Consider the following 72089-nt stretch of genomic DNA (forward strand, 5'->3'; position numbering starts at 1 on the left):
TCCGCAATTTGCCCGACATTGCTATCTTCCATGCTAACTCCAATAACTTTACCGGCGTAATCAACCGGAACATCAACCAGTTGCGCTACTTGTACGAGCTCGACTTGAGTAACAACAAGTTCCCCGGAGGATTCCCGTCAAGTGTCATCGGCGCCACCAACCTAACCTTCGTGGACCTTAGGTACAACACCTATGCCGGGGCAGTCCCGGCTCCATTATTCAACATCGACACGGACGTTTTGTTCATCAACAACAACGGCTTCAATCAAACAATTCCAGCCACATTGGGGAACACGCCGGCACTGTTTCTCACCCTTGCCAACAACAAGTTCGCCGGAACAATCCCTCGCAGTATTGGCCGGGCTTGGAACACCCTACTCGAGGCTCTGTTCTTGAACAACAGATTGACCGGTTGTCTCCCTTTCGAAATCGGGTATTTGATCAAGGCCACCGTGTTGGACGTGGGGGGAAATATCTTGACAGGGCCAATACCGCAGTCATTCGGGTGCCTGGCAAAACTGGAGTTACTCAACCTGGCGCATAACGAGTTCTACGGGACGATTCCCGAGTCCTTGTGCAGACTTCCGAATGCGTACAACTTTTCGCTATCGTACAATTACTTCAGCCAAGTCGGGCCAGCCTGCAGGAGGTTGATAAGGGCAAGGAGGCTTGACGTGAGGAGGAACTGCATTATAGGGCTACCGCAGCAGAAGTCTGCTGCAGAGTGTTCACGTTTCTTCTCGAGGCCTAGAAGCTGCCCACGAGAGAGTACTTTCAACGTCGTTCCATGCAGACTACGTACTGCTTCTTCGGCTTTCGAGGAAGAGGAGGAAGATGAAGATGGTGTGATTATCCCTACAATCGATGAAATGACCCCTCCTTCCCCGAAAACCTACTCTGCACTCGTGAATCCTCACCATTGATAATCTGATCATGGTATATATGTATGCGCGTACATAGTGAGTCAGATCGTGAACTAAGGAATAAAGTTATGATCATGAAAGGGATCATCAGGTTCTCTTTTAACTAGTTTATGTCATGTTTTCTAGCTACGTCAATGTCGTAAGTGAGCTCATCTTCGATGTAATTTTTCTCCTTTTTGGTGAATGTTGCAGGGAAGCTCGTGTTCTATGCTCCTATTCCTTTTTTTCTTTTTCTTTTTTTAATCTTTCAAAATTGGAATATTATGGCAGTCTCGTTTGTAATTCAGTTCACCAACTTCACGTTGGCTTTGTGTGTAACTTTGTGTTTGGGTAGGTTTAATACAAAATGATTTTTCTCTACTCATCTAGTCTAATTATTACAATTTTATTAAATTTTTACATAAAATATAATAATCAATTCAACTTTTTTTAAATATCAAAATAATAATATTAAAAAATAATATTATAACAATATTTTATTTAGTATTCAACTTTCCTTTCAACTCATCTCATCTCAACTCACTATTCAAACTTCCCTTTAAGCTATATTTAGAACACAAACTCATCTCAATCTATATTAAATAAATAGTTGATAGGACTAACTATTTTTTTAACTTACTTTTTTAAAGAAGGTTGAACTCATCTTAATATATTTCAAACATTTAAATATATATTTCAACCCATTTATATTTTAATATATTTTAATAAAATTCATAAAATACTATTATTTATACATCAACTCAAATCATTAAAATTATCTGAATACCATCCAAACGCAACTTTTAAATGAATGTTTATTTGTGTAAGTTGGGACAAATTTTGGACACACGTAAAATAATTTCAAGCCCTGGCACAGTTTCTCAGATCAACAAATGCCCATCAATGCGAAGGTTCGGACTACGTACCCGCTGCGCCCTAACGAAAAGACCCAACCTTATTGACCATCTTTCCTCCACTACCATCCCTCTTAACATGAATTTGAACATTGGCATGCATCTGGTTTTTTGGGGCATACAATCTTGCATTATAAGACTGCTGCTATTCAAGATCGTAGATAATATTTTAAATATATATATATATATATATATATATATATATATATCCTCTGTAAATATCTCTCTGGTAAGTGGATAATTCTTCACGTTGTGAGTCGAAGTCAAAATATTTTGATTTAGTGTGTGTGGATGTTGAAGTGAGTTGAGTTGAGTTGAGTTGTGATGATAAAATATTATTAGAATATTATTTTTTAATATTATTATTATTTTAAAATTTGAAAAAGTTAAATTATTTATTATATTTTGTATTAAGATTTAAAAAAATTATAATGATGAGTTGAGATGAGTTGAGGTGAGTTTGGTAACTAATAGAAGCCCTTAATGACTGGACAAAGAATCCTATCGTGTTTGCACAATCTCCCATGTTCATTGTCATTGAAAACTTTAGCTTACACCTTTAGCAGCAGCTGGACCCAATTGATAAAGTAATAGGTACGAGCTGGGGCTATAAATCATCATATTAATATATGTGAAAAGATTGAAAGAATCTGTCTCAACCTAATGAGTAAATGTACGTCTTGCGTCGAATTATAAAATAAATAGAATATATCATATAAAATTATGTGAATTTTTAAGTTTAATTTTGTAAAATATTTTTGTAATTATAATATTTTTTAGGCTGTATTTAAATATTAAATTGAATTGAATTGAGATGAGATAAGATGATAAAATATTATTAAAATATTATTTTTTAATATTATTATTATTTTAGAATTTGAAAAAATTGTAATGATGAGTTGAGATGAGTTAAGATAGGTTGAGAAACCAAACGAAGCATATTATTTGAAATGAACGCGATAGACATAAATAGAACTTATTTACATGTCTACAGTCCGGTTTAGATTGCAAGATTCTTTCATTTCATCTCAACTTAATATTTAGGATGTGTGTGGATGTTGAAGTGAGTTGAGTTGAGTTGAGTTGTGATGATAAAATATTATTAGAATATTATTTTTTAATACTATTATTATTTTGAAATTTGAAAAAATTGAATTGTTTATTATATTTTGTATTGTGATTTGAAAAAATTGTAATGATGAGTTGAGATGAGTTGAGGTGAGTTTGGTAACCAAATGAAGCCTTAAACACCACAAACACAAACACTTTTCAATTTTTAATTTTTAATTTTTTTCATCTAATCATTACAACTTTCTCAAGCTTACAAATAAAACACAAAAAAAAATCAACTTTTTAAATTTCAAAACATAAATAATATTAAAAAATTATATTATACTAATATTTTAACTTTATACTATTTTTATTTAATTTTTCCTCTCTCATTTTCTAAAACACTATCAAATAATTTCACTATTATTCACAAACCATTTTATTATTATTCACATATCATCTCATTTGACTATCTAAACTTGGTAAATGTCTACTAGGACATAAATTCTAAGAGTCCCCTTCTAAATATCAAATTAGGATTGAGTAAAAATCTGAAAATCTAACTCCGAATTCAGTTATGCTTCGATTCCAACAAAATGGAATCGGACTCAAATTTCTTTTTTAATTTTTCAGTAAGAGTCAGAGGTGCTCTTTTGGCTAGTGTATGTCATGTTTTCTAGCTACGTCAATGTCGTAAGAGAGCTCATTTTCGATGTAATTATTCTCATTTTTGGTGAATGTTGCAGAGGGAAGCTCGTTTCTCTGCTTCTATTCCTTTTTTTTTTTAATCTTTCAAAATTTGAATTGTTTATGTCGTGTCTCGTAGCCTGAGCTACTCCGCCCTTATAGATTGGTTCGTTCATGTTTACAAAGGAAATGAAGGCTCAAGGTGGTGGGGGATACCTCTAATTCTTAAGTTAGTTTGGGTTCCGAACTTGTGATCTATGCAAGCTTTTTAACCAATGTATATGTGTGTTTTTGCCCCCAATGAGGAGATATTTATACCTAGCAAGGGGAATCCCCTGGCAAGCTAATCGAGGTGGTGCCGCTCTGTATCCAGGCCGTGTCCTTGCCAACTCCTTATTATGTGACAAGTCATCCATGTTTGATTGTGGCAACCACTGACAGCCCTGGGTCCTTGTCGTGGAGTGCCCACCTTCTTCCTTCATTAAATGCGGCGTGGCTTTGGTCATGCACTCACACCTTCCAGGTCTTTTCTAGCCGTTGGCGCTCAGGGACCTAGATTGTCCTTGACCCTATGCGTGTGACGTGTCGGCTAGTAGACGTGTCAGACTTCCAGGCTTAGCCCCATGCCTTGCGCGTGCCACTCTGCATCTTTCTTATGGGCTTTATGGGCCGATCTTGCCCTTCATGGCCCGACCTGGGCCCTCCTATTCTCCTACCAGTCTGTCTTTAAGCTCACCCATACCACGTGGGTTGGGCTCGTTCGGTCGGGCCTATCACTGGGAACATTACCCTCACTGGAATATTGTGGCAAGTCTCCTTTGTAATTCAGTTCAACAATTTCACGTTGGCTTTGTGTGTAACTTTGTGTTTGGGAACGTTGAAATCTTCATCTACGATGACCTGCCTAACTGTTGTATTAGCTAGTTGGCTGAAGGGAGAGTAGGTTAGGTTTGGATACAAAAGTGATTTTATCTCATCACATCTTATCTAATTATTACAATTTTTCTAAATTCCTATATAAAATACAATGAAAAATTCAACTTTTTTAAATTTTAAAATAATAATAATATTAAAAAATAAAGTTATGTTTGGAACATAAACCCATCTCAATCTATCTTAAATAAATAGTTGATAGAACCTACTACTTTTTTAACTTTCTATAAAAAAGTTAAACATATCTTAACCTACTTCAAACATTTAAATACATATTTTAACCTATTTACATTTAAACACATTTTAATAATATTTATAAAATGCTATTATGCATATATCAACTTAAATCATTTGAAATTATCTCAGCATCCAAACACAACTTTAAATGATAGTTTCTTTGTGCATGTTGGGACAGGTTTTTTACACACGTTACACGTTAAACAATTGAGCGGTGCTGCTCTACTGCCCGAGTAGTACCGTTCGGTGTTACCGCTAGTTGTAAAAGTAATTTTTTTTTTATTCATATTTTTTAATATATTTAAATATTTTTTAAAAATAAAAAAAAATTTATCAATACATTTAAAATCATTTATTTTATTATTCGGTGAAAAAAAACAAAAAAATTACCGAGGGATCCGTTTGGGATGGCAGAGTAGACTTTTTCTAAACAATTTCAAGCCCAGGTCCAGTTTCTCATAGCAACACATGCCCATCAATGCCAAGGTTCGTACTACCCGCAGCCGAACGAAAAGAGCCAACGGCCTTATTGACCATCTTTCCTCCACTGCCATCCCTCTTAACAATTCGAACATTGGCATCGTGTTTTGGGGGCATACAATCTTGCAGTATACGACTGTTTACTATTTAAGATTGTAGATAATATTTAAGAAAAGAAATATTATTGGGAGAAGCTATTATTTATAGCAGTCATTTTTGTATACATTATGTGATAAAATCTACACCACACATTTCTTAAATTTAAAATTAGAAATGGATAAGAAAGAGCTGATGAGAGAGAGCGAAAATGAGAGAGAGAGAGAGCGGAGATGAGAGAGAGGACGACGAGGGAGAGACGATGAGAGAGAGGCCGAGATGAGAGAGAGTCAAGAAGAGAGAGAACTGAGATAAAAGAGAGACGATGAGGGATGAGAGAGAGAGAACTGAGATGAGAGAGAGACGATGAGGGATGAGAGAGAGACGTTGATGAGAGAGAGAGACGGGAGAGAGAGAGAAGCCGTCTGCGTTTGAAGGAAAAAAAAACAAGTGGATGAGAGGCATCCACGTAGTGTGTGTATTGTGTGCACCACTACGGTGGATGCTCTTTAACACTACTCTTAAGAAAATAGAAATATGCCCTGTGCTAGTAAGTGAAAAACTTGATCTTCTACTTTTAGGCATTAGTTTGTTTTTTGAGATAAGATGAGTTAAAATGAAAGTTAAAAGTTGAATATAATATTATTAAAATATATTTTTTTAATATTATTTTTATATTAAAACTTGAAAAAGTTAAAATATTTATTATATTTTATATAAAAATTTAAAAAAATTATAATAAATAAAATAAAATGAATTGAGAGTACTGAAAAAATAAAAGCGACCTTAATAGCAGCTGGATCCAACTGATAAAGTAAATGGGAAATTGGAATTAATAATTTAATCCACTAGGTACAAGCGGCTATCAATAATTATATATGTGAAAAGATTGAAAGAACCTGTCTCGTCCTTTTTAATGGATGAGAAAAGTTTTTAGTCATGAGAACATTTTAAAATAAAAAAATTGAAGTGGGTTGACACGTTGGGTTTTCTGTTAAATTATAAAAGAAGGGTGTAATCGATCTGGTCCGGTTCAGTTTTAGATAAAATTTAAGATTAAATCGGTATGTATCGATTTTATATTTTTTAAAACCGATTACGCACAAATTATCCTCCTAAACCGGTACTTTTGGTCTTACCGGTTTTCGGTCCGGTTCGATCCAGTTTTCCGATTTTTTTAAAATGTTTATAAAAAAAAAAAAACTGATTTAACTAGTTTGTTTATAAAAAAATTTGTTCATAGCCAGATTTGGTGATGTTCACAGGCAGGTTCTATTCGTTTATCTAACTAGTTTTATTTAGTGGATTGGATCTTTTATTCTGTAATGCATTGTAACTTTGCTATATGTTTGACAAATTCTAGACTTTTCCACAAGTCTGTACCTTAAATTTATTAATTGTTGATCATATTTAGAAAAGCTTACTCGCAATTGATTGTAAAATCTGGAAAATGATTGTAAAATCTGAAAAATCTCATGGTTCCTTAGGTTTCTATACATGTTAACCATCCACTGATCTAGGCCATTCATTTTATTCGGGCAAGTTACCTGGTGTTATTGTTAAGTTGTTAACATTAAATACTACATATACATGGACTGACTTTTACCAACAACAAAACCCAATCGGCCACAACCAATTCAACGACAAAGCCTAGGCCACAACCAACAATAACCCAATCGGCAATAACAAACACTAATAAATTTCGGATTAAAAAAAATACTCTAATATCACAAAACCCAATCAACCCAATCTGCAATCAAGATTCATAAAAATCTCAAAATCACAAAACCTAATCACAAAAATCCTAATATCACAAAAATCATAATAGGCTACTGCTAGTGTGTAATTTAAAAAAAAAAAAAAAAAAACTTACCATGGGCTGGGGGCAGATTGGCAGAGAGTTGAGAGAAGAGAGATTGAGAGCGACGAGGTCACGGACTCACTAGAGAGTGAGATACGGGAGAGTTGAGAGTGAGAGACGAAAGAGTTGAGAGACGAGAGAGTGAGAAGCGGGAGAGTTGAGAGTGAGAGATGGAGAGAGAGAGCTGCGAGTCTGCGACTGCGAGAGAGTGAGCCACCGAGCGGCGACGGAGAGAGCTTGCTACGAGAAGCGAGAGCAGAGTGAGTGACTGAGAAGTGAGAGACGAGAGAGACGAAGGGCGCCGCTGCTGCTGAGTTCAAAGTTCACGAAGTATGGAAGGAGATGAGTCATAGTGATGAGTTCACTTTAGGTTTTTCAAACATATTAAAACGGTGCCGTTTGACATTTGCCCTTTACTATTTAATTAAAATTTAATTCTTTGAATATTTTTAATGTGTTTTTTTTTAAATGATAATTAAAATTTTTATATATTTCTAATACATTTAATAGACTATAGACTATAGTGATTATAGTGATTTAATAAAACTATTATTTATTAACTATATATATTTGTAATACATTTAATATACTAAAGTCAAATATTTTATATATTAGACTATATAATATATATATATATATATATTTGTAATACATTTAATATACCATAGTCTAATAGAATTAATATTAGCCTATTAGTATAATTATATATTAGTATTAGTTATATCGATTTAGTATAACTATATTAATATAAGTATAACTATAGTTTATAGTCTACATTAAACTATTAGTATTAGTTAAATAGTTATAGACTTGTATATTAATATATCTATATAATATATTAGACTCTATAATAGTATTAATATTAGCCTATTAGTATTAGTTATAGTGATTTAGTATAACTATATTAGTATAACTATAACTATAGTCTATATTAAACTATTAATATTAGTTAAATAGTTATAGACTTATATATTAGTATAGCTATATAATATATTAGACTATATAATAATATTAATATTAGCATATTAGTATAGTTATATATTAGTACTAGTTATAGTGATTTAGTATAACTATATTAGTATTAGTATAAGTATCAGTTATAACTATAGTCTATATTAAACTATTAATATTAGTTAAATAGTTATAGTCTTATATATTAGTATAGCTATATAATATATTAGACTATATAATAATATTAATATTAGCATATTAGTATAGTTATATATTAGTATTAGTTATAGTGATTTAGTATAACTATATTAGTATTAGTATAACTATAACTATAGTCTATAGTCTATATTAAACTATTAGTATTAGGCTATTAGTTAAATAGTTATAGACTTGTATATTAGTATATCTATATAATATATTAGACTATATAATAGTATTAATATTAGCCTATTAGTATAGTTATATATTAGTAATTTAGTATAGCTAAATAATATATTAGACTATATAATAGTATTAATATTAGACTATTGGTATAGTTATAAGTTATAAGTTATATATTAGTATTAGTTATAAACTTTTAGTAAAAACTTGTAGTATTAATTATAAGTATAACTATAATCATTAGTCTATATTAGACTATTAGTATTAGTTATAAATTTTTAGTGATTTAGTATTAAAATTTTATGTAATAATTTATAAATTATAATAAGAAATTATTTCATATATGATATTATTTCATATATATAATTATATATATTATATATAAAAATTTCACATAAAAATTTATAATTATACATAATATATAAAACTTATATATATTAATTATTAATATATATATATATATATAATATTTTGTATAAAACTTATATATACAATAATATAAATATTATTTTTTATATATATTTTTAATAAACAGGTCCGGTCCGGTCCGGAAAATCCCAAAACCGGAACCGACCGGTTTTCCGATTATAAGAACCGGTCCCGGACCGGACCGGTTTAAAACCGGTAAAACTGGTCCGGTTCGGACCGATTTTCTGGTTTTTAATTACACCCTTAAGTCTACTTATGTCGCCTCAAAACATACCATTCAGTTTGATCGTTTGGTATTTTTTTTGTTTATTGAACGATAAAAAGTGATTTTAAATGTATTGATGTATATTTTTATTTTTTAAAAATATTTAAATATATTAAAAAAATATTAATAGAAAAATGAAAAAAAATTTTTTTTACAACTAGCGATAATACTGAACGGTGTAATTTGGACAACAGAGTAATACCGTTTATTATAAAATTATTTTTATTGTAAGATAAGATATAATGTGTAGTAGGAAATCACGCGGATTTAAAATTTATTATTATGAAATCTTTTCACTGTTATAACACTTCTATATTATTTGAAATGAATGCGATAAACATAGATATATAAATTAGATGGGATTGTGTAATATTAATGTAATATATAATAAATTTTATAGGACTTTCTTACTTGTCTGAGGCAACGTTTGTATTACAGCATCATTTCATTTTATTTCAATATCTAAACACTATAAAAATAAATATTTTTTGTAATTTCAAATTTTTAACTTTTTTATTTAGCAATTATCTAATTATTACAACCAAAACACAAAAAATAGTTTAGTTTTTTCAAATTATTAAATAAAAATAATATAAAAAATATATATTTTAACAATATTTTTAACTTTATAATATTTTTACGCAACTTTTCATCTCTCATTTTTTAAAACTCCATAAAATACCTTTACTCAAATAATTTTACTATTTTTACAAATTATTTTACTATTATTTACATCTCATCTCATCTCATCTTATCTACGTATGCCTAAGGTCTAGTTTGGGTACTGTTATCAAAATATCTCACTAATATTCATTAATTTATTATTTTTTACTATTTTACTATTAATTTTTCAATATTTTTTTACTATTATTCATAGAATACTTAAAAATACTTCACTATCCAAACACATCCTTTATTTATAAATTCTTAAGTGTCCATCTTCTAATATATGGAGATGAAACAAGTGGAAAATATAGCTTCAAGATAAAGTGGTATTTGCCTGTGCTGCTCTCTCTTCTTTCAGGCTTACGGCTTATTATTTCTACACACTATAGTACTATACAGTATACATTATATTTATTTTTATTTTTTATTTTATTTTTTAAAATTAATTGAATTCTTCCACTTATTATTTATTTATTACTTACTAAGAGAAAAAAAAAAAAAAAAAAAAAAATTACTTGTGATGTGTGGTCGATTAAAATTTTTGCCTACTCTTCTGTATACATCGAGTTTCTTTTGGTGTTTTTCCAGTCCGCCGACTTTTGCTGTGAAACCTTCCAAACAGAGGCCCAATAGGTAAACAATAAGAAGATGATCAGCAGCAAATCCATCATGGCTGCGGCACTTACTGCTCTCAGTTTCCTCCTTACCTCTCTGATTGTCAACACCGTGTTAGCAAGCAGCAGTGACAGAAAAACTACTCTAGAATACTTTCTCGGTGGCAGAGGAAGCAGAAGTGGTGAGGGTAGAAGCAAAAGCAGAGGCTGCAACAACGAATTTCACAGTAATTCCATGAAATTCCGATGTCAGAAATCAACACCTTTACCTCAAGAAACTGCAACTTTGGTATTTGCAGACCAGAGGCTTAAGGTGGTCTACCCTGTCATCCAGAAATTCAAATCCATCGTTACCTCAGATCCTCTGGGAATTACCAAATCCTGGGTAGGCCCAGATATATGCAGTTACAGAGGATTCTACTGTGACCATCCCCCAGACAACCAATCTGCAATAGCTCTCGCTTCCATAGACTTCAATGGCTTCCAAATTAGCGCTCCTACTCTCGACGGCTTTCTTGATCAGCTTCCTGATATTGCTCTCTTCCATGCGAATTCCAACAAGTTTTCCGGCACCATATCTCCCAATATCTCTAAACTCCCTTATCTCTACGAGTTTGACATAAGTAACAACCAATTCTCTGGTCCATTTCCCATGGCTGTTCTAGGCATGAACAACCTAACATTCTTGGATATTCGGTTCAATCGATTCTCTGGGTCAGTCCCGCCTCAAATATTCACAGAGAACCTCGACGTCCTCTTTATCAACAACAACAATTTCATGCAGATGCTTCCCGATAACCTAAGGATCTCTCATGTTCTGTATCTCACTCTAGCCAACAACAAGTTCACGGGTCCAATCCCAGGAGGCATTGCAAAATCTCTGTCCTCTCTAACTGAGGTCCTATTGTTAAACAACCAGTTGACAGGCTGTCTACCTTATGAACTAGGTTTTCTAAAGGAAGCCAGAGTGTTTGATGCAAGCGAGAATCATTTGACTGGTCCTTTACCATTCTCGTTGGGTTGTATGAAGAAGGTGGAGCAGTTGAACTTTACCGGTAACCAATTATACGGCATGGTGCCGGAGGTGGTCTGCAAGCTAGAGAATTTGATGAATTTGTCATTGTCTTACAATTATTTTACGAATATAGGGCCTTATTGTTTGTTCTTGATTGAGAGAGGAGTGCTTGATGTTAGAAACAACTGCATTCCCGGTCTTCCATCTCAAAGATCAGTATTTGAATGCGTGGAGTTTCTCTCTTACCCGAGAACTTGTCCCTACATGTGGAGTTATGCTTACATACCCTGTGTTCTTCACTTTGGCCCACCTGTAACTTCAGTTCCAGAAATGGCTCCTACACCCTGAAATGGAGCCAATTTCTGACCCTGTTTAGAGAAGGCTTAAGTTTTCAATTTTGTTTTTATTTTATTTTTATCTTGTAAGATGGAGCTATCATTTGTGTGAATGATAAACCATCATTTACTTCTTTCAAGGTGTTGAAATTACTGAGAACGTGAATCACGGGCATGGTATTTGCCATTCTTACCAAATCACGTTAATCATTTGCTAGAAGATTTGCTCAGTTACATGATGAATGCTGGCATTGTCATTTCCTATATTCCAAACTTGTTAGTGTTAGAAGTCATCTGATTTGAAGTCATGGTGTAATAATAGAGTGCATCCCGATTAAACACCTGAGGAACATCAAAGGAGCTAGTGCTCATAGCCCAGTTGATAAGACAGAATCCTTTAATTTGCAATTTATAAAGTAACCCTTTTTACAAGTCCTCTGCACTCTTGAATTGACCCATCATAGCTCGATGAGAAAAGAGGATTGACATAATGAGAATCCACCCACAACTTATGGGTAGAAGTTGTTTTGAAAAGAAAATGGTCCAGAAATTTGTACAAGGGATGAGAATTGGCCATGGAGACTTGGAGTGCCTTCCTTTTTGCTGCTCCATGTCTGAAAACCCTGCGCACACTTTTTTCGAGGACAACCCCAAAAGCGATGATTGATACGAAGGATCATTGCCAACCAACACAACGCAGTACTCATCTCATCTCGTACACATGCGGTCCAGCTTTAAATAGAGCCTATGAAAAAGATAAATCATAATTCAGTGGCAGCTTTCAATATAAGCAGTACTTGGCAACAAGCTTTGTCACTTGCCACCATTCTTCGTTTTCTAACGTTTTTAAAGGATAATGGAAAGCCGCAGATACCCGGTTTGGGTATTTTATAAAGATTATGGGATTAGACTTTTTTGGGTAAGGATTATCTCGAACCTTGAAGTTGCCGACCACCTTATTGGCCTTCAATGGTCACAACTAATTGGAAGTGGAATAGGTGATTGGATGGATTGTCTGACCAAAGTAGTTCGGATGATTCAGAGCAATTAATCTCTACAGTTAGGAGTTTACCTACAAATGATTGGTGTATTAAATTTGCGGAGCCATATGATTAATGCCCATAATTTATTTCACTCAACTTCTTTTATTATTCTTTTTTTTTTAATTTTTTTTTATGTTTTCGAACGCTATTTTATTTTAAATATACATTATTTTAATTTTTTAAAAAATCAGGTGGTATTATATTGTGATGTTACATCAAGAAGCAAAATAAGTTATATAAATTATGGAGGCGTAGTGGCATTACTCTATTTGAAAATGATTTTTTTTTTTTTTTTTATTGTTTCTAAGGTATGTTTGAAAAATTAGATGAGATAAGAAATCTGTGAATAACCGTGAAATGACTTGTGAATAGTAGTTAAATAATTTGAGTTATCATATTTTATTGGATTTGAGAAAGAATAGAGAAAAAATTGAATAAAAATATTATAAAATTAAAATATTATTAGAATATTATTTTTTATTTAGGATTTAAAAAAGTTGAATTATTTTTTATATTTTGTTTGAAAGTTTGAGAGAATTGTAATAATTAGATAAAAAAGTTGAAGATTTAAAATTGAAAAGTGTTTATGTTTGAGTGATATTTGATAAGAAAATGAGATAAGATGAAATGAAATATATTATCAAACAAGCTGTGTAGAGGACGCATCTTCTGCAATTCTGACATGATCTTAATTCCTTCGCATTTGATATGTTGAGAGCCTAATCAAGATTCATCCTTCTATAACTATTACGAGCTAAGAAATGATATTTGCAGTCTTAGAGTATGCAAGTCTTGTGTACTCCAGTTGAAAAAAGTGGTTAAATATGAAATTTACATGAAAAAATTAATTTTTTAATAATAGATCTATCTTTTTTCAAATGGAGTGCGTGAGACTTACATACTCTATCCCGTTTGGATTGAGAAGCGATCTCAACTCATCTCATATCATCTCATCATTACAAATTTTTCAACTTCTCATACAAAATATAATAAATAAACATTTTCAAATCCCAAAATATATTTTATTTAACTTTCATTTTAACTCATTTTATCTTAATTTACTATCTAAATAATAAGATTATATCTAACATTACTCGTTGCTGGCTAGCAATAAAGTCATGGGGTCCAAAATGGAGTAGCATGTAAGACTCATTGCATTGGAATTTGGGGCCAATACGGATTAGCATGTAAGATTCATTACATTTAATTTGTAGAAAGCTAGAAAGGTTGGAGGTTTGGGTGGAATCCGAAGGAAGTTGTTCCTTTGAAATAAAAGCCATTTTCAACATGTTTTATAGTTCATTCCATGATCTGATTTTGCTTACCGGATAATCATGGTTTGAGAAAACAGTAGGATTTAGTACTTGACTCAACTTGAACAGGATAGCCATTTTAGTGCATTATCCAATTTGGTCACAAAATGGAATAAATCGGCCGATTCATACCGATTTAACTGATTTAAATATCTGTTTCTTTTTTAGATTATTATTTACTATATTTGTTTGAAGAGAAATGAATACTTTTATAACCTAAGAATAATTATTTTCTTCATAAACGAAATGTTTGAAGCCAAAAAGAATGACATTTTGAGGCTCGAGAAATTAATTGCATTCTTATTTTAATTCATATTTTATTCTTATTGAAACTGATTAATGAAATTAGTATAAGTTCATTTATACATGATCTTATTAAATGCCTGAACTGAATTTTATATGTATTTATACTTATTTATTAATTCTAAAATACCAAATTCAAACTTTTGTGAATCATACAATACAATGACAAGGTCCTTAATTACTTGATTATGAAGCCGATTTCAGTTTTTTGAGCATTGTCATGTAGTAGTATCTAAATTCAATTGCCATCTTGGTAATATATATGAATGCTGCAAACATAGTACTCTTCTGCAAACTTTAGAACATAGAACTTGGCCTCAGAAGCACATTTATGTGCACAAAGTTAGGAGTGATAGTCGCCTTATATATAGGAAATTCGAGTACCAGGCTATACTCGGATTCGCATCCGAGTTTATAATGCAATCCAAATATTTGCACAACCCTACTTGTATGGGCAGATTTTCACATCACCTAATTCTGCATCCATACATATAAATATAAAATTTAGAGCGTAAGGTGAGGTTTGGATAAAGTTAAATAAAATATTATTAGAATATTATTTTTTAATATTATTATTATTTTTGAATTTGAAAAAGTTGAATTGTTTATTATATCTTGTGTGAAAATTTGGATAAGTTGTAATAATGAGATAAAATGAAATGATATAAGATGAGTTGGAGTGATTCTTGAATCCAAACCGAGCAACTCATCACCACTTTGTCCATATTAGACTTGGTGCTCCACTTTTGTCAGCCATCTTAAGACTTGCAAAAATTGCTTAACCAGCCAATTAATTAAGGTCGCTTTTGCTTTAGGCTTTTGCTTTTCCTTTAGGCTTCTCACTATATATATATATATATATATATATATATATATATATATATATATATATATATTTTTTTTTTTTTTTGTATAATCCATTATCATGTTCATGTAAACTCTTTTAATATTCATCCAAAGCTTGGTTTGTCCAATTACCATTATCAAATAGAAAACAGATTTTGAGGATTTAAAGGCAGATAGGTGTTTGATAATATGAGTTCATGGACCTTTCTAGTTCAGCTAAGAAACACATCTTAATTTTTTAATATGGTGGCAAAGTGTAAAGTGTCAAAGAAAAAAAAGTCACATATCTCACCTTTCTATATATCCTGACTTGAGGCCTAAATTTCTTCGACTAGATATTTTCTATTGGACTGAGGCAAGGTTGGGCTTAGCCCAAATGTTCTCTTTTCAAAAAATGATAGATACAGTGATACATAGTTCTTTTATAATTTTTATACAACTTTTATTATCTATGTTTCATTACATGCAGGAATAGTTATTTCATGAGATGTTTTTATAAATCAAACATGTCCCTTATTATATGGCTGCATGGACATTCTCATTAAACTACAAAATCATCTAATTTCATCTCATTTAATCATTATAATTTTTCTAAACTTTTATACAAAATACAATAAACAATTTAACTTTTTTAAATTTTAAAATAAAAATTATATTAAAAAATTATATTCTAACAATGTTTTATTTTACTGTCATCTAATCTCATCTCATCTCAGATTTACAAAAATCTGAGATTGAAGAAATAGCTTGTGTATTTAAAATTATATGGTTGAGGAGGAATATGTTTGTTTTTTAGGGTAAGTTTGACAACCCTTTGAGTTCGCTACATGGAGCGAGGGTAGAAGTAGAAAATTATCAGCAAGCTCAACTAAGTACTAAAGATCAAACAATAGTGGCAAATTAGAGGAGCACTGGAGTTAGATGGAGCAAATCTAAAGTTAATTGGTATAAGGTGAATTGGGATGTTATACTAGATAAGAAGAAATCTACTATGGAAGGTGGTATAGAGGTAAGGAATTAGGAAGGTGAGTTGGTGGCTTCTGCAGGTATGCCAAGGAGATTCATATGCAATCCATTACAGACTGAAGCTTTGGCACTAGAGAGAGCTATAAAATTTAGCATTGAGTTAGGTCTTCAGCAGGTGATATTTGAAGGGGATGCCCTTGAAGTGGTTAAACGTTTGGGTAGCGAGAAGTGTTGAAAAATGTTGTAAATAGCTGTGAGTAGAGATTGGAATGAGTTTGTGGGTCTCATTGAGAGTATTTTGAGTTGTTTGGATGTGTGCAGTATATTGAGTTGTTGACTTTTGAATATGTAGTTGAAAAAGGTGTGGGTCCTATTAATTTTAGATTTTATCAGTAATGATGATGAAATGATGATTTTATATATATATTATAGTGATAAATATAATGAGCATAATAAATAATCCCCAAGACCTTTAAAAATATCATTTGATTTAAAAAATGCAAACACTTACAATAACGTATTGAAATAAAATTTTTTTATATTATTACAAATTATAAATTCATGGTTTGCGGTAACGTGTTATTACAAATTACAAATGCATGTTTTTTGATAATGTATTGAAATAAAAATTTTGAATTTTATTAAAAATTAAAAATTCATAACGCATTGAAATACAAATTTTACATATAACGTATTAAATCAAATTATTTGAATGGACGTCCCCTGCAATAACGTATTAAAAATTATTATGCATTTCATATATTGTTTTGCACTAGAGAAAATTATTTAAATAAAAATTTGTAAAAATCAATCTTTAGCTATATATTATGATCTGTATCCAGTGCGCTATTTCGGAATTTTTTTTTTTCACTCTAAAACTTTTTTAATTATACCCATTTGAAATTGCAGGGACGTCGTCATGCTCCCCCTATTATAAATTTTTTCTTGTATATGTGCTCATAAAAACAATAAAAGCCAATATACGATCTTCTACATCTATTCCTACCTAATAAAATGAAAAGAAAATGGACTAAGAAATAGAGAAGCGTTCTTCTGCAGAAAATGTTCTTGGACATGAATATTCATTTGATGTTCATGCCTTTATATAGGTAACCAATTACATAGCAGACCAATAGGAAATTTATAGACACAAAATTCAAAGGTATATTATAACTGGAAATATAATAGACTAACAAACTCTGCAGCAGTAGGAATATTCTCTAAAATTCTATTTGTGCTACCTCTTCTGTGATGGAATTTTCCGTTTTATGTTTCTACTATGGTGCGTTGTGTAGACATAGATTAATACGCCCCCTTGAGTCCAGTGGGGTGTCAAGGACATTGAGACTCATATTCAAAATAGAGAATCGATCAGCAACCAGTGGCTTAGTAAAGACATTAGCCAGCTGGTCCTTGCTGCTACAAAAACAAACTTGAAGAGTTTTGGCAACTATCCTGTCACGTACGAAATGAAAATCTATCTCCATGTATTTTGTGCATGAGTAATAGACAGGATTAGAGGTGAGATATGTGGCGCCCAAGTTATCACACCATAAAGCAGGTGGCTTGAAGATGGGAAATCCAAGTTCTTTTATCAAAGTCTGAAGCCATATTATCTCAGCAGTGGTATTGGCTAGTGCTTAGCCTTAGTGCTTGATCTTGCCACTATGTGCTGCTTGCGTGAACTCTAGGAGATAAGTTGGTTACCCAGAAAAATGCAAAACCTTCCAGTGGATCTTCTGTCATCTGGACAGCCATCTCAGTTGACTTATGAGTAGGCATGTAAACTAGAACTTGGAGAATTTTAAATATCTTAGAATTCTTTTAACAGCAGTCCAATGGGAGATTTTTGGGTCATGCATGAATTGACAGACCTTGTTTACAGAGAATGTAATATTTGGTCTAGTTAGGGATAAGTACTGAATATTGCCAACAACATTCCTAAAAATTGTAAGGTTCTTAAATGAAGGAGTATAAAACTTAGAGAGTTTACTAGAGGCAGACGTGGGGAAAGAAATGGGATTAGTTGCAGTCATGTTGGTTTTTCTAAGAAGATCATAGATGTATTTTCGTTGGGAAAGCAACATGCCATTGTGTAGGTAGTCTTATTCCAATCCAAGAAAATATGAGAGTCGACCTAAGCCTTTTATGGGAAATACATGACTAAGGTCAGTGAGAAAACTATCAATTGCAGTAGATGTGGGAGATGTAATTACCATATCATCTACGCACACCATTGTGAAAATACAGATTTTTAAATTCTTCAAGATGAATGATGGATCCCCTTGAGAGCTAACAAAACCATAACTAAGAAGCCAATTTCTTAATCATGAGAATCGGGCCCGAGGTGCCTGTTTTAGGCTCGGGTGTTTGGGATCAACAAAACTAGGGGTTGTTGCATGAAAATAGTCACATTGAGCCTTCCATGAAGGAAGGCATTTTGAATATCTATTTGTCTCAGAAACCAATTTTGAGCAATAGCAAAGGAGAGAACTAACCGAATGGTGGTGGCCTTAACAACGTGGCTGAAAGTTTCATTGTAGTCAACTCTAGGTTGTTGATGGAAACCCTTAGCAACAAGCTGGTCTTTCCTCCTTTCAATTGAACCATCCGAGTGAAGTTTGGTGTGGAACAACCACCTGCAACCAATGAGATTAGAGGCATTTTGAGGGGGAACAAGGGACGAGGTTTGGGTTTGAATAAGGACATCATACTCTCTATTCATAGCTTCTTTCCACTTAGAAAATTTTGAGACTAGGGTAAATGAGCATGGTTCATCGGGTATAGGTTTGGTGGAAATTAAACATGTTCGAGATGGGTAAGGAATTGTCCCATCGGTGAGGACACGAGGTTAGGACGATTGAGTCATGGAGCGAGTTATGATAGATGCTCGTGTAGGAACAAGGCAAGTGTCATTTTGGTGAGAAAGAGAAGGGGAGGGTTCAATCGCAAGAGAGGATCAAGGAATTATCGAGGAAGAAGATGACGAAGGGGAATTGGGTTGTGACGACTGACTTGGGCGTGAAAGGTTGAGAGGGTGAGATGCTGTTTGAATTGGGCTTGAGGATGGGCAGGAAGAAGTCAGACTAGGGGAAAAGGAAGATGCATGGATTAGGTAAAGAGTTCGGTGGTGGGCCCAAAACATAAGGGTTTAGGACAGGTAATGAAACAATAGGAGAGTTGGTATGTGATGATGGAGTGAATTCAAGTTTTGAGTGAGGAAATGTGTGTTCATCAAAACGGACATCTCGTGAGATGTACAGACGCATTGTTTGTGTGAAAACTGTACCCAAGAAAAATGCATGGAGTGGACCGAAAATTGATTTTGTGACAATTGTATGGTCGTAAATTTGGCCAACATAGGCATCCAAAAAATTTTAAAGAAGAATAATCTGGTAATTTTTTATGCACCATGAAGTGAGGAAATTTATTTTGAAGCACTGGAGTGGGATGTAAATTTATCAAGTAAGTAGCCATTTCAAATGCATCTTCCCAAAAAGAGAGAGGAAGTGAGGCATGAGCCAATAAGGTCAGTCCGGTTTCTACGATATGACGATATTTCCGTTCAATGAGCCCATTTTGTTGATGGGTGTGTGGACAAGAGAAGCGATGAATTATTCTAAGATTTTTACAAAGTGTTGTGAGAGGACGAAATTCTCCTCCAGTGTCAGTTTGAAGAGTTTTAATTTTTGAATCAGAGAAGTGTTCAACAAACTGAATGAAAGAGGTAAAAACTTGTAGAACATCTGATTTAAACTTTAAGGGAAATATCCAAGAAAACCTAGTGAAATGATCAAGAATAGATAAGTAATATTTGAATCCATTTCTTGATAAAACAAGAGATGTGCTCTAAACATCAGCCCAAATTATTTCTAAAGGCCCATTGGTGCGTGTTAAGCTAAAGGAGGAAGGCAATTGTCGTGCCTTAGCAAGGAGTAATCTGGGCAACTGAACAGGGCATCATTTGGGAAGAAAGGCAAAAAGGCAAACAGTTGGAATGCACGATTCTGGAGATGAGATTGAGAGAGGGATGGTCGAGACATTTGTGCCATTAAGCGAGGGAAGTTTCACTAAAAGCAGCTGACAGAGAAGAAAAATGGGGTGGAGGAAATCGATACAGTCCATCATAGAAGGGGCCGCTGATGTGGAGCTTCCTGGTCTTGGTCCTTAACAGAAAAATAATTTGTATGGAATTCAAAGAAACAACTATTGTCAGAATAAAATTGAGATACTGAAACTAAATTTTTGGTAATGGAAGGTACATGAAGAAAGTTATAAGGATGAAAGGAGCATGAGTTAGAGAGAAGAGAAGAGTCACTGATGTTGTTGATGGACAATATGTTGTTGATGGACAGTCCATGTCCATTACCCACTCCAATTTGTTCATTTCCAGAGTATGGTTCAGATGTGAGATTAAGGTAAGAAAGATCATGGGTTATATGGTTTGTGGCTGCCAAGTCAGGGTACCAAGTTTGATCGATGATGGAGGATGGTGCGGTGTAATGAGCTGAGAACGAATGTGGTGGTTCATGTTGATATGCATAGTTGAATTTTTAGTGGCATTGAAGAGCTGTGTGTCCTGGTTTTTGGCAAACTTGGCAGGTAGGTCAGTTTAAGGTTGTGGAATATGAGGGATTTGGAGGGTTTGGGTGGGTAGAAAATCTACCTCTGGTGAAGGGTCTTGTTCTTCCTCTAGTATATATGTTTCCCCTATAATTTCCTCTACCACGTTGATCACTGGAGGGGTTACCAGTACTCACATTCACAAATGGTGTAAATGAAGTGAGGGAGCTAGTGTTGCGTGAGTTGTGAGACATTTTACTTTCATGAATAAGTAAGAGATGATAAAGCACATGAGAAGTAATTGGGTCAGATCTTGTGGTGATGGATGTAACAAACTACTCATAAGATGGACCAAGATCATTAAGAATATAAGTGACAAAATCTTTGTCTGAAAGTGGATTACCAGTGGCTGTAAGGGTATCGGCAAGCATTCTCACTTTACTATAGAATTCAGATATGGATTGCTCTCTTCTAGACAAATTGGTAAGTTGAAATTTAACTTGAAACTCTTTTGCTTGGGAGTGTGAGTTGAACATTGATTCAAGAGAAACCCATAGTTCTCTTGAGGTTCCAGCTGAAATGACATTCCCAACAACTGATTTAGTAATTGATGTAAACAAAATACTAAGTATCATTTGATCCGATTTTTGCCATGAGAGAAAGGCAAGGTTAATTTTTGGTTGAGACCCTGAATCTATGGGAAGATATTTTGAGGGTATTGTCTGTGTGCCATCAATGAAAGAAAATAGATCTTGACCTCTTAGATAAGCAGAGATTTAAACTTTCCATATCAAGTAATTATCATGAGTTAACTTGATGGAAACAATGTGAGAGAAGGATGAGGGAATAGATGAGGAAGAAGAGTGCGAATTTGTGGACTGTGTTGTCATGATAGAAGAAGGATCAAGAGACTGCTAGTCATAAGCTCTGATACCATGATAAAATAAAAAAAAATGAAATGCAGCGCAGAAGAAATAGAGAAGCATTGTCATTTTGCAGAAAATGTTCTCAGACGTGAATATTCATTTGATGTTCATGCCTTTATATAGGCAACCAATTATATAGCAGACCAATAGGAAATTTAAAGACACAAAATGTAAAGGTATATTACAGCTGGAAATATAACAGACTAACAAACTTTGCAGCAGTAGGAATATTCTCTAAAATTCTGTTTGTGCTGCCTCCTCTGTGATAGAATTTTCTGCTTTATGTTTCTGCTGTGGTGCATTGTGTAGACATGGATTAATACTACCCAACTTCAACATCAGTTGCATTTCTCATTTAACAAGTATGATAATGATGAATTTTGATTTAAAAAATTATTTGTACCAAAATTTATTGTAATCAAAATTTGTAAAAATTAATCTTTGGCTATATATTATGATGACAACTTGCAAGTGCAGTATTTAACATTTTCACATTTTTATTCACTCCGAATCTATCTCAGACAGTACCTTGCCAAAACCTAGTGGTAGAGGAATTTGTTCAATGGAGATGGGATGGAGCATGGAGCATGCATTGGTGAGGAAGCAGCAAATCACGATGAAGAGATTCACCTCGATTGGAGTCTGGGATTGGTTCGACTACTGCATTGCAGACATAAATTCGAAAGGGAAAGACAGGAAATAGCGTTGCAGAGAGAGAGAGAGAGAGAGAGAGAGGTCGAGGTATGGTGATGTTGTGGTTCACTGTGGGGGATTCTCTCCATGGCTGATGAGTGATTTGGGGAAGAAGAATAGTTGTGCAAAGGACGACGGGGTACAAAGTCTTTTTGCATTGAGTCGTTCATTCGAAACAGTAGAGTCACATGAGTCTGGACGTGTTTTTACAAATATTGCTTTCTCATTTGGATGGAAGAGTATTTCCATCCATACGAGAATTATGAGGTGTAACTCAGAGTAGTTGGACACCCAAACTAGGAGTAGTGAAGAGAATTGGTCTTGGTATGGATAGATTCGGTATGTTCCAAGAGATGGTAATCAAGCAACACATCAACTAGCTAAGTTAGCATTAGACTCTGGTGAGGAATTAGTGTGGATAGAGGAGGTGCCGGGTGAGATCATGCAATGTATCAATCATAAAAAGCATTGTAATGATGTTTAGCTCAATAAACAAGATTGATCTTTGTTTGATTACAAAAAAAAAAAAAAACACAAGACCTTAGATAATTATTTGTTTTGTTCTTTGCATCCCTTATAACTTGTCTAAGTGAAATGAACTTCCCTTCAAAAACCACTACATTTCTTTGTGTAATACCTCATTTTGATAAGTGATCATAAGGGTGAGTGATATATGAAATTCCAAAAAATTCATACTCTTTATAATATGTTAATAAAGTTTGAGTTGTATCGATTACCATCTTGTTTTAAAAATGATAGATACACCACTATTTCATAATTTTTATGAGTATTGAAAATTTACCTTGGTCCATTATTTTAAAGATCTCATCTTATTTAGAAGTGGGAAAAGTCTCCTGTTTTATCAAGGGTTGGCATTTGCTGATTCTCTCGTATCTTAGGGAGTTGAAGAAATTCAACAATCTAGATCAGATAATTACTACACTGCTGCAACAAATCTCGCATCACAACACTATATTTCTGCTATTGCCAATTTGCCACGCCTCCAAGCCTTAAAACATTACACTAGTCGTTGTCACTTCTCTGTATAAGTTTATAACTCATTTATTGACATTAGGTATGGTTTGTTTAGATGAATTCAGATGAGATGAGAGTTAAAAATTAAAAATTAAATAAAATATTGTTATAATATATTTTTTAAGATTATTTTTATTTTAAATAAAAAATTAAATTATTTATTTTATTTTAAATAATAATTTAAAAAAATTATAATAATTAAATTAAATAAAAATAATTATAAAAATAAACGAGACCATAATACAATTGCAGTTAACTAGAATATATTTTAAATATAAAATTGTAGTTAAATAATCATTTTTAAATATGATTAAATGAGATAGGCCTTGTAAATGTGTCCCCACATGTGCACCGTAATACAATTGTATTTTTATTTAAAATATTTTTTAAATGTTGTAAATAATAAAAAAATATATAATTTTTTTAATTATTAAAAAAATTAAAAAAGGAGAGTGCAATTTCCTTCTACAAATTAATAACACTGGGGCAGTAGAACCGTCTTCCAAGTTAACTTATCTGTTAACTCTTTTAGCTCCACGTGATTTCTGATCAATTTTGCAGTCCGACAGACAGCTCTTACATGGTTTTGTCACCTTCTGCAATTTCAAATTCCCATACTCTCTCTTCTACCTTGTGTGTAGAACCCTAATCCTCGCCTAATGGGAAATGCAAGCATGGTCAAATCACCATTGTCACCAACTCTGTCTTCCTTTTGAAGTGACAGAGAAACAAACTCAAAGTTTTAATAGCTTCTGCTAGTCTTTACATATGCTTACCTTGTTTGATCTCCAATAATGCTGAGGAGAAGCCATCCCCATCGACTCTTCTTCTTCTTCTTCTTTGTATCAAATGCCTCTCTTTTGCTGTCATTTTGCAGCTTAGTTGCTTCTACCAGGTCTTTTCTTACCCCTCCTCCTCCTCCTCCTCTCCACTTCGCACGACCCCAAGATGCACTCGCTCTTCTGGCATTCAAATCCAAAGCCGATCAGAATGGTAATCTTTTCTTCTCCCCAAATACGAGCTTCCATTTCTGTCAATGGGGAGGAGTCGAATGCGTGAAACAGAAAGTTGTTCGCCTTGTCCTCGAAGGTCTAGATCTAGGTGGAGTTTTCGCTGCCGACACATTGTCTCGTCTTGACCAGCTCCGAGTCCTGAGTTTGCAGAAAAACTCGCTCACCGGACTCATTCCCGACCTCTCAGGTCTCGTTAACCTCAAAGCCCTCTTTCTCGACCATAACTCTTTCACGGGCTCTTTCCCACCTTCGATCCTATTCCTACATAGACTACGAACAATAGATATTTCCTACAATAACCTCACTGGACCGTTACCGGCCTCGCTGGCCATAATAGACCGGCTTTCCTACCTACGTCTCGAGTGGAATCGGTTCAACGGAACAGTTCCTCCGCTCAACCAGCCCTCCCTCCAAAGCTTCAACGTCTCAGGAAACAATCTCTCCGGTCCTGTCCCAGTTACAGCTACTCTGGTACGCTTCGGTCCATCCTCGTTCTCATGGAACCCCAATCTCTGCGGCGAGATCATAAACAAGGAGTGCCATCCCGGCTCGCCCTTTTTCGGACAATTGACGCCGTTGGCTTCTCCGCCATCGTCGTCACTCGGTGAAAGCGCGCAAGTACACGGCGTCGAGTTGACCCACGAAGCGTTTCGAAAGAAGCACAAGATCAGGACCGCCGTGATTGTGGGGTTCTCAGCCGGTGTTGTGGTCTTGATCTGTTCCCTTGTCTTCTTCGTGATGGCCTTGAAGAAGAGAAACAAGACAGAGTCGTCGACGCCTGCAACGGCTTCGGAGGACGAGGCGGCGACGGCTCAAGCCGCGGCGGTAATGCAGATAGAACAAGAGAAGGAGCTGGAGGAGAAGGTGAAGAGAGTGCAAGGAATGCAAGTGGCAAAGAGTGGGAGTTTGGTTTTCTGCGCAGGTGAGGCGCAGCTGTATACGCTGGACCAGCTGATGAGAGCTTCCGCAGAGTTGCTGGGAAGAGGCACCATTGGCAGCACCTACAAGGCAGTGCTGGACAACCGGCTGATTGTCAGCGTGAAGAGACTCGACGCGGGAAAATTATCCGGCACAAGCAAGGAAGTTTTCGATCAGCACATGGAATCGGTGGGAGGACTTCGGCATCCAAATCTGGTTCCGCTTAGAGCTTATTTTCATGCAAAGGAAGAAAGGCTTCTGGTTTATGATTACCAACCCAATGGCAGTCTCTTCTCCCTCATTCACGGTAAACTTCTCTTTCTAGCTCTCTGCTTCATTTTTCTGGGTTACCAGCAGAACGAGTCCATGACGGGTGGACTCGGGGTTTAGGATCCATGACTGATCAACATGAATTATTTTTCTAACACAGCATGATTTGTTTGGAGTTTGATGCTGCTACTGGATTAGCGGCAGCATCTTTAAATTTTCAATTAGCAGCGAGAATCTTGGTGCTGACTACGTTGGGACTTTGATTTGACGATTAAATAATAATTGATTTGTAAAGCTCCTTTCTCGTAGTTGACATGTCGGAATCCCAGCCTGTAGTACATTTATCTCCTTGACTAGCTCAGCACGTGAACACATCTGAACCTAGTGTAGTCGACTGTCTACGTATTTAAATAATAAAACTTAATTTTTTTAAATTATTTTTAAAAATGAAATTATATCGTATAAATATTTTATTAAAAAAAATATAATTTTCCATTTTGAAATGCCATCTTTGCTCAGAAAAGTGTTTTGAATAACAATAGAGACCTATCATCCTAGATATATTAAACACTCACTATTATTTTTTATTTTATTATTACTTTTTACTACCATTCAACACTTTTTATTACTATTTAATATATTATTATTATTTTTTCATATTTTTTACTACTATTTACAAATATTATTAAACATTCTCATTTTTACTATCCAAACGTATCACTCCGTTTGAACTCAGAAATTATTTCATCTCATCTTATCATTATATTTTTTTTAAATTTTCACATAAAATATAATAAACAATTCAATTTTTTCAAACCCCAATTCAACTTAATCCCAAAATAATAATAATATTAGAAAATAATATTTTAACAATATTTTTTTAAACTTTCATTTAAAACCATTTCATTTCATCTCTAAATCTAAACCAGTCCATAGTTTGATTTCTTAATTTGATTAATAGGTACTTTTTTATGTATGTGTATGTGTATATGTATATCTAAGTTTTACTTGAGTTTATCTTAGTTGACAGTTTGACACTAATATATAGTGAAATTAAGCAATTAGTAATTTAGTAGAATAGTCTCTACGCTTTAAAAAAACAATTTAAAAAAACAAGTATGAATTTTATTATGTTTGATATGGATAGCATAACATGGCAACAAAACTTTCATTTTTGACAGGTATTTTCAATGATAATTCAAACTTTCCATAAAAATAACTTGATAAGAATAGTGAAGGTAAGTAGATTATTGTTATTTTTAACTTACAAATATATATATATATATATATATATATATATAATATAGAACATAATAGATATACCCTCAAGAGCTTGATGACCTAATGACATATAACCCATTTCTCTAAATGAAAAATCTAGATTTGAACCCTCCACCCCCTTATTAAAAAAAAAAAAAAAAAAAGATATACGAGGAGTGTTGGGTATAGACACGAATCTTATAGAAGAAAGTTTTACACATTGGCATGACTTAATATAATATGATAGATACGCTTTACAATAAAAAGAATTTTATACAATCTGATGGATCATATTAAACCACGGCAATACGTAAACCTCCTTTTGTAAGACTTGTGTGCAGATAAAAAATTTCTATAGATGTGCATTTAAGCTAGGAACCTCAAGCTACTATACTAAACTATAAAAGTAAACACTTTACTCCTAAATTATCATCTCTCTTACAATCTTTTTCTTTCTTTTAAATCTAACCTTCAATATCATGTCAGGATGCATATATTCTTCCTCCATAACATTTTAATCTTAATGAGATAAATTATAATTCGTGTCTTAAATTTGTTTTGATCAATAACTTTGATAATTTGGAGGCGATATGATTTTAAATTCTTAAAAGCACAATTTTAGAATTATAATTAGTTAAAACTTTTCCTCAATATTCTCTTTTGCTAATGGAACTCACCATCTATCTTTCTACAAAAAACTGCCCATGCAGGCTCAAAATCCACAAGGGCAAAGCCACTGCATTGGACATCATGCTTAAAAATAGCAGAGGACGTAGCCAAAGGCCTCTCTTACATCCACCAAGCATGGAGGCTCGTCCATGGCAATCTCAAGTCCTCCAACGTCCTCCTTGGCCCCGACTTCGAGGCCTGCATCTCCGACTATTGTCTCTCTGTCCTCGCCAACCCGACCTCCAACGACGACGACTCCACTGCCGCCGCTGCTGCCGCATGCAAAGCCCCAGAAACTCGCAACCCTGGTCAGCAAGCAACCTCGAAATCCGACGTATACTCGTTTGGGATTCTGTTGCTGGAGCTTCTCACTGGGAAGACACCAACACAGCTGCCACATTTGGTGCCAGAAGAGATGGTGAATTGGGTTAGATCGAGGAGGGAAGAAGATGGTTTTGGTGGGGTAGATAATAGAATGGAAATGCTTATGGAGGTGGCCATAACTTGTAGCGTGATCTCGGCTGAGCAGAGGCCCACTATGTGGGAGGTATTGAAAATGTTACAGGAGATTAAAGAGAGTGTATTAATGGAGGACGGTGAATTGGACCCCCATACACAGGTCGTGTCCTAGTAATTATATTATTTGTACTACTTTGCACTAGTGATTCATAGAAAATATACAGATGACAAGCAAATGCAATGTTTCCTTTCCTTGCTATATATCCCTCCATTGCTGACTTCTATTTTTTGAGCAAAATCATATCTTTATTGAGAGAAGAATATTGCAAAAGCCATGTACTCTTGGATAAAAGGATAAAGCAATTAGTCTCCCACAAAGGTGCCTAACTCTAGACCAATTAGTCTTTGTAATGTTCTTTACAAAATAATTTCGAAAACTATAGCCAATAGACTAAAAAGGATCTTATCAAATATTATTTCACCTACTCAATCTGCTTTTGTTCCTCGAAGAGTAATCTCGAATAATATTATTGTAGCTTATGAAGCTATGCACACTATGACTGGCAGATTATCAGGAACATTTGATATATGGCTTTAAAACTCGATGTGAGTGAGACATATGATTGAATTGAATGAGAATTTTTAAGAGCTGTTATGAGCAAGATGGTTTTGCACAAAGATAGATTGAGTTATTGATGAAGTGCGTTGATTCAGGATCATACTCCATCATAATTAACGGACTTCCTCAATCTGCTTTCAAACCTATAAGAGGGATTAGGCAAGGTGATCCTTTATCACCTTACCTATTCATCTTATGTGCTGAAAAATTTGAACTCTTTACTGAATAATGCAGAGAATACAAGTTCTATCACAAGTGTCCTACTTGTTAGAGGCAAGATTCATATTAATCACCTATTTTTTGCAGATGATAACTTACTTTTTTGCAGAGCTAATTCTTTTGAATGGAGCAAATTGATTTTTATATTAAAAATTTATGAAAATACCTTTGGTCAGAGACTTAAAAAGGAGAAGACATCTATCCAATTCAGTAGGAATACCTTGAGAGAAACACAAGCTTATCATCTTGAGCATTGTAGGAGTTGGATCAAGCATGTCTTATGAGAAATGCCTTGGCTTGCCAGCCTTGGTTGGAAGAGCTCGATCAAAGTCCTTTAAAAGCATATTGGATAAAGTTAGACATATAATCAGAAATTTTAAAGCCTAGACCCTCTCTCAGGCAGGTAAAGAAATTCTCATCAAATCAGTTGTGCAAGCATTACCTAAATATAGTATGAGAGTTTATAAACTCCTTTACAACCTCCTTAGAGAGATTAATAAGGTAATGCAGAATTTTTGGTGGGGACAACAAGAAAAGGAGAGGAGAATGTACTGGATCTCATTGAATACAATGAGAAAGTCTTAGGCAGAGTTGGAAAGTCATTAGCTTCTCAAGTTCTAAAATTAAAATACTTCCAAAAGGTTCATTTCTTTCAAGTTAAACTTGGTAACAAACCTTCCTATATTTGGAGAAGCATCCTTGCAAAAGGATCTTTATTAGAGAAGGGCACATTATGGAGAATAGGAAATAGAAGATAAGTTCACATTTAGAAAGACAAGTGGATTCCAAAACCCACTACTTTCAAAATTCAGCATACAGTAAAGGGCATAGATGAAAATGCTAAAGTACATGAGCTAATTGATCCTTATACGAATCAATGGAGAACTTCACTGATTGCAGGTATTTTCTCAAGGGAGGAAGTTGAGATTATTATGAAGATAAAGTTGTTCCAATAGACTAGATAAATTATTTGGAATAATTCTTTTAATGGTCAATTCACAGTGAGAAGTGCTTACCACTTCCATAAAGAACTGCAAGAACAATCAAAGGGCCAACCTTCATGCTCTAGGAATCAAAGTATAGTGTGGTTAGTTATATGGAAGCTGAACATATCCCAATTGATAGTCTTCTTGTGGAGAGCTTGTCAGGATGACCTGCCCACTAATTAGAACTTTTTTAAAAAGAAGGTAGTAGATGATCCAAATTATCCTATTTGCTTTGAAATGGAGAAATCAGTGGTTCATGCTCTATGGCCATGTCCTGCATCACAAGATATTTGAGGCTAATGTTCCAGACAAATCCAAAAGAGTACTTGCTAAAAGAAGACATTTCTAGAACTCTTTGAAGACATATGTTTTGGATTTGAGACTACAATTGTGGAGAAGATTGCAGTGGTAGTAAGAAGAGTATGTCAGAGAAGGAATAACTTTGTTTTTCAAAGAGAATTAAAACACCCAAATGTAGTAGTTCAACAATCTCAAGAGATTCTTAAAAAGCTGAAGGAAGTTCATACAAAAAGGACCAGCACTCTCCAACATCTTCTAGCAACATGGATCAAAAGTGGGAGCCTCCTCCTCCCTTGCACACTTTCAAAATTAATTGGGATATTGCGATTGACAGGAACCAATGCGTTTGTGGAATTGGAATTATAGTCAGAAACTGAGAAGACAATGTCTTAGCAACTATGAGGATGAAAATATCTTTATTTCCTGACCCCTTATTGGCAGAAGGAATTGGAGCTCTAATGTTGATTTTTTTTTTTTTTATCTTTTTTTTTTCCCATTTATTGCCTTTTGCAAGTTTTTCTTTTGGCTAGGGTTGTTCAAATAATTGCTACAACGGACTAAACCGACCGATTAAAATTGGATTTTTTACCTATCCGTTTTGGTTTTTGGTTTGCTTTTTTGAAAATTGAGAGAATTAACTTAATCAATCGTTGTAACATATCTAATATGAGAATTACTCTAACTACAAAAATATTACACAAAAGTAATCACACAAACTGATGTGTCATGATATACACATCATTTAAATAATTTAAATCAATCGTTTAAATCATTTAATATATTCTTTGAAATGGTCAGAACCCAATTTAATTACAATCAATCAATCTATGCTAAATCTATCAAAATGGATTGGAACAAGCTATATTTAAGTCAATCCAACATGATCAATTTATTAAATGACTAACCCAAACAACACATTCATTAACATGTTATGGCAAGATTAAGAATTTATTCTGTTCAATTAAATGTATTGAATTTTATTCATAATGATATGAGCGGTGTTGCGGACACGGAATCGAACCCATTTACATAAACTGTATAAAATCTGTAAAGATCATGATATTTAAAACATTATATAAAAGGTTGTAAAAAAGATTGTAGTGATCGTTACTTTTTTTTTTTTTTTTTTTTAAAAAACAATGCTTTAGTTAAGAAAACTTTATAAAAAATTTACTTTTTCACCTATCAGATATTAATATGTTAAAAATTATAAAATTTAAATTTAAAAAAAAATTAACAAAATCAGTCTTTATAATTTTTTTTTTATAAATAAAACTATAAATTCATATAATAATATATATTTTTTTTAAAAAAATATACAAATCCGATCCGTATTAAGGAATTGTCGCAACCCAACATGGGCTGAAACAAAAAGGCCTAAAAGTAATAAACTGAGCCCAAATGAAAATCCAATTCCGTCACCGAGAAACGCCAGAAACAGAGAAAAAGGAGAAAGAGGAAGATTGCACTGCAGAAATTGCTAGAATCATCTAGCAGCCTGAGAAGCCCTAATCTTCTTGGATAGATAAAGAAAACCCAACTCTCTCTCCGGCACTCTGTTTTAATCCAGTTCAAAATTTTTTGAAATGCCGAATGCCATGGACCGTGCGGACACGGAAATGATGGAGACCGAGACTGGCGCTGCACAACCGGAGCTGGCATCCAACACTGGCCAAAATGACGTCGTCAGAGGGTTACTCACATTGGCTCGCCAACTCATCGATCAAGGAAAACCTTCCCAGGCCCTCCAAGCGGTAATCCATATTCAATCATTTTCTTTCTCTTTCTGTTTATCTTATGTTGTGCTTAAATTCTTGTAACTTTTTTTTTTTTTTCCCGAAGTCTGGTAAATATGCTGAAAGCTTATTGATGTTTCATAGGAAGCTTCCAAACAAAAATTTGCTAATCATTTTGTCTTCAGGTTATTTTCTGCTAATTTTCTTCTTCTCAGGTCGGTAGAGCGAAATTTGTTAATAATTAGTGATGTTGATCTTGTTTTGGGTCCAATCAATTGTGGCTGAAGCCGCTGAACCTTGTGTTTTTTTTTTTTTTTTTTCCTCCCTTTTCCTTGGGGATTGTACAGTTAGTCTAATAGTTTTTTTTTTTTTTGATAAGTGCAGTTAGTCTAATAGTTATCTTGGATAGTATCTTTCAACTTCCAACAGATCCCAATTTGCATTTACCTTTGGTTTTGCTAGGACATAACTTTCGTGAGTTTGTGATTGCAGTTGGCAGTGTCAATTAGGAGAGGTCACACCAAGTTTAATTTGAAATCTGTCAAACTTTAGAGTCCCATAAAAAGTGTGAATCTTTAAAATAAGAGTAGATGCATCTAGAATAAGCAAGGGCCGTCAAGGAAGCTTTATCTCATGCTTCTATATTAGCAGAAGTCAGTTCGATGGATGTTGGAGGTAATATCGTTCTAAGATAAATTTGCTTGCAATTTGGGAGAAGCTCATTTTTCAATGTGGTTTGATATATTATTAAATATTGCTGTCAATGGTAGATTACTCAGTTGTGGATTTACAGTCTCAGTAATTGGGCCACCTACCATATTCATTGACAATGACCATGTGTCAAGGACTATTTGAATGGAATCCCAATGGGACCCGAAGATAAAAATATTGCAGGATGCTTTTGTTCATGACTATCTCAGATGCTGAATTAGTTCAACACTATCTGTTATCTAGGTTATATGATTTTACAGCAATCTTGGACTGTTTCCAAGGTAAAGATTTCATTGCCAACACTTGTGCCCATTCATTCAGATCTAAAGCTGCCTAGTTCATTTCAGCATCAAAGGGCCTTAGAATTCTAAGATTTCCTATGCTAACATGGTTTTCCAATTCTTTATTCTTTATTTTTTCATTAACTTGTGGTTCAATTAAGTTTGGTCTAATCGCTTTACCTATATAAAAAAAATTTAAGTTTGTCCTAAGGGCTGAGAAAGATATATATTGAAGGACTTTTTTGTTTCCCACTGTATAAATCTATAAACTATTACTTCCAGATGATGACTGTCTTGAAAGACATCAAATATATGATTCAAATGTATCTTGATTTCATTTTGATCGGTCATTTATCCTCAGAAAGTTATGTCAAGATCTTTCATGCACTTGTTTATGCATCACTCATCTCTGGCCTTGACCACTTACTGGCCAGTGGCCAGAAGGGTCTGAATTACAATGTATGTGTACCAGGCGGCACATTATTCGTTCCACCTTTGTTAATGGTAAATTAAAGGAGAAACTGAGCCCCAGTATATTAATTTGCCTTGGAGAGAGTACTGATCTAGATTTTGAAACAGGTTGTAATGGCAATGAGAGCTGAAGGTGGGGATGAAGCTGTATTTCAGTCTCTGAATCGTGCTCGTGAACTTTACAGAAGCAGACTGCAAGAAAATGCTGCTGCTGATCAGCTGGCTTCTTTGTTTGCCGAGTGTGCAATTGTTGAAGCCCAGCCTTTAAAAACTGGATCATCGATGAATAACGTGGTTATCCCATCAGTTTTACCAGAGGATGCCCATGGTGCTTCTATACTGGCAGAAACTGGGAGGATGCAAGTAGTGCTGGATGCATTCTCAGATGGGAGCAGCTTCATTTGCTTGCAGTGTGGGGGTCTTGTTAGTAACCATCGGAAAGAGGAGCACTATGCCTACTGGTGTTGCCAAATCTGATGCCCAGAGATATGGGATGGGTAATTTTCTCTTGCTCAAAATGCGACGCTTCTCTAAATGTGTGGTTACAGCATGATTACAATACCGATGTTCCCCTCTTGTACTTACAGTGAAGTTTCCTTGATTTCTGATGCTCTAATGGTCGCATATGCTAGGCATGGTCATTTGCAGGCAAAACATACAATGAATGCTCTAGGATTTACAGGTCATATATCTGCTGGGATGAATGCTAAAAATCTGTTGCCTTGTACGAGTACTGTAGAATCTTGTAATTTTATAGTCATTTCAAAATGTCAAATGTGATATTTTGAGCTATTGTGTCTATATGTAATTTAACATTTAAGGTTTTGGGCAATAATTACGGTGCTGGCAGATTTCTACTATCTCCTCTTTCGTCCCGGTGATGATAGTTGTATTCAGATTATCAACTACACATGATGGTTGAAGCTAAATGCTGTAAAATAATCAAATTCTCTCCCTTCACTTTCTCCCGTAGGCATCCAGTTCATTTGTGACGACTTGATACAGCAGAATGGTTTCAGTCTTTTTATTTTTGTTTTAGAGAGGGATTAGATGATGGAATTTGCCATCAAATGTGATCACGGTAACCTTTGCTCCTATGGAGTGCCTTGGAAGGAACTTAGATAGATAACCCTTAGGGGTTGACTCAAGTGGTGAAGGTTTGGTCTTGATGCCATCCTCCTTTCAGGTCTAAAGTTTGAATCCTCTTGACCATTAGGTGTAAACAATTTCTAGAAGTCATTGGATCGAAGGAACTTTTTCCTTGAATTATTTAAGATGCAATTGCGGAAAATTCTTTGTTAAGGATATGTGCACTCCAAGATTAGTCAGGACTTTGATCTCGGGCATTCGGTATGCAAAGCTGCAAATAAGCTTGGGTTTTGGCCGAATAAATAAATAAATTCAAAGACAAAAGGGCAAAAGAAACATGATAATTTCATCCAACTTCCAAGATATTTTTTTTCCCTTTGCTTTCAATATAGCTTATAGACAAAAGAACCGTAAAAATAGAGACTATTGAAGAATTTCTTTTGTTGTGATATGGCAGAAATTCTTCGGTGTTCAATTCTTTCCACAATATCCATATCGTGCTTACACACAGTAGAAAGTTAAGCACTACAACAAATTAGCCAGTCAAATTACAATTAAAATGAAAAAAAAAAAAGGAACAAAATGGAGAAAAAGACAACCCTTTATACACAATTATATGACTTGTCTAAAGAATTTCTTCCATCTAAGTATGATAATGGAGAGAAAATATACCAAAACATTGGTGACACCTTGAGCGAGAGATATCATTTCACCACTGCTTTCACCATATGCATTATCTCAGCTTTCAGTGTCATCTTTTGATTATCTTCGTATGATTGGCAGCATCAACACAGCTTTACAAGATGCTCCAAATGCAGCAACCACCGCAAAAGAATTCAAGATTACAAACTAACATCTTCAAAATCAACTCATCCATGACTGGTACGAGCAGACATCCTCCACAACCACTTACAGCACACTGCATACGTAGAGAATAGCAAGGTCAGCCTCAATCTTGATTATTTCGTTGTTTCAATCCTTTTTTTTTATTTTTATTTTTATTTTTATTTTTTTATATTTCAGAGAGGAACAAAAACATTGGTGACAGGCTGACCCTAGTTAACTAGGCAATCTACATAACATTCAACAAGCTGGTTGTTCAAGTACTTGACAGCCAAGAGTAGCTTTTACAGGAAATTTCCAGTAAGTGCGTGTTCTATAACATATATCCACATAATTGTTGGCTATTGGGTTTTTTCTTTTTTTTATCATTTTTTTGCAAGTGCTGTCCATTCATTCAAATCAAACCACCTCTTTTCCCACCATTCAAGGAAAAAAGAAAGATAAACAGAAAAGAGAATAGCTTAAATATTCAGTAATAAATATATCTCAATATGAGCTTTTCAGAGAAATATTACCTGCACTTATTTTTATTCTCTGCCAGTGGTATGTGTTGGGTCATAGTTATAGGTCAAAGATGAATATTGGCAACCGCTGGTGACCTCAGAGGACTACATCATATTTGGCAGAGCCTGTGGACGAGGCCTTGCCCTGATAATTGTTTCATCGCTGTGCCTTATCCATTCTGAAAGTCTCCATGGCTTCTGCCATTTCCATTTAAATTGTACGAGCCACTGGTGATGGCTTCTCTTCCACCTCCAGAGCTTCCCTGCCTGTCCCACAACTGCCAATTTTTTCATTGACAACTGCCCAATTGGTACCATCTGCATTAACAGCAATCCATCTTTCTTAGCCAAACAGAAAACCAGATGGCAATTATACAATTAAAGGACCAGAGCATTAACCTTTCTTGTAGGATCTATAAATGCTGCTGATTCTCTGACCGAGCCATTAGCAATGCCTGGTGTATATTTCAGCTGTTTTTGTGCTGGTACAGACATTGGAGACAAGGGACCACTCATGTCATCAGCAAAGTGTTTCAATGAATTCTGGGAGTTCACCTGTTCAAGGTCAGCCTGAAGAGTTTTAATAGAGACAATAATAATAATAATAAAAATAAAATAACACAGAGTCTTAAATCATTTTTTTCATAAGAAAAAGAATCTTAAATCATAGGCTAAGGAAACCATGACAAGACCAACAATAGTTTCTAAGACATGTAGAAAGAGCCCCAAATTCTATTTATGCTACAGATTATATAATATATTTTTAGTGAGTATATTTGCAACTCCAAAGGTTGCTTTAAAGTCACTTGATCAACCTCCTTCAAACATGCTTGACCAATTCATGAAGTTGTGTATGGGGATCAGCATCTAAACTCAATGTTATAGATATGGCAGTTATAATCAGCTCTATAAACTTGAATTATAAGCTAGTGCATGAAGGAATTTCAAACACAATAACAAGTAATCTCACTGTAGCAGATGAAGCCAGTGCTATTGCAACAGCTTGCTCTCTCAATTTTAGTTCCTTCTCAACTTCCTTTCTTCGTGCTTCGCTCTGCCGCAATATCCCTACTAGTTCTTTAAGTTGCTCTTTCATTTCCGTGGTTTCCATATCCTTCTCCCATAGTTGGCACCTGTAAGAAAACACGGGAACTTGAAATTTCGATCAAGGAAAGCAAATTACGCCTAACCCCCATTATTCAAAAGGAATTACCCATAGCTACTACATTCATTGTGAAATTAAAGTTATGTATATCAATGATAATTTATAGGATCAAACAAGCTGGCCAACATTACATCGGGTTAAAATTGAAGTTATTAGAAGGCTTCTAGGTCTGAGAAAGAACCTAGCATCCACAAGAGAATTGAACATATATTGAAGCAAATTCTTTGCATCTCCCATTGAGCGCAACTGGTTCCAACGTCCACGGTTAATGAAGGTACGCTCCCGCTCTTCTGCCTCTGAAAGTTGCGAGGCCATAGCTACAAGTGAATTGGAGGCAATACTCAGCATGCTCTCAAGGGAAGAGATTCTGGCCATTCTTGCATTTGGGGACATGGAGGATGCTCTGAACAAGAAAGGTAGAGCAGTAAAAGATGAGGGAGAGAGAGAGAGAGAGAGAGAGAGAGAGAGAGAGCTGAAGTGTTTTCTGTTCTACCTGCTTCATTGTATCATATATGTTAAATCCTATGGACTACAACAAAGAAAAGGTCAGAAGCAATTAATCTAAATTGTTGCTCAAAGGTTACCTAGAAAATCCATTCTTTCCTCTTGGAGGACTAAGGCCTTTGGAAGCGTAGTCATCCACTTGCTTCAGCATGGCCAACTCTTCTGCCAGTGCAGCTCTCCTGGAGATTGTAGCAAAACTGGTAAATATACTATCGCTACACATCAGTAATATTATTAACGAAAATATATTGAACATACACTTGACTTTGCTTCTCATATTCATTACGAACTTCCTGCACATTCACCATGACTTCTAGCTCATGATCAAGCCAACGTTGCAAAGCTTTCTCATTGCTCTAAAGATGCAACTTATGTCAGTATGGATTCAAATCATGAAATAGAATCAAACATATACCAAGAAGATGAAGCAAACATCATTACCTGCCCATTTGTCCCATTTCCATTGGTAATAACTGGAAGAAAACACACAATTAGAAACCTGGAGAGTTAAAAGGGAAGGACCCATCGTGTAACTGTCCCATGTATTTCTATGATGGATGAACCTGCTGTTCAAGACACTACTCTAACTACTGAATACACATGCTCTGATGAAGAGTAAAGTTGATATTTTAATATTTATTAGAGGAAGTTGACAAATTTATGTTTCATAGATGAGTTGCAGATAAGTAAAAACAAGGGGGTTCCATATTAACAAATAATTTTTCATCAATTAAGATGACAGACCTGAGCTGTCACGGGCAGAAGACTTTCGAGCTTCAAGTAATTCTTTTAGCCTCTTGGTGGCCACTGCAGCCTCTTCTGTCTTTCTTTGAAGAACCTGAATAAAAACACATACACAAAATAGAAACCCTTAGAAAGTAAAAGAAATTATTCCAATAAATAGAAGTAGTTTGCTTTGTCACATAAATGTATGCTACACCCATAAAAAATGCAAAACTTCTTCTGAGTTTTGTTTTCTACATTAAGTTTGAAACTCATCATTAGAAGCCTTAGGAATTCAGAAAGTAATTTCTGCTGTTCCTCATGTTTGGCGGCGATGGTCCTTGATTCATCTCTCCTACATCTAAAAAAAATTGACCCTGAAGAGATGAGGTAACATATCTAAAAACATCTCTTGTTTGATGGCATCATCTGAGGCTCATTCTCAATAAGAAAGCCCTTAATTCCAGACCATCAGTGAGTAATGGAACTGCTTGACATCCATAGAAACTCAATATATGGAAGTAGCATATCAAATATTAAATGGGAGTGTGTCAGAGAGACGTGTATAAGTAAATAAACAAGCAAGAAACAGAGAGATACCATTTTCTGGCGCTGGTTTAAAGCTTGAAGCTTATGCCGTTCATACTCATTTCTCCTCCCTTCCTTCCGTAGCTGATTTTGCAAACATATATAAGAACAAGGGTATACAACACAAATAACATTGTTAGTCGAATTAAGACATACATGTAATTAAAATCAGAAAGCATTCGTGATGGAAACCTGTACCCTATGTAGGAAACGTCATAAAGAAGTGGCATTATAGCAAAATTCACATAAGTTGCTATTCTGTCATACAGATTCCTTTTCATTGCTGTGCAACTCACATTCCATAGGACCTAAATCCATGACCTTGCCCAAAAATGCATTAATATGGGGGTGGAGGTGTATTTTCATTAGCACTTTTCACAAACAAGATAGATTAACCAAAAGTTCACACTTGAATCCTTAGTCTTATCGCAAGTGACCCTCATCTCACTTCAATTTAAAAGTTATTGTTCCTGTATACTTGGCTATGCCTATTATTATGAATAAAACTTCTCGACTGCCTATGAAAAAAAATTTATTGCTACCTCCTGAGTAGTCAAGGGTTCCTACAGTCATGTAACATGGAAAACATATCTAGTTTACATTAAAATCTATCACGTCATTACTGTCTTTATGAAATATCACCACCCACCAACTCCTACACGCACCACAGTCCCCCAGCAGGAGGCCTTTATTGCATGCTTCAAGTTTGATTTTGGCATCGTGCAAAATGTATATTAGAATATTTTTCACAATAGAAATAAAACTTTCCCCTGCAAAGGATGAGGTGTAGCTCTTATAACTTAATTTTGAAATTATTTAATTGAAGTCATCAACAACAAATTATCCTGAATGTAATTAATTTTAGGCTACTACAAGTATTCACAAGCAAGAGTTTTCTAATAATTAAACTTAGGTCAATAGTTTATGTCCATAAGCAGCTGGTAGCCTTTAGCAAATAAATTGCAACTACACCACAAGTTGAATTTCAATTAAAAGCAAAAGCCAATAGACATAGACGACACTTCTAGCTGAAAAAGAATTTGATAGTTGGGCTCATAAGGGATAAAGAGTTGGTGGACTAGCTCGTCTCTTTGATAATATAAAGAACTTATTTCTTATAAAAAAGGAAAGCTAGGGAGAATGTGGAGTACCTGCAGCAGCTCCTTCTCTCGAGAGGCCTTCCACTGCCGAAATTGTTCTGCCTCTTGTTTTATCCTTTGTTGCAATTGAACCTAGAGGCATTAAAGTAGCACATATAGTGAAAAATAGATAGGGAAAACAAAGACATATAAAGAACAATTAATACTACCTTTTGCGCCTTTATAGATTGAATTTCATCTTGCAATCGCTTTGCCGCTTCATCACTTTTTTGTTTTTGCTTTAAAAGTTGAACCTGGCTCTCCTGTTTCTTCTTAAGATCTGAAATCTGGTGTGTATGATTTTTACAAGATAGTCATAATTTCAGTTGAGAGGAGTACCTTATACAAGAAAAGTCTGAGAAAATTAGGAAGAAAAGAGAGAGAGAGAGAGAGAGAGAGAGAGAGAGAGAGAGGATTTTCCACCTGAGCCTCAAGTGCCTTCAGTTTCTGGGCATGGATATCTTGCAACCTCTGCTTTTGTCCATCAGAACCAGCAGCAAGGTTTTCAACTTCAGCCAACAAACGATCCCTCTCTTGCTGCACCAACAAAACAGGTGAACAAGTAAATATTTGTCTACTCTTTAAAATCATGCAACTTTAGAACAAGTGCAATTGAACCTGCACTGTTTTTTTCTCGTCCTCAAGTTCCATGATTTTCTTTCCAAAGTGCTGTTTTAGTGTTGCAGTGTCGAACTCTCCAAAAAGCTTCATCTCTGACTGCACCAATATACACCCCCGAGTGAGAAACAACAAATACATGTCATGTGAATTCTGTTCCGTGTTCATGTTTAAACTGAGCATTATGAACAGAGGTTCTTAAACAGATAATATTCATGTGTCTAAACATTATCTGCTCAAATAAAATAGAATGCAAGTAAATATGTAAAGGATAAATGCTCAACTGTACCACTAAAGAGTTCCACCAGATTCATACTTTTCCACTTCTATTCCATAATCAGGGAATGCAATTTTTCTTATTATATATAATTTCAGAATATTATTCAAATGAAAACTGATATATCATTTCTTCCTGGTTTTCACAGACATTAGTAAGGATGAATATATGTAGAATCAGATAGCAGTCAAATGCCATCCATATAACTATAACCACAAAATGCATTAAAAAAATAAACACTACCTCTTTCTCTTCTAAACGTTTATTTAATTCATTTAACTCTTTGTCCATAGTATTTTGCAGAAGTGTGTGCTCCCACTCCTTTGCTACTTCTTCGTCAATTTCCCTTGAATCACCTGCTAAAATGTGCAATTACAGCCTATATAAAATGGTTCCAACTGGCAAACTTATATTATGTAACAATAGAAAAAGGAGCGGAAGACTGATGATAAATAGGCAGTAAACCAATTACAATAAACCAGAGAAGAAGTTTAGGTTAATTTGAACAGACATAATTAATTGCCAAATGTGCGCGAGTGAGCGCACACACACATATTGAGCAAGTCCCAAACTAGAGATGACTCATACCTGTGATTGTTTCGCCCATTTGATAATCAGATGACTCCATGCTGTGCAAACCCCTTTTAAGCCCATCATTTTTTACAGGGCAGGTACTACCATCCTGGAAGACAGTTTCAGGTTCACATATGTATCCAGCTGATGTATTAACCCAGCCTTGTGGTAAATGATAATAGAGGACTAAAAATCACAAAAAAACATTGGTAGGATAATGAAGAACCTACTTGAACATCTGTTTCATATTGCTCAGCAACAGGGCATCTGCTGCGGTATTCATGAAGTTCCCGACAAAGATCCTCATTGGCAGCTTCAAGCCAAGCAATCCTTTCCTTAAGAACCTACACAATCAGCCCAGATAACTTATTTGACTAATAAAATACATATTATCTCCATCAAAAGATTGAAGAAAGAATAGTTAGGTTCATTCTAGCAATAATAAACAATGAGAGATATAACTTGAAATAAGCCCCCGTAACAAATTCTTAACAACCTGCATGATTATTTGTTTTTAATTTTTGCCTATGCCTCAAGTATTTTCAAGAAGATATTTGAAAATATGGTCGGTACCTTGAAGTAATCAATAACAAACAGAGCTATAAGTGGCCTAATACCTGTACTTCATCAGAAGAAGATCCTCCCATCCGGGCACAAAGCTCAGCTTGCAAATACTCTAGTTGTTGACGCATTTTTATCATCTCATTGGACATAGGATCTCTATTGACCTGTGCAATGATAAATTAAAGAGGCAATATTCAAGGCATATTTGCAATTGAAACAATCTTTATCTAGATTTCTCAAAGAGGAAAAGGAAATGGGAAGAAAGAAAGAAGAGTCTATCTGAAAGACTTACAACCGGCTTATTTTGGATGTTGCGAGCACGATTTGCATACTTCAAAGTGTTAAGAGTTTCTTCAGCATTGATATCAGCAGGACTAATGCAGGCTGGAAAAATGATGAGGCATAGGAAAACAAGATAAACTTTGAGCCACAGGTAAAGAGTAAACAATTCACAAAAAATTGTTGGGAAAGAAAGAGAATACTTCTGTAGGAGATACAGAAAGACCAGGAAACACAAAAATAGAACATAAGTTATTATTGTAGGATCTTATTGAAGTTGCAGAAAACCTTAAACCACTTTACATATGTAGAAAAAGCATGTTCTGGATCGAAAAAGAAAACAAGATGCCTGGATGAGCATTGTAGATTATTGAGCTTTAGCATTATTGACTGCAAGGCAAGGTCAATGCCAGAACATGTGAAGCGTATGACTTTATTCTACCTTCTATACAACATGGCATGTTTACGAGACTATGAAGGCCACACTCATGGGAACAAGATGAGCAAATTTGAAGTCATTTGACTAATTTTTTGTTGCACCAATATACAAAAAGGGCATGCTTGGTGAATTTTTTGAAGCTTTGTTTTGTATTGGTTTTAGTCAATGTGGGTGGGAATAATGAGAAGTTTTCCAGATAAATTTTTTTCGATGCATCTTGTATTGGGGTGTTGAAAGTGAGTAGAGAAATTTGAAAATCTGGTTAAATAAAATTCTTGTGAGGTGTTTTTTCGGGTCTTTGTGAAAGTTGTTTTGATTTTTGTATATTTGTTATGGAAACCTGGGCAAACATTTAGATGAAATGTTTTAAAATTGTCAGTGTTTAAAGATATTTGGATTGAAGTTTAAAACTTTTCTGAAAGATTTTGGAAACCAAAACATAGCCGAAGGTTTGGTCACCCCCGTTCCCAAAAGTAACCTAGGATGCCGCACATGAGCAAATCAAAATAATGGCATGTAAGTAACTTGCCTATCATAACAGTTCTGCTGTTGCCGCCTAGTGAATCCTGCCAAAACGCATTAGGTTTAATTTAATTACAAAATACTAAAAACTAACAAAGAGTATATGTCAGGTTTAAACATAAAATACAAAGCAATAGCAAAGAATATAAATAAACCTGAAACATAATCAAACAAGAAAAGGGAGCATCACGTTTGTAGAGCTCCTTCATAAATTTTAAAAGTAAAAGCAAAAGGTATACTAATAGTATTCAATTTGGTGGGATTCCTCCTAGCCATGTATATAATTCTAAGAGATTCCCTCACATTCTTTGTTATTATTGATCATGAATAATAACAATAGAAATGTCCAATCCTGCCAAGTAAGTAGTTCTGTAAGAATAGATACTGGACAAAAATTAGCCAGGACTTGTTCGATCGGTACTGTTTGGATATTGAGATGAGATTTCTCCATCTCATCTCAACACCAAACACCACTCAAACCCAAACACTTTTCAATTTCAAATCTTCAACTTTTTTATTTAATAATTTACCTAATCATTATAACTTTCCCAAACTTCCAAATAAAACAAAAAAAACAATTCAACTTTTTCAAATTCCAAAACCAAAATAATATTAAAAAATTATATTACAACAACTCAAACCATTTCACTACTATTTACAAACACAGATTGTTCATTTCATTTCATTTCATCTCAACATCCACACGGGGCTATTAGACTAACTTTAGCTTTGAGATAAAGGCAAACCTCAAAAGATCCAATAAGCTAAATACTCACATATATAATTAGTGCCTTTTCTCTAAACTATAATCTATAAAAAAATGCAATAAGTTAATGGGTCCACATTAATGCTAAGGGCATGTTTGGACGAACTCAAAATTTGCAAAATTCTCAAAACTTCTCATAATTTCATTCCCAAACATCACTCAAATACAAAACACTTTTCAATGTCAAAATTTCAACTTTTTCATCTAATCATTACTTAATTATTATTCAAACACAGAAATCAATACAATTTTTACAAACTTCAAAGCAAAAATAATATTAAAAAGTTATATCCAAACAATTTTTTAATTTTATAAATATTTTTATTCAACTATTTCTCTCTCCTTTCCCAAAACCCAATAAAACATCTTCACTCAAACTATTTCACTATTATTCACAAAATTCTGAGATACTCCAACTGTCCAAACATGCCCTAAATGGATCGTATTTCCACAATTATCATCAAAATTACTGACTTGAAAGGATAATAAGGAATTGCTATGAGAACTGTTCATGAACAAAACTTCCCATCAGAATCCAACTCTTCACATCCTTAACCTCCCTCATTATAATACTGGATAATTCGGCCTTTATAAATAGAGATTTACACATTCAAACATATCAAACCTGCAAAAGCCGAGTAAGTTTGCTGTCCCTGTAAGGAACGTGAACGCCTTCTTTGCGTTTTTTCTCGTCACCAAGTGCACTGATAACATTACCCAGTGCTAGAAGGCCCTTGTTAATGTGAACACCTGATTGAAAGATGAAAGTTTCCATGAATTTTCTATGACCAGAAAGCTCATCTAGATGCCACAGTTCATGTAAATTGCCACCTACCTTCCTTAAAACGCAGACCATCGGAACCTGTTCTTTTAGCTCGCTCTGATCCAGCAAGATCTACCAAATGCAACTTGGCACATAGATATTCTTCATTCATAGTCTCATTAAGACTGCTATCACTACAAATAGCTGGATTGAACTTGCGCATTTGCTCTAATGTTATGGTGAAGATGGCATGAGAACGACTATAAAGACAAGCAAAAAATGATAAATGTCACTGAAGTCAACAGTTTAGACTGCAGAGTGAACAATAAGAACTTATTTAAATACAATGTTTGTAAAAGCCAGGCTCGTAGACAGAATTAAAATATTGGATAATTGGTCAGAAAGGTTAATATAAGAAAAAAAGATCTAGATTTGTTTCTCAAACTGTATTTTGCAGTGTGATTGAAATTCTAGTACATAAACATGTCCCAAAAAATTTCCATTCAAGAGGTTCTATGGATGAAAATGCAAGAACAGCCCTTTTTTTTAACACCGCTAAACCCATGCAATAAGTCTCGCCAAACATTTACCTCCCTGTTTGTAAATCTATACTTACTTTTCTCTACCTATGGCACCAATCATAAGCTCACAATATTCATAATCCAATCTCCTTTGTATAAATAAAAGATGAAAAGAAATCGTCTGTTCTCTATATGTCAGGAATATATAACCAGATAGCATAGATTCTTCACTAAAGAAAAACTAAAACACATAAAAATTTGAACATGGTATAATTTAGAAAAAAAAGGTAATGCTCAACTAACCTTGACTGGTTGTTCATGTTTGTACTCCCAGTTGCCCGGCTTAATGATCCTTGTTCCAGGCACGCGGCCATTTCCTTTAGTGTACTCACACTGAATTCAGTGGAACCTGCCAGTGTAATCACACCATTTGATGTTTCACGGATTTGAATAGGAGGTTTCCCAGTAACAGGAACTTTCCCTGAATGGCCATTTGCAGTCTCTGATTTGCTCAAAGAAGTGGGATCCAGCAGGTCTCGTACTTCTTCTTTTAGAATCTGTTCATATCGAAATCTTTCGGTCAGATACTTGCATTAGGTAGAATAGCTTCAGATGCATAGCATTGACACTAGCTAGTATGAAGAAACTACACAAACAGGACTGTGGTATTGTCATCCACAGCCAAGTCCAAATCATCAAGTTTAGAAGGCACATTCGGAAATAGGATAGGCCAGCCATTTCATAGAAATTAGTTAAACAAATATGCTGATCTAGCAACTTTTTTTTTTGGGATAAGTTATGTTGATGTAGCAACTTGGTACAAGTATGCTGCACGACATAATTTAAGCGAATACAAAACCATAGAAGAAACCTCGAAGTGTAACTAATTACATTCTAAATCTCATATTAAATAGTTTACTGCAGATACACAAATAGTTGACAAATACATATGTAGCCAACATGAAGAGTCATCTAATAATTTGGCGATGCATAAACCCTTCATGAGAGAGTTTTCTCCCCTAAAATCCATAAATATACTGCATGACTAATACTTCTATGGAACATGACTTTCAATATTAAACATACAAGAAGAAAATACAGGGAAACAAGTACTTCGACGGACCTCAATAAAGGAAACATGCAATTGGAATTCAGTTTGATGTTTTAGAGTTTCAATCTTGCTGAACAGAACATTCATAACTTGAGGGATTATTCCTGTTTGGAAACCATCTCTGAAGCCAGTTCCCATGGTGTATGTCTTACCAGAACCCGTCTGCAACAAATTGAAAATGTCAACCACAAGGAAGAGGAAATGAAAAAGAATGTGAGCATTGCTTGACTCCCAATAGATTAGGGCATGTTTGGGTAATACCAAACATTCCCAAAATTCTCAAAATTTTTCACAGCTTCATTCCCATACATCACTCAAACACAAAATACTTCTCTATTTCAAATTTTAAACTTTTCATCTAATCATTACTCAAACACAAAAAATAATACAACTTTTACAAACTTCAATAAAACTTTTAGAAACTTCAAAACAAAAATAATATTAAAAAATTATATTCAAACAACTTTTTAACTTTGTATATTCACTTGCACAATCTCCAATACAACACTTACTTTAAAAAATATTTTTATTCAAATTTTTTTCTCTTTTTCCAAAACCCAATAAAACATCGTTACTCAAACCATTTCACTACTATTTACAAAATTTTGAGATACTCCAAGCATTCAAACATGCCCTAAAATTAAGAGTAACGCTGGTCATTGTCCTAGATGTTGTCATCCTTGATCACACTTGCTACGTAACACATTTTAAGTGGCTCCATTTAAATGGTTGATAGAAAAAGCCACTTGAATTGTGGCACATCAGCAAGTGTGATTAGGGATGACAAGCTTTAGGATGAAAAATAGTATTGCTCTAAAATTAAAACAAGTAGGGGGTCAAGAAGTAAAGCTTTCTTGTTTTTGTTTTTGTTTTTTTTCCTTTGAAGTATTGAGTAATAAAGCTTTACCTGACCATAAGCGAGAACTGTAGCATTGTATCCTTGGAACAAACCATCAACAAGTGAAGCAACACAATCTTCAAACATGTCAGATGAGGGCGAACCTGTGCTCCCATAGACATGATCGAAGGTAAAGGAATGTGTACCAATCTGTACCTGCACGACAGTCAGAACAATCGTGTATAATTTCTTGAGATTAAACTCAGGACAATACATGGAGTTGTGCATAGAAACTTAAAACCCCAATGTTACATGTGTGCCGAAGCATGCTCAAGAAACAGAATGTGTTGACATGGAGGAAATGAAATTCTAAATTAGCTATGTATTTCTGAGATAGTCATGCATAGGTTAGGACAGCACAAATACAAGTCATAGAAATTTAGAAATTATCGTGTCTTTCCTATAGAAACAATTTAATTCTTATCTAGGACAACAGGAAACTTTAATGAAATTACTATTAACAACTACTAAATAGAATCGACTGAGCAAGTACATAAAACATATTTATCAAACAAAACAATGCATGTCAACTTGAACTAGCAAATTCAGTGAGGTTTGGATAGTGAGTTGAGATGAGAGTTAAAAGTTGAATAAAATATTGTTAGAATATTATTTTTTTAATATTATTATTTTTTTGAAATTTGAAAAAGTTGAATTGTTTATTGTATTTTGTTTGAGAATTTGGAAAAGTTGTAATAATTAGATGAGATGAGTTAAGATGAGTTGAAACTATCTTTGTATCCAAACATCTCAAAGTGCAACAAGGAACATCAAAATAAGGCCTGATATAGTAGGTTTTGGCTTATTAAAATCAAAATTAAGAGAGAGAAAATGGGTGGATATATTTATGGTACATGCAAGCTAACTGCAAAGATTGTGGTTTGATAAGCGGATAATTCCTAATGTAGCAGAAACTTTGGCCTGGTCTTACGCTAGAAATAAGCAGAATAATATAGCACTTCAAAGTCTAACCCATGCTAGGAACTTATAAGTTGGAAAACATGAACGACACAACTGTCATAGTAAGTGGCAGAATCTAGATAGTCCCATGTGAAAAAAACAAAATCCTGCGTTGGCACTTTTCTGAACAGAATCGATTGCCACCTGAACCCAAATAACCGATAAACTCCGAGCCAAAGACAGCAAAATGTAAAAGGGTGCCCCATTAGCCTATCTTGCTTTCCCAAATTGTCACTACAACATGACAACTGCTTAAAGCTTTCAGAAAATTTAACCGAATTGCAAGGAATTCTATGTAGTCCATTGTTCTAATAAGGAGACAATCCATTTCCATAACTGACATCTCCATTGCAACTATTTCAGCCAGTAATTGAACTCCGATCCAAAACCATATCATCAAGCATAACCCTTTGGTCAATGGGATGCAAAAGACTCCACTTTTCTCCGTCAAAGAAAGACAACGAGTAAGCCATCAATGACCGATAACCAACCACATATCGATCCAGATCTCCCAAGATATACAATTCCAGAATTCTCAGCTAACAAAGCAGGAGAAAAAAAAGAATACATACTGTGCTGACCGAATTCATGGACAAGCACTCGAGCTAGAATTGGTATAGCTTTCCACTTTAAATCGTTAACAGTAGCTTGTCGAGATGTATAGGCTGTGTACGTACCTGTGGCTTCCCGGGGACGACAGTGACACAGTCTTTACACCCTTGAAGTCGTTCATCGCCGATGAGCGGTCGGATGTGAACCGCTACTTTCACACAACAATCTTTATCTTCCCCGGCTTCCATTAGGAAGCAGCCAGCCAGCCAGCTAGCTCTCTAGAGAGAGAGAAGAGAATGAGAAAAAGGAACAAAAATTCACAGAAAGCTTCTTCAATCCCAAAGGAAAACCGTTCTCATTGTCTGATAATTCCAATACCAGAAAGCGATAGAGCAGCAGCTAGCCAACAACGGAGGAAAGGAAGAAGCTGAGAGAGTTCTTTCACAGACAAATGCTAGAGAGAGAAATTAGTAGAAATAGTTAAAACACTCTGTGAGAGAGAGAGAGAGAGAGAGGAAAGGGAGTGAGGGGTAGTTGGGGAAATATATAAAAAACAAAGTAGGAGGGTAACCGCAACGACAACAACCACTATCATTTTGCCTTAAGCTTCACTACACCACCAGCTTCGACGGTTTGCGTTTGGCGAAACTTTTATGGCACTCTTTCCCAAATTGCCCCCCCTTCCCTCTTCTCTCTTCCTTTCACAACGGCTCCTCCGAGTCCTCCTTCCCCTACTCCGTTACCTCTTTGTTTTACCATTTCACCCCTCGTCTACTATTCTTCTTTCATTTAATTCCCTTTCCATGTTGATATTGTTTTCTTTAAATAATCTTAAACCCTATTTTTTTAATAACTCATTAGTTGTATATACTAAGTAGTATTATCTAATCTATAGTATTGATTATTATATATCAGTTTGTGTCACAACCCACGTGACAAGGAATCATCTAATATGCATCAAAAAAATAAAGCAGGATTTTTCTACCTGCGCATGATCATAATCACATTTTTCGAGAATATTAAGATTCACATAATTTGAAACGATACTATTCAACAATATTTTGAAAAACAAATTTTATATACGAAAAATTCTATATATCAGTCATTATTTATTTTTATTTTTTATTTTTATAATTTTTTTATAAGGTATGTAAATATTTTTTATAAAATGTGTAATGTGAGATAGTAAGGCTTCGTTTGGTTACCAAACTCACCTCAACTCATCTCAACTCATCATTACAACTTTTTCAAATCCCAATATAAAATATAATAAACAATTCAACTTTTTCAAATTTCAAAATAATAATATTATTAAAAAATAATATTCTAATAATATTTTATCATCACAACTCAACTCAACTCAACTCACTTCAACATCCACACACACCCTAAATAATGGTTGATAAAAATAATTTTTTTTTTTATCTATTAATGAATTATTTGAGTATATATATATTTTGAGAAATTATTCTCTGATTTTTGTATTTAATAGATTAAAGATGTAATAAATAGGATTGAGAGAATTTTGGGATAGGGCGTAATTTGTGGATGAAAAAAAATATAGAAAAATGGAAGGAGAGAAGGGAAGGAATGGGAAGAGAGAGAGAGAGACCCACACAGTGGACATAGCCAGCTGGTGGTCTCCTCTGAGCACATGGGCCTTTAGTGGCTATAACCCCGTGGACCCTACAATCACTCGGTCAGAACTTGGATGGTCCCACCTTTTACAGATTTTCTGGCTGTTTTAATACATACAACTCCTTGTACTTTGCTCCTTTTTTTATCCACCAGAGATGTGGTCACAATTTATCTTTTTAATTCGTACGGGTGTTGGGACAAAAATTTTATAAACCTCCAGTAATTTGAAGAGAAAATATTTTAATTCGATAGTTTCAAAATACGTAAATGAATAATATTAGATACAGTCTTAAAGTGGGTAAGTCTAACGTAATTTATTGAAAAAAAGTAAAGTTTATTATTAAAAAATAATTTTTTTTTCACGTAGATTCTAGATTTACCCACGTTTTTTAAAGTGAGTACAGAGAATTTACACATCCTAAAATTGTAAATATAATTTCTCTAATCCCAAAACACATGTTTTAAATGATTGATACATGCATGATATAAATGGTAAAATAACAACACACTTGTCTCGTTAGTTTTTGTACCTTTTTAATACATGCATGATATAAATGGTAAGAGAACTGCAACAGACACAAAGAGATTATATAAAAGTAAATTTACAAATTGACATGGCTTCATGTGATCCGTTAAATCTATTTTATATTAAAAGTAACTTTACAATCTCACGCATTGCATTAAGCTATGTCGGTTTATAGATTTACTTTTATGTAATATTTATGTGGCTAAAATATTTCTCGAATGGTAAAATCAAGAGTTTTTTTGTTAAGGACCAAAATAAGAGGCTGGAGAGGGAATCCAACAGTAGTACTGATCTGAACTTAATGCATCTTTTTCCACAACCATTAGAGATGAGGCACGATCAGATCGACTTTAAGCAGCTGCTGATCAGTGAAGATTGGTAGATAGGACGCCATTGGATCAGTAGCCCCCGCCAAGTACTTAAAACTATTATTATTGTTATTATGTTGCTAGTTGAAGAGTTGTTGGATCATTAAGAGGATTAAAACAAGCGATTCAAGTAGTTAAGGAAGCACTATCACTCACTTTTTTTGGGGGTTTTTGTTAAGTGAGAACGTCTATCAATGACACTTTTAAGTAAGACTATAGTTGAAAGTTGAATGATCTCCATTTGTTTTTAGCCTAATCGGTAACTAGTTTGTGTCATTTGGAGGCATCTTGCATTTCAAGCCTGCTGGGTTCCATGCATATTATATGCATGCTAGCTGCATCTCCACATCTCAAATCATAGCTAGTATAATGGTACAGTAACAGATTAATTTAATCATGTCGATTCGTACTCGGGATCGATCGATCATGATTGAGATACGTATGATGTAGAGAAATGACATTTTTCATCTTGTTTACCATCTCAATCATATGATCAGTTGATGATGTGTTAAATTTTAAGTGGCTTCTCATCGAGAGAAGTGCTTTAATCACAAAAGAATTTTACAAAAGTAAACTTTCAAATAGACATGATTTTATATGGTTCATCAAATTGCAAAACTCATTTTATTGTAAAGTAAATCTAACTCGGGATCGATCATGATTGAGATTCATATGATTTACAGAATGACGTTCTTCATCTTGGATTTTATCATTCCAATCATATTAGTTGATTATGTATTACATTTCAAGGGCTTCTCATCGAAAGAAGTGCTTTAGCCACAAAAAATCTTATAAAAACAAATTTATAAACTGACGTGATTTTATGTGGTATGTCAGATTGTAAAACTATTTTTATTGTAAATTAGTAAATCTAGCATATAGTATGAAATCACACAAATTTGTAAATTTACTTTTATGAAATCTTTTAATGGTTGTAGTACTTCTCATTCATTTAAGTAATTCAACTATGAGATTGCCCCTCTCACAAATCCATGAGTCTATCATATACATATATATATATATATATATATATATACATATATATATATATGTACATATCATATTGGAGCGTGCCAAACTTTTTAAGTAAGACTAGTTGAAAGTTGAATCTCCATTTGTTTTTAGCCTAATCGGTAACTAGATTGTGTCATTTGGAGGCATCTTTCATTTCAAGCCTGCTGGGTTCCATGCATATTATATGCATGCTAGCTGCATCTCCACACCTCAAATCATAGGACTACAGTACCAGATTAATTTAATCATGTCGATTCATACTCGATCGGGATCAATTGATCATGATTGAGATTCGTATGATGTAGAGAAATGACGTTCTTCATCTTGGAGTTTACCATTTCAATCATATGATCGGCTGATGATATTTTAAATTTTAAGTGGCTTCTTATTGAGAGAAGTGCTTTAGTCACAATTTTTTTTATTTATTTATAAAAGTAAACTTTCAAGCTGTCATAAACATATGTGGTTCATCAGATTATAAAATTTATTTTATTATAAAGTAAATCTAACTCGAGATCGATCATGATTGATATTCATATGATTTCGAGAAATGACGTTCTTCATCGTGGATTTTATCATTCCAATCACATTAGTTGATTATGTATTACACCTTAAGGGGCTTCTCATTGAAAGAAGTGCCTTAGCCGCAATTATTTTATTTTTTAAATAAAAGTAAATTTACAAACTAGCGTGATTTTACATGGTGTATCAAGTTGTAAAACTATTTTTATTGTAAAATAAATCTAACATATAACATGAACTAGTGTGTAAATTTATATTTATAAAATTTCTTTGTAACTATAGTACTTCTCATTCATTGATGTAATTCAACTATGAGATTGCCCCACTCACTAATCCAGAGTCCATCATATATAAAATATATAAATATATATATATATATATATATATATATGTACATGATGATATATTGGAGCGTGCCAAACTTTTTAAGTGGGGCACAACTGAAATATTATTTTTCCTTTTTCTTTGGGTCTCTTACTATCATGTCACAATATCATTCTTTTGTATGCATATTGAATAACTGAAACATATTATTAAAAAAAAAAAAAAAAAAAAAAAGAGGGAGCTAGCTAGCTACAATCCATACCTAATAATTTTCTAATAACGTGAGTGTGGTACTTTTAACTTGTATGGATTGTTAGAGGTCTGGTATCAGACAATATAAAATCATGTACGTACCAATTCTTACATCCCTTAGCTTGCATGCTTGCTATGACAATCCCCATTTTCAAATAATTAGAAAAACACATGCATGACTTTATACATCACTTGAATTATCAAAAAACTTGCACTATACACCCTAAATTAATATTAAAACTGTCACTTTGCATCCTGCATTATCTCGTAGTCAATATTGTACTGCATCACTAATTTTTCTTTCATTTCAACGGTCTTAATTCAATTCGGGTATTATAAAGTGTCAGTTTTGATAATTTGATGTGCAAAGCATGCATGTCAATCAGCTGTCACTAGAAGCTGAAAACTGCTTATATTAATTTGTGGCTAGTCATTTCATTATTCTAAAATGATTATTTTTTATTAAAATAAATCTATTTTCGTTACGTATAGTTATTCTCATTGTAAATAATTCATATAAATATTTATTTTTCAAAAATATGTATATTTATTATGAATAGCAAGCAATTAAATATATATATATATATATGTATGTATGTATTGCGCAACAATGAGTACTGCCATGTTCTTGCGCCATGACAAATGGGATCAGATCACCCTGATGATTTCAGATGGTGTGAAGTAGTGGTAGACTGCAAGTTAAGCAAACTGCTCCAAAAACCGACTCTTTCTGCAGTTTTCCGGACTCCTTTCTTAGGAAGGAAGATCAACCTGCAGGAGAGATAAATGTAAAAAGATCAGAAGTGATCATAAAAAGGACACCAAACCCCAAGTTCTCTTTTTCATGTCACAACCTAACTCCACCAATTCATTGGATCTTCTTGTTCCGACCGTTTGCTTGGAAGCAGACCAAGCAACTCGATCCATTTCTAGGACCCACCAACTGAGTTTGATCCAATCTTACCAACCTCATTAACAAGGGGTCTAGATTAATTAATGATGTTATACATATTAATGTTATTTCAACTCAAGTAATTAATGATTATCATGATCGAAAGATGAAATCGAAATGGTAGCGCCCTTGCACCTTGATAGAACTGCGTGGCATGGAACTTGGAAACAAGTTTCTCAAGAGCCATTGATTATTGTATAGAACATGGTGTTAAAGGTACACATGGTATCATCTGAAACAGTTGGAAAAAACACCTTGCACCTTAAAATTGTTCCTTTTTTTTTTTTTTTTTTTTTTTTTTTTTTTTTGTGCAACTTTTTGATAGTTTGAGGATATAATACATCAAAAGATGTAATTTAGACGCTCAGACAGTATGGTTTGCAAACTAAGGGTATGATCTTCATTATTTTTTATTTCTTCTAGGTTATATGGTCAAGGCCGGAACACTGTTCTGAGAGGAAAGTTCCCTTAACGTGAACGGCTATCCAAAACACTGACTGTAACGCAATACAAAACTTGTATTAGATCATGGGTAGGCATTGAGTACAGCCACACATGATCCAGAAAAATTCATTTTTTTTCCAAAAAAATAGAAAAAGAAAAAAGCAAAACAGTGGTCTTTTTCAGAGAGGCCAGCGCGCTGTTACTTCTGCAGTAGGGTTTTCTTTATAGATTATTATTCTGCAGCATCACCCCCCACCCTTCATGCATCCAACCTTTTCTTTCCCTGGCCTGTGCTTTTTACCCATGTGGGAGCTTTGCATCACATGCATGCTCCCACCACCTCCTAATTCACATCATAACATTATTCTCATTTCAATCCTCCTTTTCATCCAAGCTGATCCTCCCCCCAATGCAGCATCTTTCTGTCCCTTTCATTCTGTCATTCTCTCATAAGCAAATCCTTTTCTAGTTACCTTAAATAATATTAATAATGCTGGTTTGGACTAATCTTGTGGTCCAAATTGGACAGTTTCTTAGTCATTTGCACTCATTCTAAGAACATTAAAAACATAAAATTATGGTGTCAAAGGAGAGATGTATATATATATATATATATATATATGATTATTCTGATGGCATAATTATCAATGCGGTCCTCTTGTCCACTACTCATGGAGAATAGGCAATCAAATTATTCTTCTTTTTAGTTTTTGTCTTCCACCATATTCTGTCTATGGATGACGACTGCAATGCTCCTCTCTAAAGCTATAGTAGTGGTACTACTACTGCACTCCCTCATTTGGAGCTCTAACTTCAAAAGCGTAAGGTAGGGGAGACAGAACATGTGCATCACTGCCTTGTAGATTTTCATGAGGATGCCTCAAATGCGGTCATGATCAAGCAATGGAGTCTGGAGGTATTTTCTGTAGTCGGGCTTTGCATGGGATACTTGGCTATGGGGTCGCTTGCTCTATGAGAAATCTATTCAGTAGTGGGATCCATTTATTTTTTAATACAGCCTTTTGGCCCAGAAGACCTTAGGCCACGTCCTACACATGAAAACCATAGTCTATCCATTACATTATTTAGTTTAGTATATTCTAAATTACTTTGTACGTGACTATTAAAATGTGTCACATCAATAAATATGATCACATCCGATAAAGTCTACAGTAAAGAATACAAAAATTTTATGTGTAATCATTTTTTTGTATTCTTTTTATACTTTATTAATGTGATTGGTTGTGTTATTTTTTTTAATATAAAATAATTATTTTAGTCAATTAAATTAATAGAATAAGTAAAAAATATATAAAAATAACTGTTATCTTAAATAACTGAAAAAATTTGGACCAAATTTTAAATATTTGAAAGGATAGCTATGACTAGTCACAGCTAAGCTGAGTTTATTTGTTCTGCTGTATACCACATGTCTTCAAATTTCGGGCCGTTGGGATGTGCCAATTCACTCAAGCCATGCCCATTATGAAACTGACTGACAGAACAGCTGGATCGCATTATCCTACATTTACAGAAAAGTTTAGTTGAGATCAGCTCAATTTCATCCATTGACATGAGAGGTTGATGAGATCGTGCTAGCTTGATGTTCTGTAGTTGTAAATGCTAAAGCCCTGACCCTCCAAAGCAAGAAGATGACTGTCTGTCTGTTTTGGTGTTTGATTGGGCTGGCATCATCGTCCTTTTCAACCTGGGACTATGTGTCTTCTTTCTCACTGACGCGGGTTCAAACCACGGGCCAAGACCCAATTCTAGTTGCATTTCCTCTCATCAAACAAGGTGCACGAATTCTTCATGCATATCTTGTGGGCTCCTTTTTTATAAGTTTTTGGGCCCAATAGGTGAGGATATGATCCATAATCCACATAAGAAGTTTCCCTTTTTTTTTTTTTTTTTTTTCCATCTTTAGACCTAACAGATATAGATAGGTAAGTCATTTCATAGCTTAATTATCAGCAAACACAATTTTTAAGATTTTTTTTTAAGAAAAAATTATTTTCTGTAATGGTCCTTGTTGCAGATTGTGAGAATGGCGATGGATGTATGAAGAATTAAGAATAACAACAGAGATAAGAACACTGTAACAATACAAAATGGATGAACAAGAGAGATGATAAAATGGCTACACCTTGGGGTATTCAAGGTCCCCAATTCCTCTCAAATGAAAATAACAACCGTTCAGAAAATATTCCAGAATGTCTTCAGCAGGGACTTCCCTCCCCTACATATGCTGGAAGACACATCCCTAAATCAACAACAACCAACTAAGGCCATGCGCCACTTCTTCCTCACATTAACTTGGCCAATAGGCCACTAAATAACAACTTAACAACTCAATAAAAATAAAAGATAACAACTACGTAGGAGGCCCATCAACCCCAACCCAATTTAATTGGGTTCATAGCAAATTCTCTCCCTTTAAAAAGCGTTATCCTCAAAGTTGTGATATTGATGTAACTCTATAGTATTGGCGAACAAGTGCTAATTGATGGTAATGATCTTCTTGTCACAACCCTTCGGTTACCATCAGGAGTCAATGCAAACAGTCCCGCATTTTCAAAAGAAACTGATGACCCATTACCAGCTCCAAATATCCCTGAGAACAGAATGCCTACTCTCTGGCCACCAACACTACTGCTGAGAATAGAAGGTGGTAGTGAAGTTGCACTTGCATACTTTGACATAGCAAAGAATGCACCAATGGCTCCACAAGAGCAACAAATGAAGCAGCCATCAATGCAAAAGCTTCTCTTGCATCAAAAGTGGTAGCTCCCCATGGAAAAGGATATGGAACTCTTATCTATAGAGCATCACCAATGCTTTTGGAATGATCTGTCCTACAACTTATTTGGGTTTTAGGCCCTGTATTCTTGTAAGCCTTAGGGGTGGATAGCGGGGCCCTGCACCTCACTGGTCAGCCCCTATTCGCCTCGACCCCGCATGGTGGGACAAGCAACCCCCCTCCGCCCATGCGGGGGTGGGGCCCCCTGCCCCCTCATCTAGCGCCCTTAACGGGGGCGGGTGGCGGGGAAGGCCTAACCCCGCTCCACCCCCGCTTACATTTATATATATATATATATATATATATTATATATTATATATATATAAACATAAATATATATTTATATTTTACAAATTGTATATATATAAATATATATTACAATTTGTTAGACTTATTCACAAAATATGCACTAGTAAATTTAAAAATTATATAGTTTTTAAATTATAGTCATATTTATAAAATTTAAATTTATAATTTAGGTCTAAAAACATATTTTTAATTACTTTTGGATTTAGAAATAATTTTTAAACTAAGTAAAATGTAGTGATTTTTTTAAGTAGATGGAGGCGGAGTGAATTCCTAATTCGCCTCGCACCTCGCCCACCGGGGCGGGGAAGGAGGTGAAAACCCCACCCCCGCCCCACGCGGGGAGGGGTGGCCCCGCCCCATAGAAGGCGGGTAGCACCCCTAGTAAGCCCCACTAATGGTGAGCAGGTGAGCATAAATCCAAACAATCACCACCAAGATTATAACAACAAAGCGGTCGAAGACATGTGTCTCACCACGCATAAATTGAGGTATATACTGGGAAAATATTACTAAAATAATGAACTGTGGCAACACGATCGCAACTCCCTTTGCTTTACACTGAGGGTCTTGTTTGTCCATTAAAACTATAGCATTCCAAACCCCACATGATTTCCTTCTCTTCTTCTATCAAAAGGACAAAAAACAATTTTAAGGGGCAAAACATCAAGCAACTAAGAAGCAAAGAGTTTCTTACCTATTAATCTCTCCATATCGATAACTTCTTCCCTTGTATATGCCTTATATGATAACAGAACAAGATCCTCCACAAGAGGGAAATAAATCTCTTCATACTTGTAGGCTAAAAAACTTGTTGTTAGTCCAACCAATTGACTCTTCTTTCTAAGTATTGTTTGAACTCCTATGTGGGCCCACTTGTGGTAACTAAATTCAACTGGCTTCTCCTTACATCATATTATTTTCACATTTTCATCTTGAAACGGTTCTTCCCTGCTGATAGGAACTGCCAGTGTCAAATATCGAACATCATGTGTATGAGCTCTCACATAATCAACATAGGTCCATGTCTTCATCACTATAGAAGAAGCTTTGTCATCACTATTCCCGGAATATATCATTTTCACATCAAGCCAGTCAAAAACCAAGTAGTCCTCATTTGAGTAATTGTCCAATTCTTCCTTCACTCCGAGTACTGGGTTGTACCATGTTCTAAAGCCCCCATGTTTGCTAGAATATATACACCCAGGAAGAAAAGACATGAATCTTCCACACTCATCGCTCCGAGCCTTTATTTCCAATGCAACCCACACCGACCCATCAAGCATTTCTTCAAACAGCTTGGGTGCCCTTCCTTCTAGTTCTGCATCATTCGAGAAAGCCAATTTATATTTGGGCATCCCGTTCCTACTGGAAGATTTCATGCAACCCGACCATGTATTACAAATGTCACAATGTTGATCACAGAGCCAACAACCACAATCAACAAATTTAATCGAATTAGAGCTAAAAGCTTTATTACATGGCAATACGGCATTTTTGGTGACTGCCATCTCACCCAAAGCACCTGAGTGTCCCTAACATTATTCACCTCCTCACAAAAAATATCAAGCTTCTATTGCATGCTTGATAGCATTTGATCCCTAAGTTCCATAGATTTTGTGAGCTACCAAATGATTCGGTTTTTCTTGGGCTTGGCAACGGTGACACTGATAATCACAATAATGAAGAACCTCTGAATGGGGCTTGTGGCGATTTTAGACTTCTCTGTTCCGTGGTGATCATCTCGAATCCACTTCTCATAGTTGGCCTTCTTTTTGTCGTCCATTGCTACACATGGTGCTTTCTCGACCTCAGACAGAGACTTCCATTTCACTCTAGCAGCTTTACCATCAATAGAAACTGGATTGCTGTCATGGTGATCTTTATTGATCTGTCCTGAATTCTTCCATTAAAATGAAGAGCAACGTTCCCTTTGGTAGGAAGAGGTTTAAGAGGTATTTTCCTCTTACCAATATTCATCCTGATGGTTCGGCCTTCTTCTATAATTGGATGGTTATGTATGACCAACAAAAATGAAGTTTCGAAGAGGATTTGAAGAAAATGGAAGTTGGAGGGGGTCATCTGATAATATAGAATTTAATATCGGATCTAGGTTTCGAAGAATAAGGGAAATAGGATTTCGGTTGGAAATTTCTTCGGGCGCCACTATTGTGGACACACCCATTTTCTCCTCCATCTTTTCTGCTTTTAATATTTCTTCCTCCACAACTTGGTCCTGAGACTCTACCAAGGATTTCTCTCTTAGGTTGACAGCGGCGGAATCTTCTATTGACTTCAAAGGACTGTTGAAATCGAGAGACACATAACATTCTTCCCCTTTAATTGGACATCACTTTTTTCTTCATTCATTGCTGATTTTTGTATTTCTTCAGTTGAATCCGTAGTTGCTTCCCCTTCTTCTAATTTTTTTGAGCCGAATTCTTCTAGAAAGACACCTATTTTCAAGTATCATCGTTTCTATCAACGTAACCTCATTTTCCAGAAGAACATCTTCATCCTTTAATGTTTGTGGTTCCAACGGATATTCGATGTTCAGCTTCACGTAATAAATGGTGAAGGAAGATTCGACTAAGATTTTTAATTTTTTCTATTTGAGCATTTCACTGCAAGGATCATTTGTCCAGGATCTTTGTACAATTCATCATAGAGTGTGCACGGTGATAATTCTGAAAACATACTTGAAGTTCTGCATTATTCAACTCCATGGCAAGATTGTTGACTCTGAATACCACTTGAATAATCCTTGCTGCAGATTGTGAGAATGGCGATGGATGTATGAAGAATTAAGAAGAACAATAGAGATAAGAACACTATAACAGTACAAAATGAATGAACAAGAGAGATGGCTAAATGACTATGCCTAGGGATATTCAAGGTCCCCAATTCCTCCCAAATGAAAATAACAACCGTTCAGAAAATATTCCATAATGTTTTCAATAGGGACTCCCCTCCCCTACATATACTGAAAGACACATCCCTAAATTGACAACAACCAACTAAGGCCATGAGCCACTTCTTACTCACATTAACTAGACTCATAGGCCACCAAACAACAACTTAATAACTCAATAAAAATAAAAGTTGACAACTAGGTAGGAGGCCCATCAAGCCCATCCCAATTTGATCGCGTTTATAACATTTTCCAAAACTTGACATATAAAACTCACCATATTGATGACACAAGCAATCCTGAAAAGATGCGACTGATGTCGAATAATCTAAGAAATACAGCAACACGCGACAATTTTTTATATGGCTTGGAGAAAGTTTCATCTAATCTAATTAGCTAGGTTTGGGTACCAAAGAAGTATAGTTTCATCTAATCTAATTTAAAATTTGGATACCAAAGTATTCTCAATATTCTCCACTACTATTCATTATTTTATTATTATTTTTTATCTATTTTTTTATTATTTTTTATTTTTTACTTATTTTTTATTACTATTTAATATTCTATTATTATTTTTTCACTACTATTTACAAAGTATTCTCAAACGTCTATACGCAAAATCCATATTAAATACTGAACAAAACTTTCATAGTAATAAAGACAAGGCAGTTTCTTAAAAAAAAATAAATAAATAAAAAGACAAGGCAGTTTAAGACCTTGTACGTCCAACTCTACCTCATCCCATAATAAGCACTAGCATTAGATTATATATGCATCTATAAATTTACATAATATGATCTTAAATTAAATTTATTAGATTATGTATATTTAAAAATTTGCATAATTATGAACAATATTTTTATAAATTTGGAAATGGACTGTTCATTATCCAAATCTTATTTTATTATTTTTTTCTATCTCATTCTCCCTTCTCCCACTCTCTTCAACAACCGATAGAATTTTAAGAAAAAAAATTTAATAAGTGCTAAATGATAGAATTTGCAGAGAAGTGCTAATTGCAAAATATAAAAAAATAAAATAATTTTAGGAAAAAAAATAATGATAAAATAATAATATTTTATTATTATTTAATTTAAAGATACATAATTTAATATGATTTTTTTTAATATATAAAATTAATTTTTAAAAGATGTGATTTTACATGTAAGAAACCAATGCCATTCCTGCACATGACTAGTTGGCACATCCCCTCCCTCGTGCGATCTGTCCTGATGTTTTCTTTTTGTTATGTGTTGACCCGCGTCATTCCATTTGTTTAAGGTGGGGGCGGCTCGCAGGATAAGCACAATTTTTGCTTGCCCTAACGCCATCAACTCATATAATACGTGGCATGATACTTCTAACCGGTGCTATTCCATTAGAGAATTCTTATAGATACAAAAATATTATATAAAAAAAATTCATAAATTGATATAACTTTACGTGATGTATTAGATCTATTTTACATTAAAATAATTTTACAATCTGATGTACTACATCAATCCATATCAATTTGTAAATTTATTTTTGTGTAATCGTTTTGTAATTAAAGTATTTCTCATTCCGTTAACGTCTTAAAAATAGCTTCCAATGAATGTTTGCCACGTCGTCATCCCAGAGTACTTATATTGAACCGCATAATACATGACTCTCCACTTCCCAAATACACACGGCCTTGCCCAAGAAAATCTCCATACTGAGTTTCTCAAGACCCTCTCCGTCCCAAGTTTTGTCGCCTACCAAGTTCCCTCGCCGTAGTTTCTACACAAAAAAAATTCCTATGTATTTTGTTTTGTGATTTGCTAATTAATTTCAATGGAGAAAATAAAGTATTTTTTGCCTCTTCTATTTGGAAATCGTGCTACCAAAACAACCGAACAACTTCGATGGTGAATGAATGCTCACGGTATTGGAGGGTAATTTTTAGAGATTTAAATTTACATATTCACATATGGGGTCAGATTGGTAAAAGAGCTTGGCGGAGAGGATGGAACTGGTGTTGTGCGGAAATTTCCTATAAGTTCCCAAAGTCACTTACAAATAGCACGATGACTACTTTGTTTTGTTAGAACTTCACTTAGACACTTGTGTTAATAAAATAGACGTTGGGTGGGAGCCTCGGTGGGTGTAGCAGCACCCATCATTAACGGAACTCGTACAATACGCAAGAAGTAATGCCACATGCATCTTAGGAATCTTGTTGATTTCCAAATCTTCTCAATATTAATAAATTTCTTTTTTAAATTTGTTTGGATTGAAAAAAGATATTATTTTATTTTATTATTATAATTTTTATAAATTTTTATATAAAATATAATAAATAATTTAAATTTTTAAAATTTTAAAACAATAATAATATTATAAAATAATATTTTATTTAATTCATTTAAAATTATCTCATTTCATTTTACTATCCAAATCAGTCTTATAAGTACGTGTGGCCCATTAGTTCAATGTCTCTCCATTTTTCTTCATTTCTTTTTCAGGTCAAATCCTCAATATTCTTACATCTAAACAACAATTGTTGTTGGAAATCAAGCTGAGAAATCGGTCCTTCATTGGTCATTGCATATATTATTATCTTCTTTATGAGCCATTGCATATATTATTAATTTATTAGAAAGAAAATATCAAACACTATGGGTTTTTGTGTAAAACAAGTGCTAATTTTACAAGAAATGTTTTTTATAAAAATAATAAACTCATACAGTTAGATATGATAGGTTAAACTTATCATAATAATAAAGTTTTACTAATTGAGAAATGATATTTACAGTTATAAAGTACGAAAACACCGTCACTCCTTTTGAAAAATGTGAGTAAATATGGAATCCACATAAAAAAAAAATAATTTTTTTTAATGATGGAACCAACTCTTTTTTTAAAGGAGTATGCGATACTTGCACAACTCATGACTATATCTAGTATTACTCATTTAACACTCTAGAATAAAACCTAACGGTCAAAAGATAGATTAGGGATGAGTTATAGATTCAAATATCATGAGTTATTTTGCAGTAGAAGTTCTCTTGAATAGATTATCCAACACACGCTTTCGTGAAATATTATCTCCGATATCATCAATTATTCGAAAACATTAAACTTGCTATATAACCATATAATTAATAATAGTCTAGTATTTTATACAAAACTCTCATTAATTTGTGGTCCATCCTTACTCCTGTTAGCATTAGTGCTATCGTCAACAATGGCAAAGTCATTATCAATGGTTGAATTTGTGGTGGTTGACATGTATTGCGATAAAACTCTGAATTTTGGAGCTCATGCATGTCCCAAATTCTCCCCTTTTGGTTTCCCTTTATATGCTTCAACTATAATATATATATATATATATATATATATGTATGTATGTATGCATATATAATGCCATAACATGCTGGCATCAATCAATATTTTAAGCATATATCTTATATTGATCTCCCACCAACCTTTTAGCAATGAATTCACACGTTTGTGCTTTAAAAATATTCTTCTCATTACCATTTGCATACCACAATTTCTTTTCCTCATCTATCCTAAGCAATTGAACAGTGATATGAGGAATAAAGGCTCATACTAAGTCTAGGTATCCCAGATATGGTTCGTATGTAGAGAAATGATACTTATCATCTCTACACCATATCAATATGTGGTTTGTTATTTTTTTTCCTTATATTTAAACTCGTATATTTACATATCAGAATGACAAAAATAATAAATTACATGGTGTGTGGTGTAAGGGATGATAAGTAAAATTTTTCTTCTAAAAAAGTAGACATTATTGGGATTCACGTGAATTTTCATGATGAGACTCACTTTTTTTCTAAGAGAATACGAGACTTGTACATCCTATAACTTGTATCTTGTATTATTTTAAAAAGTTACCAACATTATCTTGATATTCACAAGGGAATAAAATGGTTTCTCAAAGGGAAAATAAATAAATAAATAAACAAAGAAAACAAGAAGTTGAATGGCCAAAAATGACAACCCAAATGTGCTCAGCATCTGCAAGGTGTTCTATCTGTGCATTTCTCGGAGATGAGCAAGCCACTTGAGGTTTGATTTTGAATTGATCAAAGAGCCTCTTGTTTTTACAACTTACAACATCGCATTTGAGGGTCTTCCGCTATCTTCCAAGACAATTTCAAACAGTTCTACCTCTGTTTCTTGTTCAGAACCTTTTGCCTGTTTAGCAGTGCTATTCTGGCTGCCTCTGATTGTACTCGAATTAAGCCACTGGGAATCGAATGTCATTGAGAAGAGATCTCTGCTGTCTTCATACCCCACATCGACAGCAGGGGAATTCAGATCATTAGGCGGGCGAACAAAGCAAGGATTTGCTGTCCTCTGCGCATTTGCAGGGCCATAGGCGAAGACACTTTGTCCCAGATTAACCAGAACCAAGATATCAATGTTTGCAGCTAGAGTTGGATACAATGGTGTCCCAAATTCTTCTGACTTGCAATGGACAACATGTACCAGCTCTGAATCTACTGTGAAATACACCTTCTTCTGCCGAGGATCAAACCCACAACCAATCACTTGATCTGTTCTTCCCCAATCTGCTTCTTTGGATTCGAACACCAGTTTGATTCCTGAAAGAAGAAACCCAAGATGTCACATTTCAACATTAATATTAGCAACAAAAAAAGTTGGCACGATATATGGCGTCTGAGCTTATTAAAATGAAACATGAATTATTCCGACATTGTAAATTTGTAACCTTTCCTTTTTGCTTTTGTTTTAGATTATGGGTATTCCTTCCAATCGCTATTTCATATGCAGACTGTTCTTTTTTTTAACCGTTTATTATAAGCATCCCAAAGGACCTTGCTTTATCCTTCCGCAATATGGTAACTGTTGAAATCCGACATAAAAGAGAATAGAACTTACCATCAAGATAGAGAGAACCGTCGGAGTTGAATCCGATGCTTCCCGGATAGCTACCGGGAAGTTTCGAAGGAAGAGAGCCTCCGGCAGATAGCCCCAGTGAAAGCTTTACTGCTTCACCATTCCCACTTTCTTCAAAAATGTCAACCTTGAACTCTTCAATGTTGTTAACTCTTTGACTGCTGGTAACATGGATTAAGGAATCTGAAATGGCTTTTGCATTTGAATTCTCTTGTATTAGTTTAGTCTTCTCACCTTCCTCCTTAACCTTGCCAACTGATTCCTTGTAATCACCATGAGTATGCAAAATTGTGATCTCGAAATAGGCTTCTTGAGGAAAAGCAGAAGTGTTTCCCAAGGGCGGGCCTGGCAAAGGCAAAGCTGCCCTAACTACAGACGCAGCAGCCATGGAAGGTTGGCTTATGCTCACTCTTCTCACCCCAGAATTGAACCTTATCTTCTGCATGAATTCTACCGATCCCTGACAAACTTCCCACATCATCTCAGCCTCGGTCTCGATTCCCTGATCACCGACAGCGCATAAACCCAACAACGTTGATCTTGTCGTCGAGGATTTGTTGCCGGTGAAAGCAAATTGAGACCATCCATTCTCGACGGCATCGTTAACCAGCGATGGATGATCAGCCCAACTAAACATAGGTTTCACCGAAACCCCTCGTGCGAAACCGTATTGACTCCCTCTTCTTCTGACATCTGAGTATTGAGGTTGATGATGAACACTCGCTGTTTGTTGAACTCTTGCAGAACTCCCAACTGTTGCTCGAAAGCTCAGAGCTTTTGGTGCGAAATCTTTACGTTCTCTGAAACAAAAACACCGCCAAACCAGAAGAATCAAAAGGATTAACGTAACAACTCCGACGGACGAGGCCACCACTATAACCAGCGTCAATCCAAGCATTTCTTCCTCTTCCCTTTAGCCCCTCTAAAATTTTCCCTTAATTCCCTATGCTTTGAATAGTATAAATGATTATAAAATTAACAAAGAATTTTCTATTGATAATTTTCGAGGAAGGAGAAGATTATAAGGAAAAAGAATAGACAGGCAGGCGTGGACTAAGACCCGTTCAAGAAAGTCAGGAGCGTGGTGCTAACAATACAGTAAAGGTGGCAAAGATGAAAGCACTTTGTTTGAGAGATGGCATTATCTCTTTCAAAATAGCACACGAGTCTACGACTTTATTTTCCATTTCTTTAGTTTATTGAGCCTAAACCGACGTTCTTTCGTCAATAAAATACACATTAATTTCGTTGATTTTCATTATTTTTTTCTTTGATGCCAAACATAAAGCCAAGATGGGGGCATGTGTTCAAAAGCACTTCTAGAAAGCTAATTAAGCTCCAAAGGTCCAAATTCTAACTGGGAGGGCTTTACATTTCGTTTTCTTTTTTTCACTTTTCCCCAATTTTGTTGTCTGACATTTGGGTCTTGGGAGGGGACAATGGGAGCATTTGGAATGCCGCCATTCCGGCAAAGACGTTGGCTGTTAGGGAAAGTAAGAAGAAACGGAGAGAAAAAAAAATAGAGGAACATGAATCTTTTTGTTGTTTGTTCTGGTAGTTATATGTCTATCGACAGTTAAATCCAACGTTTTGTGTTGCCTTTTTTTTCTTGTTGGCCTCGTGTAATTTAAAGGGGAGTCTTTGGTGCGCAATTCCATATCAAATATAGAAAGAGAAATTTGATTTGCAATTGTGCAAACCCTCGTTAAATAGAAAAAAGTATCATTTTGATAAGAATATTATTATAATTTTTTAAAAATTTAAAAATAAAATTAACTAGACTTGTAATGTAGTCTCCATTTGGAGACTGTATTTAGCATTAAATGTATTTTTTTTTCTTTAAAAGTAGGTAATAAATGACTGATTAATTGTCAAAGACAACAACATTCACTTGATCCACGCCTAACGAGTTTTCCATCAAGAATTAGATCTGAACCAAACCCATTATCAAAATTCATAGCACTTATAAATAAGAAAGGATATTGCAAGGTTAAACTCGAATCGATCCATTAGAATGGGTAACAACTTTGTTATAAAAAATGACCAACTATTATTTTCTATTCAATAATTTGATTCCTCTCCCCTACCATCTCCAACCTTATCTCATTACAAGATGCTTAGATTATTATTCTATTCAAACATCAGTATTTTGATTTTGTCTTGTTGTGGAAGTCTCCATTCTACTCAAAATGACCTGATTCATTTTCTTGAGAATGAAAGCATTCTACTCATTTAAAAGGGAACTTCCAAAAACTATAATTCGGGGGGGGGGGGGGGGGGGGGGGGGGGGGGGGGGGGGGGGGGGGGGGGATGAAGTTAGTTGAATGCAACTGCTGACTGATAAAACTATAGACTTCATTTTACATGAGAAAGCAGAAGATAATGTTGTGCACTCTGGGGTCCTCCACAGTCATTGGACATATATATATATATATATATGATAGTTCATGCCAACTCAGATTGCATAGCATTGGCTCAAATATTGGCTACAGCCCACCAAAGTAGATTACTTAATTCTCATCTTTCATCATCAATTATCCATTAAGAAAAAGAAAGAACAACCATTCAAGTAATTAATAATAATCATCTCTTGACCAATCAATTTGATGAAAACATGTTACTAAAATAATCCTTTGAAGTAATGGTGGTAGTAGTTGAGAGGAAAGTTTGTTTCATAATTTCAGTGATAATAATTGCCATAAATCAAGGGAAAAAATAATTAAAATAAATAATTTTTTAACATATGTTTACCACTTGTACAATTTACATTAAATTAAAATATTTAAGGGCAATCCAATTTGTTGGAACATTAACCAAATACACCATTGAAAGTTGACAAATAAGGAAGTTTAATTTAGAGCCAACAACCAGAGGGGTGATCAATAGGTATTTTGACAACAGTTATATTACCTAGACTACGTTTGGATGTTGAGCTGAGTTGAGTTCTTTATGAATAATAGTGAGTTAAGATAGTGGAGTGAGTTTTGTGGGGTCCACCTGAGATGAGTTTAAATGTGTTTGGAGGTTGAGATGAGTTTAGATATATTTATGGGAAGTTGAAAAATGTTGTGGGTCTCACGTGTAAAGAAGTGTTGAATTGAAAAAGATTGTAGGTCTCACGTGTAAAGAGGTTTTGAGTTGAAATGAGTTTAGTAATTTGAGAGTTGAGTGTTTGGATGTTAGACTCAACTTAAAATTAGACTGAACTGAGTTGATCTCCGTTGAGTCTATCAACCAAAAGGGGCCTTAATTTTTGAACAAGTTTTGAAATTGTATAAAGATAAAATAGTAGAGTTATGCTACATACAACTACTTTTTCGTACTCCTTACGCACTCCAACGATGTGATTGGCCAAATGAGTTATTTTATATTAAAAAAAAGTAACCCAGCCAATCACATTAGTGAAGTGCACAAAGAGTATGTAAAAGTGACTGCATATAGATTTTTTTGCATAAGATTTACTTTTCTAGAAAACAGTAAACAATATTTCAATATGATCGTTTGACATTCCCCCTGCCTTACATGTTTGTCTTTTTTAATAATCGGGCATTAAAACTAAATTAGAGATATAAAAAGGAATAGATGGAGTGTCCCATATAAAAAAACTCATCACATTGATTGCGACCCTCAAAGGGAGAGGAAGTAAATTAAAAAAATAAGGAGCAATGAGCATTAGGTTCAGCTTATATTCCTCAGTTGAGCAAATGAGGGGACCGCCCAGTAACGTTTGCATTGATCTAACAAGTAAATCGATTGATTGTGATTTTAAACCACAATTGGTAGAAAGACACTGCGATCATCTATTATGGTGCATTTTGTAGGATAATTCCACTTTCACTAACTCCATATTCATATTCGAGACAAACAAGAGCATAGTGAGATAGATAGAAACAGAAAAAATCGATTCTCGACAGTGCAAAATAAACACTGACCACTATATTAGTGTATGAGATTCGTGTGCCATGGAAATAGAGTGGGGTTGGCCATATTTTGAAGCTCTAAAGTCAAAAAGTTTATCAGTGCCGTGCATGTAGTCCTTGGAGTTGCGAATTTGCGGCAGTGCGTAGAGCTCACAAGCGACATGGGCAATGCATTAGCTTCATGCATTGGCTGTTAGCAATAGGTCTTGGCCCATCTTGTAGATCAATGCCTGGGGAATGCTATGTTCTAGAGTGTGGTTACCAGAAAGACATGGATCAGGAAAAAAAAAAAAAAAAAAACCTATATGGACAAGAGAAGGAATGGAAGAAAAGGCAAAGAAGAGGAGCGAAGAGAGAGCAACTCCTCCCTCCCCTAGGCAAAAAAGAGATGAGTGTCTTGTTTCTAGAGATAAGGGAGAGAAAAAGTTTTTAGAGCGAGGGTCTGTAACTTTGCCTTTTCAAATGGCACTAGGTGTTTGTTAGTAAGAGTGCTTTCATGATCAACAATGGCATAGTTATTAACAATAGCTTATTGAAAAATGTTATTTGTCATCATCTGTCATTATCTTTTCTTACATCGTATTAAGCGATTGAAATACAAGTAAGAGATGATAAATAACTTTTTAATCATTTAATATCACATTATAAGAAGACAATTAAAGGGATGGTTCACCGCACTTCTCTTAGGAAAATGCTTAGAGTATTGATGCATTGTGCTATATTATAAATTAAATGATTACACTTTGTCTTAACATTTTGGATATTGAGAGATACATCTTGGTTCGAGAATAGTGATTGAGTCTTAAATTGACTTCACTCTTAGCCTCTCATTTCAATTCTTAAATTGACTTCACTCTTAGCCTCTCATTTCAATTACATATTATAGGTATTGTGTCTATATTTTGGCTTGCATGTGGATTGAGGTTCCCTATACGGTATTGTGTCTAACTCTCTATATTGTTAAAAAGATGTTTGTGTCATGAAATTATATAAAATCTTAATTACTCACACGTGTGGGAAGTCATAGAATATAAATGAAATGATTAAATTTATATTTTCTTCATTAGGCTAAAGTTTTGGAACAATAAATGATATAAATATTATACCTTTATACTTAAATTGATCACATCATTAAATATTAAAAGCAGCACTTGGTTAAAAATATTTTTTGGACTTTGCTTGCTGTTTAAATCATAGATAAACATTCAAGCATTGCATTATCGTTCAAGCACCACCATGGGTCATTCGACATAATATTGGCATCTGTTTTTTTTTTTTTTTAAGAAGAGAACTATATACTAATTTTATTAATAACTATCACTTATGTCAGAGGCTAAAATACCTTATACAAGAGGGAGCTTAAGGCTTATATTCAAAATCCCAAAACCAAGCTCTTAAAAACTAGGTGGAAATTATTAAAAACAATAAAATGTTCATAAATAGGAATCTATAAAAGGAAAAAAAAAACAATTAATGTTTGAGGTTGGGAACACCTGCACACTCCAAAGTAACAAGACCAGCCTTAATGTTTAGGAAATTGTAGAAGGGAAAAAAATTATATTACCATGCGCACCGAATGAGGCAAGACTATCGACTAAAGCATTGCCCATCCTATAAACATGATGGATTCTAAAAGAGAGAATTTTTAAGATGCAAAATATCATCCCAAATATAAAAACAATTACCAAGGGGGTTGAGAATTGAAATTTAACCAATTAACCATTAGCCAAGAGTCCGATTCCACAATAAGGTCTTTAACATCCAATTGGTAACACAAAAGTAAGCTAATCTTTAAAGCTGAAAGTTCAACAAAAGTGTCAGTGTCAATGCCCAAAAAATTAATACTAGTGTGGCTATCTTCAAACCTAACCTTGTTCCTAGTTAACCAAACCTCCCAAAGAACGAAAGAAGGCAACAAGTGCATCAGCAAGTGGATTTGGTCAGAGCCACGGAATGAGGGCCACCATTGAATAGTGTTTCAACTGCTAGAAGCAATATGCGTATAGCCAAAGATAAAGGCAAAATTAAGCCACACCTTCTTAAAAAGTGAACAGTTAGTGAAGACATGGTTGGTAATCTCCACAGCGCCATCAAAGTAAAAAGAACAATTAGAGACTATGGAAATACCATTGTTGGACATTGTCACTGTGGGCGACACCATTGTGCCACAATTCCCAAACAAAGACAGGATCTTGGTGTGGATCCCTTGACACTAAATAAAAGACACAAAATGGAAGACATGGATTAGTCTCTAAAAAGGTTCCAGCTAGATTTGAAGGTAAATGTGCCATCTTGAGTATGCTTCCAAACTCTAATATCAAAACCCGGTTTAAGGGTTACAATGGAGTTGCTAACTTCCTGCAGTAAAGATCTGTCACTAGTGTT

The 72089-nt window shown here is 34.5% G+C and overlaps 6 protein-coding genes across 9 annotated transcripts in view; 4 read left to right on the plus strand and 2 right to left on the minus strand.

The window, feature by feature from the left end:
- The window catches only part of LOC121243060 (uncharacterized protein At4g06744-like), a 1755-nt gene extending 518 nt beyond the window's left edge, over positions 1 to 1237 (plus strand). The window contains exon 1 of the mRNA XM_041141122.1: positions 1 to 1237. This exon is cut by the window's left edge and continues 518 nt beyond it. Coding sequence (XP_040997056.1) covers positions 1 to 923 — 923 coding nt within the window. The 3' untranslated portion in view covers positions 924 to 1237.
- Positions 1238 to 10392: 9155 nt separating this feature from the next.
- On the plus strand, positions 10393 to 11949 carry LOC121241928 (uncharacterized protein At4g06744-like). The gene has a single exon (XM_041139787.1). The coding sequence runs from the start codon at positions 10501 to 10503 to the stop codon at positions 11827 to 11829; it is 1329 nt and encodes a 442-aa protein (XP_040995721.1). The 5' UTR covers positions 10393 to 10500; the 3' UTR covers positions 11830 to 11949.
- A 12020-nt stretch (positions 11950 to 23969) lies between these two features.
- LOC121243242 (probable inactive receptor kinase At5g67200) lies at positions 23970 to 28349 on the plus strand. Its single transcript, XM_041141337.1, has 2 exons — positions 23970 to 25742; positions 27676 to 28349. Exons 1-2 carry the CDS (start codon positions 24299 to 24301, stop codon positions 28263 to 28265), a joined length of 2034 nt encoding a protein of 677 aa, XP_040997271.1. The 5' UTR covers positions 23970 to 24298; the 3' UTR covers positions 28266 to 28349.
- Positions 28350 to 31621: 3272 nt separating this feature from the next.
- LOC121243280 lies at positions 31622 to 34276 on the plus strand. Its single transcript, XM_041141374.1, has 2 exons — positions 31622 to 31971; positions 33525 to 34276. The coding sequence occupies exons 1-2, from the start codon at positions 31804 to 31806 to the stop codon at positions 33891 to 33893; spliced, it is 537 nt and encodes a 178-aa protein (XP_040997308.1). The 5' UTR covers positions 31622 to 31803; the 3' UTR covers positions 33894 to 34276.
- A 573-nt stretch (positions 34277 to 34849) lies between these two features.
- Positions 34850 to 49306, minus strand: LOC121242847 (kinesin-like protein KIN-4A). Of its 4 annotated transcripts, none has more exons than XM_041140831.1 (26): positions 48939 to 49306; positions 47311 to 47457; positions 46416 to 46565; positions 45596 to 45849; positions 44844 to 45031; positions 44634 to 44758; positions 43250 to 43286; positions 42295 to 42386; positions 42056 to 42166; positions 41669 to 41782; positions 41454 to 41547; positions 41109 to 41224; positions 40589 to 40687; positions 40394 to 40507; positions 40141 to 40257; positions 39983 to 40063; positions 38844 to 38915; positions 38265 to 38358; positions 37962 to 37993; positions 37779 to 37876; positions 37601 to 37699; positions 37198 to 37419; positions 36822 to 36984; positions 36251 to 36421; positions 35864 to 36169; positions 34850 to 35424 (listed from the first exon to the last, which is right to left on the minus strand). In XM_041140831.1, exons 1-25 carry the CDS (start codon positions 49059 to 49061, stop codon positions 35957 to 35959), a joined length of 3126 nt encoding a protein of 1041 aa, XP_040996765.1. In that variant the 5' UTR covers positions 49062 to 49306; the 3' UTR covers positions 34850 to 35424; positions 35864 to 35956. The 4 variants fall into 4 exon arrangements, with proteins under 4 accessions (XP_040996765.1, XP_040996768.1, XP_040996766.1 ...); XM_041140834.1 differs by having other exon boundaries at positions 36251 to 36406; positions 41109 to 41221; positions 48939 to 49305; XM_041140832.1 differs by having other exon boundaries at positions 41109 to 41221; positions 48939 to 49305.
- A 15434-nt stretch (positions 49307 to 64740) lies between these two features.
- Positions 64741 to 66978, minus strand: LOC121241924. Its single transcript, XM_041139784.1, has 2 exons — positions 65767 to 66978; positions 64741 to 65468 (listed from the first exon to the last, which is right to left on the minus strand). The coding sequence occupies exons 1-2, from the start codon at positions 66680 to 66682 to the stop codon at positions 64972 to 64974; spliced, it is 1413 nt and encodes a 470-aa protein (XP_040995718.1). The 5' UTR covers positions 66683 to 66978; the 3' UTR covers positions 64741 to 64971.
- Between the last annotated feature and the right edge of the window lie 5111 nt (positions 66979 to 72089).

Source organism: Juglans microcarpa x Juglans regia, chromosome 8D (genome assembly GCF_004785595.1).
Source record: "Juglans microcarpa x Juglans regia isolate MS1-56 chromosome 8D, Jm3101_v1.0, whole genome shotgun sequence".
NCBI lineage: Eukaryota > Viridiplantae > Streptophyta > Magnoliopsida > Fagales > Juglandaceae > Juglans > Juglans microcarpa x Juglans regia.

Bases quoted from the DNA above. Each gene is read 5' to 3' on its own strand.
- LOC121241928 (XM_041139787.1), top strand. From the start codon at position 10,501: ATGATCAGCAGCAAATCCATCATGGCTGCGGCACTTACTGCTCTCAGT.
- LOC121243242 (XM_041141337.1), top strand. From the start codon at position 24,299: ATGCTGAGGAGAAGCCATCCCCATCGACTCTTCTTCTTCTTCTTCTTT. The intron at 25,743-27,675 runs GTAAACTTCTCT...CTGCCCATGCAG, and splicing joins TCTCTTCTCCCTCATTCACG to GCTCAAAATCCACAAGGGCA.
- LOC121243280 (XM_041141374.1), top strand. From the start codon at position 31,804: ATGCCGAATGCCATGGACCGTGCGGACACGGAAATGATGGAGACCGAG. The intron at 31,972-33,524 runs GTAATCCATATT...ATTTTGAAACAG, and splicing joins CTTCCCAGGCCCTCCAAGCG to GTTGTAATGGCAATGAGAGC.
- LOC121242847 (XM_041140831.1), bottom strand. From the start codon at position 49,061: ATGGAAGCCGGGGAAGATAAAGATTGTTGTGTGAAAGTAGCGGTTCAC. The intron at 47,458-48,938 runs GTACGTACACAG...ACTGTCGTGCAG, and splicing joins TCGTCCCCGGGAAGCCACAG to GTACAGATTGGTACACATTC. The intron at 40,508-40,588 runs GTTCAATTGCAC...TTGTTGGTGCAG, and splicing joins ACGAGAAAAAAACAGTGCAG to CAAGAGAGGGATCGTTTGTT.
- LOC121241924 (XM_041139784.1), bottom strand. From the start codon at position 66,682: ATGCTTGGATTGACGCTGGTTATAGTGGTGGCCTCGTCCGTCGGAGTT. The intron at 65,469-65,766 runs GTAAGTTCTATT...TTCTTCTTTCAG, and splicing joins CGGTTCTCTCTATCTTGATG to GAATCAAACTGGTGTTCGAA.